General features: G+C 35.8%; 3 pseudogenes; all 3 read right to left on the bottom strand.

Annotated features, from left to right (window-relative positions):
* Positions 1–11,661: 11,661 nt before the first annotated feature.
* On the bottom strand, positions 11,662–17,962 carry LOC132595075 (casein kinase II subunit beta pseudogene; annotated as a pseudogene).
* Positions 17,963–22,469: 4,507 nt separating this feature from the next.
* On the bottom strand, positions 22,470–24,368 carry LOC115850097 (T-box transcription factor T pseudogene; annotated as a pseudogene).
* Positions 24,369–36,913: 12,545 nt separating this feature from the next.
* LOC132595076 (large ribosomal subunit protein eL22 pseudogene) lies at positions 36,914–37,296 on the bottom strand (annotated as a pseudogene).
* Between the last annotated feature and the right edge of the window lie 28,427 nt (positions 37,297–65,723).

Here is a 65,723-nt window from a genome sequence, read left to right as displayed (position 1 = left end):
CAAAGGATCATGAGAGATTACTACAAGCAACGATATACCAATAAAATGGGCAACCTGGAAGAAGTGGACAAATTCTTAAAAAAAGCACAACCTTCTGAGACTGAACCAGGAAGAAATAGAAAATATAAACAGACAAATCACAAGCACTGAAATTGAAACTGTGATTTAAAATCTTCCAACAAACAAAATCTCAGTACCAGATGGCTGCAGAGATGAATTCTACCAAACAATTAGAGAAGAGTTAACACCTATCCTTCTCAAACTCTTCCAAAATATAGCAGAGGGAATAACACTCCCAAACTGATTCTATGAGGCCACCATCACCCTGATACCAAAACCAGACAAAGATGTTACAAAAAAAGAAAACTACAGGCCAATATCACTGATGAACATAGATGCAAAAATTTTCAACAAAATACTAGCAAACAGAATCCAAGGGCACATTAAAAGTATCATACACCATGACCCCGTGGGATTTATCCCAGGAATTCAAGGATTCTTCAATATATGCAAATCAATCAATGTGATAAACCATGTTACTAAATTGAGTAATAAAAACCATATGATCATCTCAGTAGATGCAGACAAAGGTTTTGACAAAATTCAACACCTATTTATGATAAAAAATCTCCATAAAGTGGGCATAGAGGGAACCTACCTCAAAATAATAAAGGCCAAATATGAAAAACCCACAGCCAACATCATTCTCAATGGTGAAAAACTGAAACCATTTCCACTAAGATCAGGAACAAGACAAGGTTGCCCACTCTCACCACTATTATTCAACATAGTTTTAGAAGTTTTAGCCACAGCAATCAGAGAAAAAAAAAGAAATGAATCCAAATCAGAAAAGAAGAAGTAAAGCTGTCACTCTTCGCAGATGACATGATACTATGCATAGAGAATCCTAAAGATGCTACCAGAAAACTACTAGAGCTAATCAATGAATTTGGTAGAGTAGTGGGATACAAAATAAATGCACAGAAATCTCTTGCATTCCTATACACTAATGATGAAAAATCGAGAGATAAATTAAGGAAACACTCCCATTTACCACTGCAACAAAAAGAATAAAATACCTAGGAATAAAGCTACCTAAGGAGACAAAGGACCTGTATGCAGAAAACTATAAGACACTGATGAAAGAAAGATGATACAAACAGATGGAGAGATATACCATGTTCTTGGATTGGAAGAATCAACATTGTGAAAATGACTATACTATCCAAAGCAATCTACAGATTCAATGCAATCCCTATGAAACTACCAATGGCATTCTTCACAGAACTAGAACAAAAAATTCACAATTTGTATGGAAACACAAAATACCCCGAATAGCAAAAGCAATCTTGAGAAAGATAAATGGAGCTGGAGGAATCAGGCTTCCTGACTTCAGACTATACTACAAAGCTGCAGTAATCAAGACAGTATGGTACTGGCACAAAAACAGAAATATAGATCAATGGAACAAGATAGGAAGCCCTGAGACAAACCCATGCACCTATGGTCACGTTATCTTTGATAAAGGAGGCAAGAATATGCAATGGAGAAAAGAGAGCCTCTTCAATAAGTGGTGCTGGGAAAACTGGACAGCTACATGTAAAAGAATGAAATTAGAACACTCCCAAACACCATACACAAAAATAAACTCTAAATGGATTAAAGACGTAAATGTAAGGCCAGGCACTATAAAACTCTTAAAGGAAAACATAGGAAGAACACTCTATGACATAAATCACAGCAAGATCCTTTTTGACCCACCTCCTAGAGAAATGGAAATAAAAACAAAACTAAACAAATGGGACCTAATGAAACTTCAAAGCTTTTGAACAGCAAAGGAGACCATAAACAAGATGAAAAGACAACCCTCAGAATGGGAGAAAATATATGCCAATGGAGCAACTGACAAAGGATTAATCTCCAAAATATACAAGCAACTCATGTAGCTGAATATCCAAAAAACAAACAACTGAATCCAAAAATGGGCAGAAGACCTAAACAAACATTTCTCCAAAGAAGTTATACAGGTTGCCAACAAACACATGAAAGGATGCTCAACATCACTAATCATCAGAGAAATGCAAGTCAAAACTACAGTGAGGTATCACCCCACCCTGGTCAGAATGGCCATTGTCAAAATATCTACAAACAAATAAATGCTGGAGAGGGTGTGGAGAAAAGGGAACCCTCTTGCACTGTTGGTGGGGATGTGAATTGATACAGCCACTGTGGAGAACACTGTGGAGGTTCCTTAAAAAGCTAAAAATAGAACTATCATATGACCCAGCAATCCCACTACTGGGCATATACCCTGAGAAAACCATAATTCAAAAAGAGTCATGTACCACAATGTTCATTGCAGCGCTATTTACAATAGCCAGGACGTGGAAGCAACCTAAGTGTCCATAGACAGATGAATGGATAAAAAAGATGTGGCACATACTTACAATGGAATATTACTCAGCCATAAAAAGAAACAAAATGGAGTTATTTGTAGTGAGGTGGATGGACCTAGAGTCTGTCATACAGAGCGAAGTAAGTCAGAAAGAGAAAAACAAGGACCATATGCTAACACATATATATGGAATCTAAAAAAAAAAAAGGTTCTGATGAACCTAGGGGCAGACCAGAAATCAAGACACAGACGTAGAGTATGGTCTTGAGGACATGGTGTGGGGGAAGGGTAAACTGGGACGAAGTGAGAGAGTAGCACTGACATATATACACTACCAAATGTAAAATAGATAGCTAGTGTGAAGCAGCTGCATGGCACAGGCAGATCAGCTTGGTGCTTTGCGACCACCTAGAGAAGTGGAATAAGGAGGTTGAGAGGGAGACGCAAGAGGGGATATATTTATGTGTATAGCTGATTCACTTTGTTATACAGCAGAAACTAACACAACACTGTAAACAATTATACTCTAGTAAACATGTTAAAAAAGACAAACATTAAAAAAAGTAGATTCAAAAACTGCCTTTAAGGTAGGGATTAACATATACACACTACTATATATAAAATGGATAATCAACAAGGACCTACTGTATTGCACAGGGAACTCTACTCAATATTCTCTAATAAGCTATATGGGAAAAGAATATGAAAAATAGTAGATATGTGTATATGTATAACTGAATCACTTTGCTGTATACCTGAAACTAAACTGACACAATATTGTAAATCAACTATACTCCAAAAAAAAAAAGAAAAAACTACCTTTATGCCTAACTGTTGCAATGATTTGTATAATTAGTTCAGTAAGATAATTTTTTTTCTTCCTCTTTAGAAGCTTAGTCATTAGATCCAAAGTCACATTTTTTTTACTCTCTTCTCAAATGAGGAAGGTTTCATTTACAGTTTTTTCATGTTACCCTGTGTCTCACATTTGACCTAAATATTACCCTTACATTTTACCAGTTGGATTCTTTCAATCTGTCTTCTTCTGTAAATAATGCTGATTTTTCAGTCATGGTTCAGTCAGGAGATAAACCATGCAGTACGTGGAATGGGTGCAGTTTATCAAAAGAATTCATACCTAGTAACAGGTGAATGGAGTAAAGAATGCAGTAATACCTAATAGAGAAAGCAGCCACTACTCTTAGGGGTGATATCAGTGCAAAAGTTCCTCCCTCACTCCCACCCCCAAAACACCACTCCCCACCCCAAACTGAGGCTCAGAACCCCCTGGTGGCACATGGCTGTAGCCCAGCAGATAGTGGAGAAGTTCACTGAAGTTCCACAGGAGGATGCCAGCAAGCAGAGAGCTGCCTCCTATATGTAGGGGAAACTCATGGGGAGCTACATTTGGGGTAGGTGGAGTGGGTCCTGAACTCGCAGGGAAGTGGCTGGAACACCCATTGGGATGTTGCTTAACTGAGGTCCACAGTACTTGCTGGGAAACTGCCTGCAGGATGCACTAAGGCTCACTCCAACTTTATTATTTAAAAATTTATTTCTGATTACAAATGCAATATGAGGTCAATATTGGAAAATGTGGAATCAGAATAGGATAAAATAGGGAAAACCACAGCTCTCAAAAGCATTTAAAAGCAACTTTTACAGAGTATATATATCCTACATGTACATTGTATAGATTGTACAAAAATTGTATTTTAGAGGATGGTAACACGATATGTGTTTATATTCAATAATGTGAGTCATTCCATTTTTTCTATTTAATAAGGTAGTCTTGGCTATGTTCACCTACTTGATTTTTAATATAAATATTATATTCTACTTGTCAGTTTTCATACATACCAACACGCAAACACAACTGGATTTTGAAATGTCTGGCACTTTTTGGTCATTCAACATTAAAGGAAATACTTTTGATGGACTTTGTTTTTTTACACACTCCTTATATATTACTTTAATAGCATTAGAATAATATACTTTGTGAAATAAAAAATTACTAATTCCTAGTTTTGAAATTCTGTTTCCATGTTTTCATTTTGTAGAACTATGATGAACAGTTCTATGCATAAAGGTGATCTGAACTGTTTTTAAGATTCTTCAATATAGTGTCTATAAAGTTGAACTGAGAGGCAAAAGTCATGCATTATCAAAGCTCATAGAAAATTGCTGTCTTGTGTATCATTTAAAAATATTTTCCACTTTAACCATCAGTATGTGTGAGTATACCACAGACTATCTCTGAGAGTATGCCTTAGCATTAAGTTTTCTTTTTTGTTGTTTCAAAACATCATGTAAGTATAATTTTTCAGACTTTGAGTAGAAAAGATATTGCAGTTGTGTGTGTGTGTGTGTGTGTGTGTGTGTGTGTGTTTTCTGTGCTTGTGAGAGCAAGAGAGACAGAGACAAAGACAGAGAGATACTAAGGATTGTAAAGGTGGCACAACTCTATCTCATTTTCAGTTTTTAGCTATATAAAGAATCAAAGTACTAATTATATTCTGAAAAATCAAAATTATGCCCTAAATGATACAAATTATAATTCATAAACCTAATATAATTTATTATTTTTATTGTTCTCAATTCACTCAGATAATGCACATATAATTATAGGGCTACTATGCAAGGTTCTTTTCAGAACAGCAAGGACTAGATGATTTCATAGCAACTAATTGTAATGCAATAATTCGGGAAGTTTTCCGAAAGCACAAATTTGAGTATGTTAAAATAGTTTCAAATTTTATTTTCCTTGGACAAAAGCTTCTTTTACAGTGCAAATGTATTTTAATTATAAATCTACACTTAAAAATCATATTAAAGGGAAACTATTTTTACTGATACATGCCAGGGGGTAAATAATATTAATGCTAAATGCATACCTTTTAAGAAAAGAATAAAATGGACTATGATATGTCTTTGTTTAAGCACAAAGTTCCAAAGCTCTCCAATTGTCCTTTGGATGAAAGTTGAATCACATTTTCTTTACTATAGAATCAAATCTGAGCATTTCAAGAGGTAAACAGTGATTCTTTGATGCCTTACTTCAAAGCATTCAGAGGAAATTAATCAAATTAATCCATCCTTCTTTCCACTGGTAACAAAAATTATTCACTGCTTTGGACTCAGGGCATTTCACAAGACCCTAATGAGTATTGGGAAGGAAAAAAAAAAGTATTAAATGGTGGCATTAAGGAGGAGACTGTAAAGCACTGAATATTCTTTTTTTTAATGCCAGATTGGAAATGTAATTGAGTGAAGCAGGCCCCGGGTGGTTGGAAGCATTGCAAAGTGCATGGCCCGCCTAAAGGTGGCAGCTGCTACCCAGCAACCATGGATCATTGCCACATTGGAATTCAGAACCAGGTTTGGCAGATATTCCAGTGTTTGTGGAAAAGAAAGAAATTCATATTTTAATGTGAGCTCTCTAAATTTTTGAGTGTTGATGTTAACAAAAAAAAGTTTTTGTGAGCTGACTCAAATAAGTCAGGAAGTTCCTCCTTGTTAAATGAAAAAGCATTATGTACTTGACCTTGGTCTTGCCCCTCCCCAATTTTAATCAAAGTCCTTAAAAGCATTTAGAAAATATTTAAGTGACAATTATTTCTTATGTCAATTTTTCCTTGAGGAGCATCAAGAGAAAAATGTATTTCCTTCCAAAAGCCATTGGTTGAAGACCAAGCAACTCTAATCATTTGGCTAATATGATTGTTTATATATTTCCCAATAATCAAATAATTGTTCTCAGTTGATAAAGGGGAAGAGTATTTAAAAGGTTATTTTTAAATTACAGCAATACAGGTATTTTTTGAAACAAAGGGATATTGCTTTCAATACATTTTTTGCCTAAAATAGGTGGTCTCTTTCCATATCTCTTCCAAATCTCTGAACGAATTCTCACGTTTTTTCAAAATTGTTGCTGTAAGCATGGTTAAATTATATCACCTTTATAGCCAGACTCTCATATTCTGAATCCAGTTCTGATGTTGCTAGCTACTTCACCTTGTGTGTCTTACCCAAATTTCTTGAGTCTCAGGTTCCTCATCTAGAAAATAATGGTCATTTTGGGATCAACTTCAGAGGCTTACTATGAGGATTTTGTAAGGAAATCTTTAAAGCTATCAGTGATAGAAAGTGTTCCATACATCTTAGTTATCATTATGTCCTTTGAAGTCATTCTTTTTTCCTGGTTTACATGGAAATACTGCTGCAGATGTCAGAAGACACATTTTTCTCCCACCTGAAACATTGCACATTTGTAGCAACCATCTTCATAGAGGAAAACAGAATTCTTATTCACTGCTGCACATATTTAATGTATTTTTGAGATCACTCTACCCCGTTTCTGGTCTTTATAAAGTTATCATAAAATTATAAGTGTCTTTGACAATTATCTAGTTACTAGACACAAAAGTATCAATACATGGGAACTCAGAGAGACTGACTGATTTGCCTGGGATAAATAAATAAGAAAGTGGCAGAACTGGGACTAAAATTGTGTTTCTTTGTTTTGCTTTCATTATATATTTCTATCTAAATATATTTAAGTTGAAATTATAAATATTAAAAAAATTTGAATGCCTTAATTCATAGACTTTCTCCATTAAATTGGAAAGAAAAGGCTACATTAACAAGAGAAAACCATTATTTTTATAGGGAAATTTTGTCAATTAAGCTGCAGTATGCCAAACATCTGTGTACCTGTCAACCAATTCTACATGATTGACATAGTTTGCATTCATATACAGATATTCCTGCATTTTGAGATCTAGTTTTACACATTGACATTTTAATATAAATGATCGATAGAAAATCATATTCCATGGGCATCATGAATGAGTCAACAAATTTATTTGGCTTACTCTAAATAAATATTTCTTAAATGTCACATTTGCACAGCATTAAAAGTTTTAAGCAAATACTCGTGAAGCATGCCCCGTGACACTGATGATTGGATATATTATCTTGTCTCTTTCTAATGAAGAAAACAGTGTAGTTGCCAACTTTATATGAACTAAGGGAAGTTCTCTGACCACATGAGATGTTATTTCAAAGTAGATTTCCTTTGGAAGGATGATATTATGCTAAAATAATATGAGATTTATTTTTATTGCCCACTAAAGAACTAAGGAAAATACAATGCCATGGAAATTGTTATTTTAATGCTGTATTCAAAAGAATAAAAGTTAAATATAGAACTTTGAATTGCTTTTCTTCTCTCCTCACTGGTAGTATATGTTCGTATTCTGGAGATTGGGAAATTCAACTTCACACAACACATCCAGCTAATGAGATTGCAGAAACATTGTGGTCTCCATCATTTCCTTATCAGTGACAGTCCATTAAAAGCTCTAACCCCATGGAGTGAATTTCAGTTTTAAACTTTTGCATTCTGAAAACGGTCTTCCCAAGACCATTAATAGATAAGATGGATGCCACATTTGTTGACAGTTCAAGATACTTTTACCCTACTAGAACTGTTTTGAAACCAACAACAGACCTATTATCTTCTTTTACAAAGAAATTTTATAGTGCTATTTCAGTGAATTGCAAAACTGAAGGAAATTTTACTTTTATTTACCTGTGTTTTTATTTCCTTACACAATGCAGTAAAATATGTACAATGTGTGTTTGTAGTCTACATTTGAATTGCATCCTTTCAGAAAAATTGAATAGGTCTACTAAAAACAAATTTCCTTTCAAGTGCGGCATGCTTTGTCCTTCTGAGAACAGAAAGATGATGATTTATTCCTGGATTCTTAATAGTTTTGGCTGCAATAAGTTAGTCATGATCACAATTGAATGTCAGGATTGTAAAATAATCAAAACAGCCTTTCCAAACTTAGTGTGGAGAAACTGAACAAATGCAAGCACAAAGATATGACTTCACCTCCTGACAAAGAAGGAGGAGGAGATTCCTGCCCAGACTGATGTCCCAAAGAAACAACCATGATTGTGAGGCATGGCATCCAGGGGGAATTAAAGTCTTATTATTTTAGGTAATTTTTAAAATTGAAAATGTGTACAAGTTTCCTTCCATGAATGTAGTTAGAACATGTCAAAAAAGAACGGAATTCAACTCTCTGAATTCAGTCTCAGAGGTTTCAGAATAGTTTCAAATAGTAGGGATAGTCACCTGAAGCAATTAGGCTTTTGAGAAGAATGGCATGTGGGCCACTGCTCTAGCTGTCCCTGAATGGGGACTGGAGACAAGGGCACAAATCTAGGTTTCCGGAGCTGTCCAATCAATAACTAGTGCCTTTGAAATATAAAATTCAGGAAACAATCAATGCATACTTAGGATTATTTGGTGATACAAAAAGTGCAGAAATAAATATGCCTGGAGATGGAGATACAGCTACTGATCTACAGTGCACAGAAAACTGGATACACTGAGTAGAGTGACAAATTCATGGTGTGCTGAAGAGAAGAGCTGTGTTGTCCTGTCAGGTACTGAGATTAAAATCTGTTTACAAAAAAATAAATAAATAAATAAGAAAAAAAATCTGTTTACAACATTCAGCAAAAGAGGGTTGGCTCCCTTTGGAAATTTATTTGTACTTCAAAGGATGCTAAATAGAAACAGGATCGAAGATATGTTTGAAAGAAATATGCTGTATTTGAAGTGGAATCATCTCCCATCTTTAGTGAAAATAGCTCCATAATATCCCAGAAGCCAGGAGCACTATAGAGAGATTGTTTGGGTGGAATTACCAAATACACTTACTTACATTAAATTAATATCAATAATAGTCAATACACTTTGATCATTTTCTATGTATAGTAGTATACTTTATGTGGCTTATGTTATTTAATCTCTTCAATTAATCTATGAGGAGTCACTCAATGTTTGTCAACATCACAGATTAATAAATTGAGTTTAATACAGATTAGGTATCTTTCCTCAAGATTATGAAACTAGAAAGCATCAGAATAAGAGTTTTCAAACCCTTATTTAGCAAGGCAGTATATACTTCCTAATGCATATGATTAAGAAACAAGTTATCTCATACTTTATGTATATGTTATTTGATACTAAGAGACTCAGTCAATCCTTCTGAGGGTACAGGTAATGGTAAACGCTTTTTCTTTCCACCCAAAAGCTTCAGATAAAATGTTTTTAAGTGAATTGACTGTAAATAAAATTTTAATTTTATCTTAACAATATGCTAAAAAGATAGTTGTAAAAGTTTTTCATAATTCAAGATGATTTATATAATTTATATAATGTTCACATTAATTAAAACATGGTAACTGGGGTATACATATGGATAATTAGAGTAAGTTGGTAAGCTAAATGTTCTGTCTAACATAGATTATAAATTTGAGTAGACAAGAAAAATATGTTGCAATATCCATTTGAGCAACAGCAGCTTCTTATTACAAACACCATGCTTAATATAACTATCCCTAGATATAAGTGAAAAATATCGATTATCACAGTTTTGCTTTTTGCTTTTTTAGTAAACAAAAGAGATATTAAGTTTCAGAATGATGAGCTCAACTTTCTTATTCCATGTGTCATTAGGATGTGGTATATAAATATTCTCCAACTTTGCTCTATATCTTCACAACAACGTGCAATGATAAACTAATGCTTTGCAATCTGAAAATTACATTTGTCACTTTTTTCCTCTAAGGGTGTCAGATTGAAAAACCTTTCTCATTTATGATCTGTGCTTCAATTACAGTTGAATTCAAGACTACATGAAAGAACTTGGTGCTGACAGTATTCAGTTTTCACATGGATATGGCTTTCCAAGACACCATAGTTTTCTGCTCCTTGTCCTTACTCCTCTGTCTACTTGCCTCTTAGATTAAATATTTTCAACAAATATGCTTATTTGAAAGGGTCTTGTTTGAATTTTAATGTTATTATTTTGCTGCCCCATTTATACCTTATACTTAAACAAATTGCTTCTCCCCACTGCTATAGCTTGTTACAAAGTCTCCATTGTGGATTACAAAAAGGTTTCATAATATCTGACCCTGAGGTGGCTAACATGATTCCAACACAGTATCTACAGGATAAATCCAAGCACCTCAAGGATAGATAGGTGTAGAAAGATCAAGTTAACAAAAACTAACACTTATAATATGAAAAAAAAAAAAAAACTAGAACAACATGCAGTGCTTAACAAAATAATATACTGAGAAGAATATGAATATTACAATGTCTATATTTGTTGTCACTCACATAGAAGTATGGTGTTATCATTAGTCATTGAATTAGCCTAACTAGATTTTGATGGCTAAGAACACTCTCCAAATAGGCATCTTGATTTTTTCCACTGAGATGGGATTGGAATTTCAGTTCTCCAACTAAGAGATGTTTTATCAACCCAACTTGACATAATTAGCCAATTCTCAATTTAATGTGTCATCCAATCTCTCCCCACTGATGTTCATAAATTTTGTATACACTCTGATTTCATTGGATTATTCATTATTTTTGACTTGACTCTCTATTCCAAGGGAAAAATAAAAGGTTTTATAGTACATTATAGTAGTTGCTAGATCATATACCTAAATTTTAGCTTCTTTTCACATTTATAATCATAAATCTATTAAATTAATTTCCAGAACATTTTGGAATATAGGTGGATTGAGATACACATTCTTGTCATGTTTAGATACGTCTGTTGGTACTTATGCTTTCTTTGAATTTTATTAAACATTGAATTGATTTTATCAAGTATAAAAATATATTCTCTCTTAAGATTTAATTGCTATTTACTAGTGATATTTGAGATTTGCTTTTTTTAAAATAATGCGAGTCAGTCTGTGGTTTGACACAGCAAAGTCCATTTCAACTTATAGCCCAGAACTATTTAAATAATATGAGAATTAGTTGATTTTAGGTATATGAAAATTTCCTTTCTAAAGACCTGTGATTTTTGTACCTTTCAACATGGTAGTTCTTGTAGATCTTTTAAAAAATTTCTTCATTATTATGGTACTATTCAGTATTCTTCTCATACATTAATCAATGATGCTAATGTATCTTAATATAAATAATCAATTTTATTTAGTAATTAAATAAATTACCATAGAATTATTTTTAAAATACCTTATGATTTTACAACATTTATATTAGGAGTCATCAAGCTCTAAAATATTTTTCCTGAAGAGATCTGGCAAGATTTTATATAAATTTTGAGTAAATGCTTATTTTTGCCTTTTTTCTACTTTATTTCATATTCACACCACAATAATGACTCTTCTAATTTAAAATATAAACCATAGAGATTTCCTTAAAGGTGGCAGGGGAGGACTGGAACTGTCAAAGACAGAGTGACAGGTGGGGTTGGGAATAAGTGAACGGTCTTGACAGACTCAAAGTTGCTGGCAGCTTGGAACTGCACCTGGTAGGACAGTGGATGGATCTTGCAACTGTACACTTTGGACATAAACTGGTTAGTGGGCTGCTTGGGCCGGCATTCAGCATGCACCATGAAGAGCAATGTGAGGGAAACTGGTACCCAAGTAGGGGCCTTCTGTGTGGTGCTGCCTCGATGGTGTCTTAGGTGTGGAATTGTCCATGCACTTGGGGCAGTAGAGCTTCACCAGGGCCTCACCTGGGGTGTCAGAAAGGCTATTGGAAAACATTGGCTTGTTCTCACAGTGCACATGGGGCAGTAGCCGAACTCTCCCTGCTGGTACTTTTCCAACATCTGGGTGGTGCCATGGTTTGTGAGGATATAGGTGGTCTGGGTGAACCCATACAGCATCTTGGCTGACTGCTTAATCAGGGTTCTCTGGTTGGGGTTGTCTTCCAGCTCTTCATCAGGCTCCAGGTTCAAGATCATGTCTAGAGCTTGTCTACAATGAGGCACCTGCTCATTGAGTTGACTGAGATTAAATTTGTCCTGGATGGAGTCTTCATCCACTTCACAGAAGAATTCATAGTCATGGAGCCCACAGAACCAGTATAAATAACACTTCCTGATGTTTAAATCATTTTTTTTAATTTGTCATTTATTTTTCCTTACTGATTTCCTGATGCTTCTTTGTCTCTGTAATTTTGCTTTCTTGAGTGATCATAAAAGTCTTTGAAAGTTAGGGGTCTTTTTTTTCTTTTGTTTTGCAAAGCATGTCATGATTAAAATGTGTTTCTACTTATTTTAATGAATTAATAAATAAAAATATCATGGGAATGATATTTTTAATTTCTATGTCCTTTTAAGTGTCTATTGAACATAGTATCGGTAAAGACTAGTAACCACATCAAAAGAGTTCAGCTCAATGGATTGATTTCACATGTCAGAAGATACCTGCTTAGTCAGACTCAGATCAAAAACAGAATACCAATAACCTAGCACATTCTCATCTCAGTAAAAATTGTTCCAGTTAACTGCTCTCATGACTTCTAAAACCTGAGATTTGTCCTGTCTTTTTTTGTACTTAGTATTGATAAATTATGCATTGTGTACATTATAGACGATCAATTCCCATTGTGTGAGTATTCCACAATTTTTACGGCTTCTCCTATGAGTGGATATTTATGTGGGTAGCACTCAGTTTGGGCTTACAAATAATGCTATAATGAATATTCTAGTGCATGCCTTTCAGTGAACTTATGAATGCACTCCTGTTGGGTTTAGGTATATATATATAGGAGTGGAACTGATTATCTTTGGAACTGTGTATCTTCAGCTTTTGTAAATACTGCAGTTTTTCAAACTGTCCTTATGCTTGAGGTTTTTTTTTTTCTATTGATACCATTTTTTTTAGTACATCTTTATTGGAGTATAATTGCTTCACAATACCATGTTAGTTTCTGTTGCACAACAAAGCAAATCAGCCGTATGCATACAAATGTCCCCATATCCCCTCCCTCTTAAGCCTCCCTCCCATCCTCCCTATCCCACCCTTCTAGGTCACCTCAAAGCACCGAGCTGATCTCCCTGTGCTATGCTGCTTCTTCCCACCAGCCAACTATTTTACATTCGGGAGTGTATATACATCAATGCTACTCTCACTTTGCCCCAGCTTCCCCCTCCCACCCCATGTCATCAAGTCCATTTTCTATGTCTACCTCTTTATTCCTGCCCTGCAACTAGGTTCATCAGTACCATTTTTTTTTAGATTCCATATATATGCATTAACATATGGTGACATACTTCACTCTGTATGACAGACTCTAGGTCCACCCACCTCACTACAAATAACTCAATTTAGTTCCTTTTTATGGCTGAGTAATATTCCATTGTATATATGTGCCACATCTTCTTTATCCATTCCTCTGTCGATGGACACTTAGGTTGGTTCCATGTCCTGGTTATTGTAAATAGTGCTGCAATGAACATTGGGGTGCATGTCTCTTTTTGAATTATGGTTCTCTCAGAGTATATGCCCAGTAGTGGGATTGCTGGTTATATGGTAGTTCTTTTTTTAGTTCTTTAAGGACCCTCCATACTGTTTTCCATAGTGGTTGGATCAATTTACATTCCCACCAACAGTGCAGGAGGGCTCCCTTTTCACCACACCCTTTCCAGCATTTATTGTTTCTAGATTTTTTGATAATGGCCATTCTGACTGGCGTGAGGTGATACCTCATTGTAGTTTTGATTTGCATTTATCTAATAATTAGTGATGTTGAGCATCTTTTCATGTGCCTTTTGGCCAACTGTATGTCTCCCTTGGTGAAATGTCTATTTAGGTCTTCTGCCCACTTTTTAACTGACTTGTTTGTTTGTTTGATATTGAGCTGCATGAGCTATTTGTATATTTTGGAGATTAATCCTTTGTCTGTTGTTTTATTTGCAAATATTTTCTCCCATTCGGAGGGTTGTCTTTTTGTCTTGTTTATGGTTTCCTTTGTTGTGCAAAAGTTTTTAAGTTTAATTAAGTCTCATTTGTTTATTTTTGTTTTTATTTCTGTTACTCTAGGAGGTGGGTCAAAAAAGTTCTTCCTGTGGTTTATGTCAGAGCGTTTTTCCTATGTTTTCCTCCAAAAGTTTTATAGTGTCTGGTCTTACATTTAAGTCATTAATCCATTTGGAGTTTATTTTTGTATATGGTGTTAGGTAGTGTTCTCATTTCATTCTTTTACATGTAGTTCTCCAGTTTTCCCAGCACCACTTATTGAAGAGGCTGTCTTTTCTCCATTGTATGTTCTTGCCTCCTTTGTCATAAAACAGGTGTCCATATGTGCATGGATTTATCTCTGGTCATTCTGTCCTGTACCATTGATCTATATTTGTTTTTGTTCCAGTACCTTGCTGTCTTGATTACTGTAGCTTTGTGGTATAGTTTGAAGTCGGGGAGGCTAATTCCTCCAACTCCATTTTTTTTTTACTCAAGATTGCTTTGGCTATTCAGGGTCTTTTGTGTTTCCATATGAATTGTAAGATTTTTTGTTCCAATTCTGTGAAGAATGCCATTGGTAGTTTGATAGGGATTACACTGAATCTGTAGATTGCTTTAGGCTATATAGTCATTTTCACAATATTGATTCTTCCAATCCAAGAACATGGTATATTTCTCCATCTGTTTTTTGTCATCTTTGGTTTCTTTCATCAGTGTTTTATAGTTTTCTGAGTACAAGTCTTTTGCCTCCTTAGGCAGGTTTATTCCTAGGTATTTTATTCTTTTTGCTGCAATGGTAAATGGGAGTGTTTCCTTAATTTCTCTTTCTAATTTTTTGTTGGTGGTGTGTAGGAATGCCAGAGATTTCTGTGCATTAATTTTGTATCCTGCAACTTTATCAAACTCATTGATTAGTTCTAGTAGTTTCCTGGTGGTATCTTTAGGATTTTCTATGTATAGCATCATGTCATCAGCAAATAGTGATGGTTTTAATCCTTATTTTTCCAATTTGTATTCCTTTTATTTCTTTTTTTTCTCTGATTGCCATGGCTAGGACTTCTAAAACTATGTTGAATAAGAGTGGCGAGAGTGGACATCCTTCTCTTGTTCTTGATCCTAGTGGAAATGCTTTCAGTTTTTCACCATTGAGTATGATGCTTGCTGTGGGTTTGTCATATATGGACTTTATTATGTTGAGGTAGGTTCCCTCTATGCCCACTTTCTGGAGGGTTTTTATAATAAATTGGTGTTGAATTTTGTCAGAAGTTTTTTCTGCATCTACTGAGATGATCATATTGTTTTTATTCCTTAAATTGTTAATGTGGTGTATCACATTGATTGATTTGCATATATTGAAGAATCCTTGCAACCCTGGGATAAATTCCACTTGGTCATGGTGTGTGATCCTTTTAATGTGCTGTTGGATTCTGTTTGCTAGTGTTTTGTTCAGGATTTTTACATCTCTGTTCATCAGTGATATTGGCCTGTAGTTTTCATTTTTTGTGATACCTTTTTCTGGTTTTGGTGTCAGGGTGCTGGTGGCTTCGTATAATGAATTTGGGAGTGTTTCTCCCTCGGCAATTTTTTAGAAGAGTTTGAGAAGGATTGGTGTTTGCTCTTCTCTAAATGTGCTCTTCTCTAAATGTTTGATAGAATTCGCCTGAGAAGCCATCTTGTCCTGGACATTTTTTTGTTGGAAGATTTTTAATTATGGTTTCAATTTCATTACTTGTGATAGGTCTGTTCATATTTTCTAATTCTTCTGGGTTCAGTCTTGGAAAATTGTACTTTTCAAAGAATTTGTCCATTTCTTCATGGTTGTCCATTTTATTGGCATATGGTTGTTTGTAGTAGTCTCTTATAATCCTTTGTATTTCTGCAGTGTCTGTTGTGATTTCTCCTTTTTCATTTCTAATTTTATTGATTTGTGTCCTCTCCCTCTTTTTCTTGATGATTCTGTCTAAGGATTTATCAATTTTGTTTATCTTCTCAAAGAACCAGCTTTTAGTTTTATTGATCTTTGCTATTGTTTTCTTCATTTCTATTTCATTTATTTCTGCTCTGATCTTTATGATTTCTTTCCTTCCTCTGACTTTGGGTTTTCTTTGCTCTTCTTTCTTTAGTTGTCTTAAAAGTAACATTAGCTTGTTTATGTGAGATTTTTCTTGTTTCTTGAGGTGAGATTGAATTGCTGTAAACTTCCCTCTTAGAACTGCTTTTGCTGTGATGCATAGGTTTTGGGTCATTGTGTTTTCATTGTCATTTGTTTCTATGTATTTTTTATTTCTTCTTTGATTTCTTCAGTGATCTCTTGGTTATTTAGGAGCGCACTGTTTAACTCCCATGTTTTTTTGTGTTTTTTACAGGTTTTTTCCTGTAATTGATTTCCAATCTCATAGTGTTGTGGTCAGAAAAAATGCTTAATAGGTTTCAATTTTCTTAAATTTACCGAGGCTTGATTTGTGACCCAAGATGTGATCTATCCTGGAGAATGTTCCATCAGTACTTGAGAATAAAGTGTATTCCATCACTTTTGGGTGGAATGTTCTATAAATATCCATTAGATCTATGTGGTCTATTATGTCATTTAAAGTTTGTGTTTCCTTATTAATTTTCTGTCTGGATAATCTGTCCATTGGTGTAAGTGAGGTGTTAAAGTCCCCTACTATTCTTTTGTTACTGTCGATTTTTCCTTTCATGGTTGTTAGCATTTGCCTTATGTATTGAAGTGCTCCTATGTTGGGTGCATAAACATTTATAATTGTTATATCTTCTTTTTGGACTGATCCTTTGATTATTATGTAATGTCCCTCCTTATCTCTTGTAACAGTCTTTATTTTAAAGTCTATTTTATCTGATACAAGTATTGCTACTCCAGCTTTCTTTTGATTTCCATTTGCATGGAATATCTATTTCCATCCCTTCACTTTCAGTCTGTATGTGTCCCTAGGACTGAATTGGGTCTCTTGTAGACAGCATATATATGGGTCTTTTTTTGTATCCATTCAGCCAGTCTGTGTCCTTTGGTTGCGGCATTTAGTTTATTTACTTTCAAGGTTATTATCGATATGTATGTTCCTATTACCATTTTCTTAATTGTTTTCGGTTTGTTTTTGTGGGTCTTTTCCTTCTCTTTGTGTTTCCTGCTTAGGGAAGTTTCTTTAGCATTTGTTGTAAACTGTTTTCATGGTGCTGAATTCTCTTAGCTTTGGTTTGTCTGAAAAGCTTTTGACTTCTCCATCAAACCTGAATTAAATCCTTGCTGGGTACAGTAATCTTGGTTGTAGGTTTTTTTCTTTCATCACTTTAAGTATATCCTGCCACTCCCTTCTAGCTTGCAGGGTTTCCACTGAAAAATCAGCTGATAACCTTACGGGGATTTCTTTGTATATTATTTTTTTGTTTTTCTCTTGCTGTTTTTAATATTTTTCTTTCCATTTAATTTTTGTTAATTTGATGAATATGTGTACTGGTGTATTTTTCCTAGGTTTTATCCTGTATTGGGACTCTCTGTGCTTCCCGGATTTGGCTGACTCTTTCCTTTCCCATGTTAAGGAAGTTTTCCACTATAATCTCTTCAAATATTTTCTCAGACCATTTGTTTTTCTCTTCTTCTTCTGGGACGCCTATAATTTGAATGTTGGTGCATTTAGTATTGTCCCAGTGGCCTCTGAGATTGTCTTCAATTCTTTTCATTCTTTTTTTCTCTTCTTTATTTTTCTCCTCAGCAGTTATTTCCACCATTTTGCCTTCCAGCTCACTTATTCATTCTTCTGCTTCCACTATTCTTTTACTGATTCCTTCTAGTGTATTTTTCATTTCAGTTATTGTGTTGTTCATCTCTGTTTGTTTGTTCTTTAGTTCTTCTAGGTCTTTGTTAAACACTTCTTGTATTTTCTCAATCCGTGCTTCCATTCTATTTCTGAGATTCTGAATCATCTTTGCTATCATTACTCTGAATTCTTTTTCAGGTAGATTGCCTATTTCCTTTTCATTTACTTGGTCTTGTAGGTTTTTACCTTGCTCCTTCAACTGTGACATATTTTTTTGCCATCTCATTTTTTTTTTTTTTAATGAGTAGGTTGTGTTCCTGTTTTACTGGTTGTTTGGCCCGAGGCTTCCAACACTAGAGTTTGTAGGCTATTGAGTAGAGGTGGTCTTTGTGCTGAGATGAGGACCTCTGGAGGACCTCACTCTGAAGAATATTCCCTGGAGTCTGAGGTTCTCTGTTAGTCCAGTGGTTCAGACTCGGAGCTCCCATTGCAAGAGCTTCCGCCTGACCCCAAGGTCATGAATCAAGATCCCACAAGCCATGTGGGGCAGCAAAAAAAAGAAAAAAAAAAAAACAGTAACAAAGTAAAAATAAAATTAGACTAGGAAACTAACAGATTTATTAGAAATAATGTAAAAATAAAAATATATATGAATCAACAACTGGAGTGTACATCAGTACCCTATAGTAAAAAAGAGGAGGAGGGAAAAGGAAAAAAAAAAAGTGGGGGAGGGAAGGCCTTGGCTGTGGAGAGCGAGGCCTAAGCAAGGGTGAGGTTTGGGTGGTGTATGGGACCAATGCTCAGGACCCACAGGGCTGGAAAATGTCCTAAGGGCTGTGGGGGATGGGGCTTATACTCAAGGAACAGTAGGAACCCAGGCGTGCCACCCACCCCTGGTCTCAGAGGGTAGGGGACCTCACCTGGGAGCCTAGCAGGGGCAGAGCAAATGCCCTCCTCTCCTCTCCTGCTCCTCTGGTCTGGGGTCCGGGAGGGTCCCTCCTGCCTGCCTCTCTGATCTCCCAGGCCTCTCTCCTATGTCCCCAGGACCAATACAGTAGGGGGAAAAGGGGGCCTTGGAGGGCAGGGGACCAGCCTGGGAGCTCAGCAGGCTCCCTGTGCCCAAGTGAGTAGGGTAATCACCCTCTGCTCCTCTCCTGATCCTCCTGGATGGCCCCTCCTATCTGCCACTCCTGATCTCCCCAGCCTCCCTCCTATGTCCCCAGGACCCATGCGGCCTGGATGAGGCTTTGGGGGGAGGGGGAATTGGCTTGGGAACTCAGCAAGCTCCCCAGCCCAAGGGACACCAATGCTGTCTGGGCTCCACTTCTCCCCCATCGGTCTTCCTACATCCTACTCGTTCACTCTGAGGTTCCTCCTGTCTCCTTGGGGGTCAGAGTCCCCTACCAGTGGCTGGCAGACACCCTAGTTGTGGGGAGAAGCTAACTCTGTGTGTTCCCACACCACCATCTTGACTCCTCCCCTGTGCTTGAGTTTTGAGGTACATAATTTACTTTGATATTTATAAGAAATCTAAAAACTCAGCTTTTATTTTCCTATTTACACAAACTTTCAGAAATATGTGTTTTAACTTCAAAATATTTTATCACATTTTGTTTTAATTACTAGTTTTATAACATTGTGGTAAGAAAATGTGATGTAAACCCTTATAATTTATCTGTTTTCAAGTGTGTTGCAATTTATTTTAAAATGTCCAAAGTATGTTGGAAAAATAGGAGACAGAAAGTGGATAGAGTGAGAACATAGTTACATAGAAAGAACAGTCTACAGTTTAGTAGTTAAATGACCTCAATTTCCTTTTTCTATTATCTTCCTGTTATGTTGAAATTTTTTCCTTTTACATACTGTCATTGATTTCTTATTAACTTCTTTTTTACCTTCTTATCATTTTTTTCTAACACTCAATGGTTTCAGACTAATCATATCCCTAATTTGGACTGGTATATTTGTAAATATCAATTGACATTTCTTTCATTCTTCATCACTTTTTAAATAGTTTTTGTATATAATTTTTTTTAACATTTTTATCAAACATTTGGGTAATTTGTTTCTCTCTGTGTACATGTAGTTATTGCATCTTTAAAACTCAGACTTTATACTTTGCTTTTGATTCAGGAATTTAACCCAAAAAAGGATTATTGCTGTGACATTTATAATCAGATTAATGTTTCTTGTTGTCTTAGGGCCTCTAGTGTGGCTGTAATTTTTAGATTTTGTTTTTTACTTTCTTAGCAGTATTTTTTAATCTCACCTAAACCCATTTTTGCCTCATTATTCCTTTCTCATTCCAGCCTGTTCTTCCCATCTAATTAGTTATTGCTGTTTTATAGACATTATGTATTTTTATGTGATTATGACAACAAAAGTTTTCCTGAAATTCCTCCTAGGTCATTGAGTGTTTTTTTGACACATATGTACTGGGCTCTTATTTTCCAAAAATGATTCTAGGTCTTGGGGACTGATCAACTAGCAAGAAAAACTTGAGTTCTTACACTTGAGGAACTTGAATCTGACAGGGGCAAGGGGGGCAATCAATAAAATATTTGGAAAATAAAAGAATAAACATAGTAGATAAAAATTCATGTTATGAAAAAAATCTAACAGACCAAGAATTTTCATAGTACATTGGGGCAGTTGATGTGGAGTGGTCAGGTGTGGCCTCTGTGAGGAATGAAATTGAAGGAGTAAGCCAGGCGATAATGTGGGGAAAGCCATTTCCAGACAAAGAAATATCCTGTGCAAAAGACTTAAGTCAGCTCTAGTATAAAATACATCCTCTCACCTTTGGAAAAATATTACTTTCATGTACATTTGCATCTTTACACTGTCAAAGTATCATTATTTAGTTTAATAAAGTCTTTGCTCCAATTATCACAAACAAATGTAGAAATGCATTATCTCTTCTTTGGATGAACTTAATCTGGATACTTTATCAGAATATTTTAAGGTATATCATGAACTACAATTTGTTAATATAAAACTTAAAGAGCCAGTTAAAAAATATGAAGTTGATTTTTTATCATTAATTTAGAACAATTTTACATGCTTCCAATTAATTTAGAGATTACCAAAAAAGGGGCATTTAAAAAGCATTTGATCTTCAGAAAACCTTTACTAAGTAATTATAAGCTCTTAAGATCACTTTCCTTTAGGGCTTCCCTGGTGGCACAGTGGTTGAGAGTCCGCCTGCCGATGCAGGGAACACGGGTTCGTGCCACGGTCCGGGAAGATGCCACATGCCATGGAGTGGCTAGGACCGTGAGCCATGGCCACTGAGCCTGTGCTCCACAACGGGAGAAGCTGCAACAGTGAGAGGCCTGCGTACCGCCAAAAAAAAAAAAAAAAAAAAAAAATCACTCTCCTTTGAAAAGGAAAGCATGTGTTCTTTTGTGTAATCCATCTTAAACTTTAAAGTTTTTCATTCTGGGCAAAAGAAGTTTGCTCAATATTTTCCAAAATAAATATTTCTAGATGCACAGTAAGTTAGCAAAAGACGAGAATTTGAGCTATGTAAATTTTGAAAATTTTAGTGGATTATGTTTGTCACTAATTTCTAGTACTGAATCCTCTCACTAGATCTTTTTAGAACTTATTTAGTTTTTTGCTGTTGTTGTTTCTTTTTTTTTTGCATATTACCTTTATTTTGCAGAAAATGTTTTGCTCATTGTCTTTGGCTATTTTTTTCAGAAGAAAAATATTGCCATTGTATGTTTAACAATACAAGAGGCAATTACATATGCTCAAAATAAACACATTCTATTGGGCAGAACAGTGAAATTTCCATTGCAGTTAAAGTCTGTTGTCCTCAACTATGAATTTATTATTTTGTCCCTAACAGCTTAACTATAAGTATGATAGCTGTCACAAAAGGGACCTGAAAACTACTCTGAAGAAACAAGGGATGCAATTGAAAGTATGCTTTTTATTTCACTAAATAAGACGAGTTGAGTTTATTAATTCTAGTGTGTCAAATCTTCTATATTCTGTAAGAGACACAAAAAAATAAGTTTCTGGATCTTAGCAAACAAAATTTTATTATGATCAAGTAATGGTGATTTAATAGTCCAACTGAGTTTTGTTTCCATACTTAAATTCATCTGTAGCATATAAACGCAACATAGGACAACACTTGTGTTGCAGATGATGGGTGGGGTTATTTTTTTGATGAACAACAGGACATATATTCCTTTTCATATTTTAAAGTGAAGTTAATAAGATTTTTTTTTCTTTCTTGACCTATGAGACTGTCATTTTGTACCTAGATCAAATCCTGAGTAAAACTGGTAGACATAAAAAAAAAATAGTGTATATTTTAAGGAAAGGCTTTGGTTTACATGGAAGGTGGTGACAGGGATATCCATGAGGTTATGAGGCCAAGGTGTGATATTGGCTGTCAGGAATATCTGTGGCCACGACATGGTTCTTATAGAGTGAGAATCCTGAGGAGAAGGGACCTGAGATTATTTGGGTAAGATAGTGTTCACTGGGAAGTTCTGGACTCCCAGCCCATTAGGTAGCTATGCTGTCTGAGACCCTGGTGTGAAGGTGCTCTGCTAGCTGACCACAGGTTGGGGTACTGATGCAGTCCTGTTGTGCTCAGGAGTAACATGATAGTATGTACACACATGCTGAGGCTGGGCTAAGTTCATGGGATCAGATCATGGACAACTTGCAAATGAATTGTCAGAATAGGTTGGAGAATTTTTCCAATGAGTGTATGGGCTAAGTATGAGCTTGTCCAAGTGAGGAGGAGTCCTAGGCACGGCTTTGAGGACAGGGACAGGGATGTGTGAACTGTGGTTCCTCAGCATAGAGCATTTTTCACAGCCATGGGTGGAGAAAAGTGAGACAGGACCTCCAAACTGAGGATGGGGGTTGACAGCAGGTAGAAGGAACTGAGTCCAGGGATAAGCTACTTCCATTAGTAATACCCAGGTTGCTGTTTGTCTCTGGGTTCTTCCATCTTATCTTTGTGATCCCTGCTTCTTTTTGCATCACAGCAAGCCCTTGCAAATCAGTTTTATGTAGTTTTAAGAGCTGTAATCTCTTTCTGGTAAGCCTTGACAGATATGCATTGAGTCTTGAGAATGCCGTGGCTGGTAGTCATCCCCTGTAGACCCTCAACTCATACTATATGAATTTAGAGCTTTTATTTATGTAAGGAGTTCAATATGCACATAGGAATTGGACTGACCCCCCAGGTACCCACTCTCTGTTCACATACTTCCAGAAGTGGTTGCTCTCCATCACAAAATCCAAGATAAAACAACACATGGTGTTCGGGTCCAGGCCAGACATACTCAATTTCAGCACTGGGAACATCCTCCTGCTGTTATTGGTGACCATCACCTGGTTGGTGAGCTCTCTGAAGTACAGCCATATCTAACTTTTCTTGGTTGACACTGGGGTCACCCTTCTCCCTGCCAGCCTGTAGCTCTCACTTCAAGGAGCTCAGCTGGTGGTCCACTCTATTGCAGGCTATTCTACAAGTTCCGGACACCAAGGGAGATTGTCCTCTTGCTGACCCTTCTTCATGGCCCTCCAACCCAGACTTACTTACCCAAGAGCCATATTTAACTCCTTTCAACAGCCACTCTTCCAAGAAAAGGAGCAGCAAAGGTCCACAGTTCCCAGGCAGAGACCTGTGAGGAGAAGACTTGAAGGTAGGGGAGGGGCAGAGGGGTGAAGATAGAGGATAGTCCCCTTGAACTCCTGCAAGGCATGACTAAAGTAGCTCTTTGTGGCATTGGATTTGCTTTAAACAATTAAAAATCAGACTATTGACTAGCACACAAATATTTATAAAATATACAAATAAAACTATTGATATCTTTGAAGCCCATTTTTAAACAAAAGGAACATTTTTAAATGTGCCAGGATATAAATTATGGGTACCTCAGGATTATTATAACTTTTCTATAACATTTTATTAGATCTTTATGGTGTTTTTAAAAATGTTGGCCACTGATATTTGAAATTTGATAGGTATTTATAAAGTTTCCTCAAAGGATTCTTATGACAGCTAAAATTTTTGCCTATTTAGACAGACACTTTTGGCTGGCTACTCGGTGAAGTACCACATGCTGTGATTATTACGTTTTGTGCTTTCCAAGTCAACACCCAGATGCCTGTGAACCTGACCTGCACAGAGTAGTTATTTTGGTTCTTTAAACTGCCTGCCAAACTGTTACAGTAGCTTTTACATATGGACAGATGGCCACTTCAGAACAAATCAAAATATAATATTTGGTCTCTGAACTTACTTTTGAATTCAAATCTTTGAAGATGAATGCTAACTCAGATTGAATTTTGGGTTTGACTAATTGTTTTGATGTTCTTAGGCAGTTTTCATGAAACATATTTGATCAAATAACTTAACATGGACTTCACTTCTTATTAGTTGTATAATGTCCCTTCTGGTGTGTTAAATGCAATAAAAATTTGAGCATATATACTAATATGTAGCTCCTACCCAGCATATGATGAACAAAATATGTATTAACAAGAGACATCAATCCATTTCTGAGGTTATGCACGTAGTTTACTGCTGAAATGCGGTAAAACTTTAAAATTTGTAATTTCTGGTCAGAGTTTATGAGAAACATGAATATGAGCAAGATAGGTAAATTTAGTGTTTTTTTAACAAGGTAGGTATGGCACAGACTTCAAACTATAACACAGATTTCAAGCAAACAAGGGTAATTACATTGATTTAAGCAGTTCTTTCCCATTTATTCATATATTTTTTTGTCTTAATTCAGACCTAGCTTAATTCACCCCTCCCTCCCTCCTTTCCTCCCTCTCTCCCTTCCTTCCTTCCTTCCTTCCTTCCTTCCTTCCTTCCTTCCTTCCATCTTTCCTTCCCTTTCTTCTGTTCTGCCTTTCTTTCTCCTATGTCTTTAAACTGCAGTCCTGAGTAAAATGGATGGTTTCAGATTAACCTAATTAATTACAACTAAAAAGCCACTTATGTCATTAACCCAGGATACTTCCCTGGGCTACTCAGATCCAAATGTAGATTTCATATTTTCAATGGAACAATGTTCGTTAGAAAATATATTTCATATTATAATCTTTATAATGAGAAAAATGCTAGTTAAAACCAAAACCATTAGTCACCTGTAAGATTTGAAATATATGAAAAGTTTGATAACACTCTGTTGGTGAGGCTAAGGAGGAAAAAGCAGTCTAATATTTTGTTTTTCAAAATGTAAAATGGGACAACATCCATGGAGAAGATTTTATCAATATCTAACAAAATCATAGCTGTATTTGGCCTTTGATCTATCAATCCCTCTTCCAGGAATCTGTTCCAAAGATCCAAAAGTACACTGACATTAGTTTGAAATGACATGTATCAAATGTTCTTCAATGTAACATTATTGGTACTAGTAACAAAATTGAAATCACCCCCAAAATCCAAAATTCTAACACCAAAATCCAACAGTTATATAAACTGCAATATATCTACACAGTAGATTACTATGTACTTGCGCAAAGCAGTTGGGAAGATCTCTACAAAATGGATTAAATGGATTATATATTGTATATTTTGGAGTATAAATTGTTAAGTGATAAAAGGAAGTTGCAGAAAACTGTGTACAGTATGTCACCTTTTGTGTAAGAAACCCTCCCTTCCTTCCTTCCTTCTTTCCATCCTTCCTTCCACCCCTTTCTCTCTCTTTCATCTCTGTTTCTTTTCTTTATTATTTCACAGTTTGTGCTTTTTTTTTTATATTTGCAAAAATAAATAAGGGAAGGAGAGAAGAAAAACTCATAAAAATTGTTCCCTATAAGGTAACTGTCTCTCCATTCTGAAAAGTGAGACGTTGAAATCATCTACTATTATTGCACTTCTGTCTATTTTTCTAGTCAATTCTGTCAGTGTTTGTTTTATATATTTAGGTGCTCTGATGTTGCATGAATATATATTTGTAATTGTTATATCTTCCTAGTGATTTGACCTTTTATCGTTATATAATGTCCTACTTTGTTTTTGTGATAGTTTTTTGTTCAAATTGACAATAAATTTTAAGCATAATTAACTGTCATTAGCACAAATTCATGAACTGTATCTTCGTTTTTCTCATTTTTTGAAACCTTATATTTATAATCATAGTTATTTATATTTGATAAATAAAATTATTTATAAAGAATTCAAGTTATAAGTAAATGGAAATGTATCATTCAATTTTTGTTTTCTTGCTAGTGGAGGACATTAAGCAAAACTAAGATTTTTAATTCATAAATATGGTAATAAAATTGAACATGTATTTAAAGTATTGAAACAGTATAACTGAAGAATAAAAGAAACATTATAATAAATGCTTTATTATCATTAATGTTAAATTCTTTTGATTACTGATTTTAATTGGAGATTTTAAAAATACACTATAAAAAATAAAAATACATTATAAATATATTTGCATTATAAATCTATATTTAAAACTTGTAAATGTTGATAGAACTAATTGTCCTGTTGAATAATGGAACAGAGTTCCTCATCTAATTATTTAATTTTTATGATCCTTGTGAAATAACAGTTAACTATTTGAAATGTGCTATTCATTTTTGTATGTGTTTTACAGAAAGAAATTGTATTCTGTCATAGCTTACATTTCTAAATTCAAAAAGGCAAATATTTCAAGACCTTTATTATCTTGATCATTTTGACACATTTAAAAATCATCCAATTTTAACAAAGATGTCCTTACCAGGAAATGGTAAGTTCTACTGACAAGTTAAAACAAATGACCAATTATTATTTTTAATTATATTTGTTGCTGGGAAAAAGAAATTGTAGAAAACTAGTCAGAGAAGAAGGATTATATCCTTTAATTTGTAATAAATTTATTTGTAAAGATGGGTGATGTGATGCCTAGCTGTGAAAATAAGTAACATGACAAGTAAATATTAAAGCCATGGAAGTGATCTAAAAATACCTGGATAATTATTGCAGATTATATAAATGTGGGTTTCTGGGGTAGGATTGGAGGTACCAGCCACTTTCCACTGGAAACAAAGCTTCAGTGACTTATATTCTATTGCCAGAAGAACTGGGGAATTTAAACATAGAAATAGAGTAATTGGATGATTTATTTCATAAGCATACATTTTTAAATGTTGCTGATGACTTTTCTTGAAAGTAAAGCCAGAAGGATTTTAAGATTCTTAACTGTAAATATTAGAAATGATTATTATAATACTTTCCATGATAAAATTATTTGAAACTTACTCTTGTATATTCCCAATGAAAGGTGATTCTTATTTTTTATTGTGGCTAATTTAATGAAATAATATTTTATACAAAACACAATTTTCCTAACTTGGAAATTATAATTAATTAAATTAAGAACACATTTGAGTTTTGAGTGTTGTCATTTAGACTGTGGGCATTATCAGGGCACAATAATCCACTTGGTGAAAATTTAGTCTAGTTGAAGGCCAATTATTTTACTTCCTAGTAATTCACATGATATGTCCTTGCAAATAGAAGCAGCCGCTAGCCAAGTAACTAGGGAGAAACAAAGAGCCTTGGGTGGGTGATATTTCAAATTCAACAGTATAAAGCAAAGAAAAATAACACATTTTAACACATAAAAAATGCTAGAAAAAACGTTTACATGCATGATTCTAGTTTGGTAATTGCTTCTATTCTAAATTTTTTCATATCAATTCAACAATAAGCACCTTCCTATCATATAAATCACTATCACTTATAAGTAAGTAGGGTTGTAGTTTTAAAGTATTTGGTTTTATCAAGTAATATATGCTCATTAAAAAAATCACATGTTAAAGAATGTTTTATATTAAATGTCAACAGAGTCAGATCACTTCTTCACTTCTAAGTCTACTCTCCAGACAAGTTCTTCACAATTGCTTATATTTTGGTTATTTCCCTTCTCAAACAATATATATTTTCTGAATTTATTAATATCAGATAACATTTATTATTCCCCCAATATCAAATATAAATATTTAACTCACTCAGGTCCTCTTCTCCAACTGTTTTAGTCAATTATGTTATTGTTTTGGTTTTTCTGTCAATTATCTTTAGTATAAACAATGTAATTAAACTCAATCATTTTTCTATAGTCCTTTAATTCAGTTTTCATACTTTATATGACAATTTTAATGCCCTTGTTTCTCTACCCAATTTTCTTCACAATCTGCTTTGTGTAAGTTACATTTTTATCATAGCTCTTGGATTTTCATTCCATCCTTAAACATAGCATCTTCTTTCCGTGGCCTGAAGATCGACTCAAAATTGAAAGTAAATAAACAATATTTTCATCATTATGGTTGCAAACATATTGAGCAATAAAATACCAATTGTCTTCCCATCTTTAGGAGTTCAAATCCAAATGCCCCTTGAGGGAGAATGTTAGGCTGAAAGAATTTCCTCAGTTGGTAAAACATCATTTAAAATTATATTTGGAAAATAATTTCCATCCTCAGTTTCTGTCATTTTTGGAGGTTATATTGGCCATTTAAAAATTGCATGTACTGCTTTTATTCTCAACATTTTTCAGTTCTAAATCATGCTTATCATTATGTTCTACTACCTTTATTTCTCAAAAGTACCTGTAATGATCTCCACTGGAATTTTATTACCTTCTCTGTTGGGTTTTCTCTTTGTTTTTCTTTTATTATAACTTTCTTTTGCTTAATTTACATATTAGTTTCTTTTCTTCCCTTAAGCTCATAATGAAAGATCTTCATAAACTATGAAGTTAGCAGATAACATTTCTGAGTCCTAAGCACTATAGTGTTGATTTTAAGCTTAGAAATTTCTTTAATCTCCTAAAAATGAAATATATACATATATATAGACAGTATGTGTTCCCCCAGCTGATTGGTAAATAAGACTGTCTTCTATTTAGGTCTGTACTCAAGTGGGGTATTATAGGATGAGAGGCTACACACAGTAATCTCTTTTTTTCACCTGATCATAGCAGTCTGCCTTGCTGTTGATAGCACAAGCACCAAACTGACAAAGGCTTTACTATGAATCAACATTCAGACTATTGATCTTATTTAGGATTTAAATGTTTTATTTAAATGTTTTAAAAAGTTTCATTTTGAAGTAATTGTAGGTTCATTAGCAGTAATAAGAAATAATGCAGAGGGGTCTCATGTACTCATTTCCCAGTTTCTCTCAATGGCGACATCCTAGATTATAGTACAATATCACAACCAGAATATTAATTTTTATGTAAGATGTGTGAAAAGTCAAGGCCCAGTTTTTTTTAACCTATCAGATTGCTCTAGTACCATTGGTTTAAAAGGCTATCTTTTCTCCATTGAATTGTTCCTTTCACTTTTGTCAAAAATCATTTGGGCATATTTGTGAGTTTATTTCTGAATTTTCTGTTCTCTTCTATTGGCCTACGTGTCTATTCCTCCACTCACACCACACAGTCTTGATTACTAAAGATAGTATAAGGATGAATTGGGAGATTGGAATTGACATATATACACTATTGATACTACGTATAAAATGGATAACTAATGAGAACCTACTGTATAGCACAGGGAACTCTACTCAGTGCTCTGTGGTGACCTAAATGGGAAGGAAATCCAAAAAAGAGAGGATATATGTATACGTATAGCTGATTCACTTTGCTGTACAGTAGAAACTAACAAAATATTGTAAAGAGACTATACTCCAAAATAAATAAATAAATAAATAAAGCAGTAATAAAAAAAAGATAAAGAAAAAAAAATAAGGCTTAAAATTGGGTAGACTGGCTTCTTCTACTATATTCTTCATTTTCCAAATTCTTTTTGTTCTTCTAGTTCCTTTGTTCTTTTCCATATATATTTTTAAATAATCTGGTCTATACAAAAATTTTTGCTGATGTCTTGATGAGAATAGTTTTAAAATTATATATCAATTTTGGCATAATTGAAATCCTTACTGTTATGAGCTAAATTGACTCTCCCCAAAATTTATGTGTAGAAGTCTTAACACCCCAGACTTAACAATATGATAATGTGACTATATTTGGGATATGGTCTTTAAAGAGGTATTTAAATTAAAATGAGGTAATTAAGATGGGCTCTAATCCAACCTGATTTGCAATTAGGACAGACACACATAGAGGAAGACTCTGAAGGTACAGAGAAGAGATGGCCATTTAGGAGCAAAGAAGAGAAGCCTTAGGCAAAATAAAACCCTGCTGACATCTTGATCATGGACTTTAATAAGTCTCCAGGATTGTGAGAAAATATATTTATTTTATTTATGCTACCCAGCCTTTGCTATTTTATTATGATGGCCCTTGCAAAACTAACGGTTACCAAGCTGAAGCTTCCAATCTATAAACACTGAATGTCTTCCATTTATTTAGAACCTCTTTGATTTTTTTCATGAGCATTTTATAGTCTTTTGATGACAAGTCTTGTAAATATTTGATTATTTGGATATATTTCTATATTTCATTTTTGAGTGATTATAAAAATCTCACTGCCCATAGTTAATTCCTAGCAAATAGGTTTACAATTAATATTTTATGTTTGTTTTATATCCTGTATCCTTGCTTAACTTATTAATTCTAAAAGGGTATTTTTTTGAGTATACGTGTATTCCTAGACTTCAGTTTGTATACAATCATATCATCTGCGAATAGAGACAAGTTTATTTCTTTCTTACCTACATATCTGTCTTTTAATTATTTTTCTTGCCTTACTGAACTTGCTAGAACACCTCATACTATGTTAAATGAGTGCGGTGAGAGTGAATATCCTTGCCTTGTTCCTGATCTTGAGGAGGGAAATAATTCAGTCTTTCATCTTCATCATAATTCATCTTTCATTATACTTTCAAAGTATAATGTTAACTTTGGGATTTTTGGTTTTGGTTTTCTTTTTGTTTTTGATTTCCATAGATGCTGTTTATCAAGGGGAAGAAGTTATTCTCTATTCCTATTTTTCTGAGAGCTTTTTGTCCGTTTGTTGTTTTTACAACATGAATGGTTGTGAAATTTGTCAAACCCTTTTTCTGCATTGAATTATATGACCATGCAATTTTTTTTTCTTTAGGATTGGGTCAATTACATTGATAATTCTTGAATATTGAACTGGCTTTACATGCTGAGAATGAATATCAGTTGGTAATGGTGTATAATTATTTGTATATATTGCTAATTCTATTTATTAATACTTTGCTAAGGATTTCTACATTTATTTTATGATGGAAATTGGTGTGTAGTTTTCTTTTTGTGTATTGTCTTTTTCTTGTTTTGGTATTACTATAATAATACCGTCATAGCAATAGAAATAAAAATCCAGTATTTTACTTCAAAAACTGTGATCCTCATGAACAAGATCTGTGATTTCTGTCATTAAAGATGTGGGGATAGGGAACTAACAAGCCATTATTTTTAAGTTTAATACTTGTAATTTATTCTCTGGAATCATATGATCATTTATCATATGTGATTGCCAATAGGTGAATTTTACAACTACAGTAAGGGGTGGTGGGGAAGTACAAAGAGATTCTTCTAATACCAGACACAAAACTGAATTTCTGTGTAATTTAGAACAAATTGATTTAACCTAATGGAATTGAAATTTCTGTGCTGTAAAATGGGAATTATGATGCCAACTATTAACAGTATTGGGGAAATCAAATGAAATAATATAAGTAACATCTTGTAAGAACATAGATTTTTTAATAAGCTCGGTGAGAAATTAACTGTATCTCTATTCTCTATCTATCATCTATAGAAATAGAAAAAAATAGAAAGATAGATGTGGGCCGGGGATAAACAGGATTTCCACTTCCAACATCCATCATGTCCTTAAAAGAGAATGTAGACTAGGCTTTGGTGGGTTTGACAGGAAAGTCAGAATCCAAGTTGCTCATAAATATTTCACAGGAAGGACATAGATGCTGCTTAAAGTTCTTTCTGAATGGCGTTAGGTGACTTGATTCTGCAAAAGCTTTGAGCTTAGAAAAAATGAGCTTTGCGTATTGACAAGAGTCCTCACATGGGGACAGGGTCAAAATTAACAGACTCTGCAACCCAAAGGAGGCTGGCTGAATATTCCCGCTACCTTTGCTCTGATCATGTGACCATCTCACGCTTCTGTCACTTTCATTAAATAAAAATTAATCTTAACATATTTGGGCAGGAGTGGGGGTGGGTTGGCATGGATGTCTACTCTGTCAAGGATTAAAAAATATCCTTTAGTTCTCATCACCTAATCAGTTGATTTCAGCTCCATTTTCTCCCTTTTCTTTCTTTATCACTGCCTAACCTTGTCCCCTAGGAGTTTCAGACCTTGTTATTCATAAATGGCATAACTTCGTGCACCCTTTTCCTTTTTACTCAAAAGTTTTCTCTAAAATCAAAGGATTACTTGGCTGATTATAAAATTCTTGCATCACATATTCTTCCTCTCAGTATATTTTAGATACTGATCAAACTGTCTCCTTGCATGAATATTACTGTGAAGATGTCGAATCCATCTTGATATTTCACACTAGTAGGGGGCATGATTTTTTCCCCTCCTACTCCTAGGATTCTTTCTTTGTACCTGAATTTTAACATCCTTACCAGAATATGCTTTGATTTGGAATGGTAGGTATGAATGTTAGGTTTCATTATTTCTTGGAAATCTATGAGCCCCTTCAGTCTACACATTCAACTTGTTTTTATTTCAGAAAAAATGTTGAAAAAATTATACTTTAGACTCTTTCTATATTTTCATTTGCTTAGTTCTTCTTAAAAATATCAATAATGCATGTTAGATATACCTTTTTAAAGTCTAGCGTTCCTTCTGTGATCATGTTTACATTCCCCTTTCTCTCTCCCTGCTCCACCTCCCTCCCTCCCTCTCTTTCTTTCTCTCTGAGTCACCCTCATAACTACTTATAAACATCTACCTTTTTCCACCTATAACGGGCATTATGCTCTACACTGGCTTTTCATTTTTTGTCATATTGTGACATTTTGCAACTCAATTCTATATTCTTTGGACATCCTATACAGTCTCTTTGGAATACTTTTTTCTCATTGTTCAAATTTCACTTATTACTTATAAAGATGATATTATCTATAAATTCTGTGAGAATAATGAGAAGCATTTCTTTCATTCCTTTGTTTTGCTGTAACCATCTTTTTATCAGAAATGACCATTTACTGATTTAAAGAAAACTGTTTTGCGCATAGAGCACATATCATTTCCTTTCTAAGTATGATCCATCTTTGAATTATTTTTGCTGCTTGCCAGAGATGTTGACAACTATGGTAACTGGGACTATCTGGGGCGTGGATTCAGAGGTGTTGACTCCAAACTCTTCCTCAACAAATTGCTTGGGTGACAGAAAAATCTTCTTTGGTATTCAGCGTACATTTGGCAGATGTGAAAACCATTCAGTATTTAAGGATGGGGAAATTTATAGCTGATCACGGGTGACTAGAGTGATGGAATGGCTAAAGGCGTTAAGGGAAGAGGAGGGTTGTTCTTCATAGATCAAGAAACTGTCACTGCCTTAGACTACAGCTCATGTGACCATTTTCGCCCCAGAGCTGCTGACAGTATGAGGGGTAAGCTCTCTGTCTGTGTCTGCTACTGTTAGAAATGTATTTTGCTATTAAGCAAAAACCAGGAGCCCACTCTACCATTGCTGCTAAATTATTCTCAAAGTTGCTGACATTCACTGCTGCCTAAAATCACCTTTTAAAAAATGGCTTTATAAAATATAGGTTAAATATAAAATTCACCCATTTCGCGAGCATTTAATTCAATAAATTTTTGTATATTGTAGAGCTGGTCTGCCTTTCTTTGCCTCCACCCCTGCATGCTCTTCTCCTAGAATGGAGGTTCCATGCCAAGAAGACCATGAGCAAGATGCCTTCTTTTGTCGTTATGGTCCTGCTACTGTCACAGCCCCTAGGTGCTGAAAGAAACTGAAATAGCAAAGTAATATTCTGTTTCTTCTTTCTTCCTTCTAAATTCCATCTAGTGCCTCCAATTGGCAGAAACCAAGAGAAATTCAGAAAGCTAGGTTGTCTGAAATATGTGGCTTGCATGTTTATCCCTCAAAAGTACAGAAGAAAGTGCAGAAAGGAAAGTGTAATATTGAGAGCCCATCATATTGAAAGCTAGAGTATCCAGAGCACCCCTCAACTTATAAAATCATGGATTGCCTCCTCTATTCCTGTCTTAGCCCATTCAGGCAGCTATAACAAATTACCGTAGACTAGGGAGGGAGACGCAAGAGGGAAGACATATGGGAACATATGTTTATGTATGACTGATTCACTTTGTTATAAAGCAGAAACTAACACACCATTGTAAAGCAATTATACCCCAATAAAGATGTTAAAAAAAAAAAAAGTATATGCACCTATAACATAAAAAAAAAAAAAAATTACCGTAGACTGGGTGACTTATAAACAACAGAAACTTATTTCTCACACTTCTGGAGGCTGGGAAATTCAAGATCAGGTGCCAGCAGGTTTGGTGTCGTTCATTCATGAGGGATCTGCCCTTATGACCTGATCACCAACCAAAGGCCCCACCTCCAAATGACATCCCACTGTAAATTAAGTTTTAACATATGAATGGGGGCACTAACATTTAGTCTATGGCAATGCTTTTCCTTCTCTATTCAGCTCTCAGTGAAGTAACTTTCAGGCTAGGAAAGAAAGTGTACAGATGGTTTTATTTATTTTTATTATTTATTTGTTTTTTATTTGCCAGGTATCTGCTTTTCTGTCGCAAATATCTGGGTCCCAACAGGATATATTCCACAGTACCCAGAGCCTTCCTATAACTCTTGATGTCTTAACTGTCATTTTGTAGAGGTTGTGCAGAATAAGATACTTAATATTTTTTTGGAAATGTACAAATATCTTGGAGACTGAGGAAGTTTGTGAAAATAAATATCATGCACTCTTGTTTAGGTTAATATTTCACATTTTTTGGCTAGTATAATTCTATTTGTATATTGAAGTTTTTTTTTCTATTATATTAAATCTTGAATTTTCTACTATTCTTTTTTTTTTTTTTTTTAATGAAGTCCAAGGTCATTGTTGGTACAGCAATTCATCAGTGAGGACAAACAACCAATTTATTGTTGCTAAACAGATTAACATGCCAATCCTTTAAAAAAAAAAAAAAAAGCCTTGTACAATAATAGTAGCCATGCGTTAGCCACTTTAATATAAAATGTGATCAAAAGTCAAAATACAAGAGTTCAAAAGGCATAGAAAAACCAAAAATTTTCAGTTTTATTACAAGTTTTAGATTCTGGAAATAGTTTAAAAAAAAAAACTTATATGCTAATTTCAGCCCAGGGCTAATTTTTTTACAACCAAACTAAGAATTACTACGAGGGAACATCAATGCAACAAAGAAGTAAAATTCGCAAACCCAAGTCACAAACTTGCTAACAAAGTTAATAATCATGGTAATGGACAGCACCAAAGAGCAACTGATGCCTCAGTTAAATTTGAAAGAAACAATGCCTTCTCTAGGGCAGAGAAACATGCAAACAATTCTGCTTCAAGAAATTTGCATAGAAATAGAAAATGCTAGAGCCTTTACCACAAATGAAATTACAAAGCCTCAACATGTTAAATTCAACCCAAGGAGCACCAAATGTTAAATTGGAGCCAAGGTATGACTCAAAACATTTAATTTCCAGCTATGCAACTAGCAAGATCACAAGAATTTCAGGTGTGGAAAGGCACCCTAGGCACGCTCTTGAAAGACATGAATTTGATACAACGTAACCTTAAATCAATGCAGACATTCCTGTAAAATTTAAATTTTAGAGGGCACCATAAGGCATCAGGATCTCTTCTCAAAGTCACTCTTGATATTGTCAGCAACAATCACATCTTTATGATCTCATTAATGACCTTTCACAGATCTCTAGCCTGTACACGTACAGCAGAACCCCCAATATCGTGGGAAGCCCTTTCAGTTTGGCCCTGCTTAACGTGTTTGTAGAATGACTTTTAAGCCCAGCCGTGGCCTAAATGGTGTGAAAGGGACTACTCCCTGGGCATCTCAAGACTTCTCTTCAGTCTGAGCTGTCTCCCAGGCCCCTCTCTTCCACACCTGCCCCCGGGGTAAGACTCCAGAACTCTGGGATTCTGAGCCTGACCCCAGGCAACCTCACCGACACCCACCTTTGGAAGCTCCACTATTCCTCATCTCCAGCTCCCCCTGGTGGGGTCCAAAGTGACAGTTTGGTGCAAGGACTTGTAGAAACAATGCTTATTTACAAATTCGTATTTTGTAGACCTTTCCTTAATTGAACACCTGTGACCTTTACAGTCGCTCTCCAGACCCTTTCCAGAGGTGTAGTAGAATATGCGAAGCAAAAGGACATTTTATTTCTACAGGAAGAAAAAGGATTAACATACATAGTAATAACTGTGTCCATCAAGAGTAATTTGTAATCAGAAAATGAAGACAAATGCCCCAGAAGCCTGCATTTTATCGACACTGCCACTTTCCCAAAACAAGAACCTCAGAAACAAGTCACTGGATCTGCTTTCAGTGAATCAGGAGCTCCCACATTTGTATTCCTCAATCTTTGAGAAAAGTACCAGATGAAACTGACCCACCCCTTTTTGTGTAAAATAGTAACTAACTGAACTCACATCTCCACGCCCTCATCCACCTGTTCAATGACAAACAGTAGTCAGTTCCCTTGAAGGAGACTTACACATTTTGGTATTTCTACCAAAAGAATTGAAATTTTCAAGCAGAAAAAAAGTTTAATTACAAGTAGGTGAGTGGCAGCCCAAGTGAAGCCATTTTACTATGATTTCCAATTTTCTGTTCAATCCACACTGCAGAGATACAAGGAAAGCCACCATTTTGTTTCCTAAATTTTATTTAAGAATTCATACAAAATACTCCAGATAACTGAGTTTCAATCCTCATCTTCCTCCTCTTCTTCATCTTGTTAATCTGGAAGTAACGTAATTCGTAACTTTCTTTGCTGTTGGCAACTACGCGTAACCAATCACGGAGATGATTCTTCTTCAAATATTTTTTGGTGAGGTATTTCAAATACCTTTTGGAAAAAGGCACCTCGGAAGTTACAGTGATCTTGCTTTTGCTTCTTTCGATTGTTACAACACCTCCTCCGAGATTCCCAGCTTTTCCATTCACTTTGATTCTTTCCTGAAGAAATTGCTCAAAATTGGCCGCATCCATGATTCCATCTTCTACAGGATGGGTACAGTCAAGAGTAAACTTCAGGACCTGCTTTTTTTTGCCCCCCTTCACCACAAGCTTTTTCACTGGCGCCATCGCCGCAGCGGAGGCAGAAAAGCTCTACTATTCTTTTGTTCTTTTAGTCATTTGCCAGGGGTCGAAAAGATGAGATTGAAATAAAATGCTTTTATTCCACTGATTTTTAACAGAAAATTTGCATTCTCTACTTCCAGCCTGTCTGAAACCAGTTTCTAATTGTCTCTCAGGAGAAACAATACTGTTCTTTCACCCAGTACTTTTTGTTTGTTGTTGTTGTTCCAAAGTTCATATCATGGGTCTGTCACAGAAGCAAAATTATAAATTGCAAGTCATTAAGGTATGGTGAATGCCCATCTGTGTAAGAACATGTCAAAGAAATGTTTACCCAGTTGGAATATCACTGGCCAATCTACTATCTACTACTGTATATAGTATGTGTATTAATATCCTAGTGCTGCTATAGCAAAATACTACAAGTATATGACTTAAAGCAACAGAAATTTATTTTCTCACAGTTCTGGTGGCTAGAAGTCTGGAATCGATGTGTCAGCAGTGCCAGGCTCCCTCTGGAGACTCTTGGGAAGAATCCTTCATTGCCTCTCCCTAACTTCTGATGATCATTGGCAAATACTTGGCGTGCCTTGACTCGAAGTTTCATCCCTCCAACCTCTGTCTCCACCATCATATGGCCCTTTACCCTGCGTGTCTACCTCTCTGTGTCTCTTTCTCCTTATAAGGACACTAGTCATTGGACTTAGGGCCCACCTCAATCCAATATGACCTTACCTTAAGTTGGTTAAATCACAGAGACCCCGTTTCCAAATAAGGTCACATTCACAGGTGCCTGGGTTCAGGACTTCAATATATCTTTTGGGGGGACACAATTCAGCTCACAACAGTACTAGATATTATTAGTAGCATGGAGCTGGAAGATCTGGTAGATTTTTAGACCAATGGCAGCCAACATATAGTATATTGATATTTATATCAAACTGACTAAAATTACCTAAAAATTTCCAAAAATGAATAAATCTTCAACTTTGAAACTACTCACCTGCTTATTCCATTTTCTATTCAAAATAAATATACAAAGTATGATGTGTGTGTGTGTGTGCACGTGCTATATGTATCTACATGGATTTATGTGTAGGACTTTTCAAAATCCTCATTTCTAATTTACAACTGTAAAACTGAATTCTGAAGCTTAGACTAGACAGAAATCAGGGCTTCACGTTGAGGTGGTAAAGTTACACATACATCAATTCTGATAACTAAATTATTCAACCAATTACTTTTTTTGCTTTTTTAAATTGAGATACTATTGACATATAACACTGTGTAATTTTAAGGTGTACAATGTGTTGATTTGATGCATTTATATATTGCAATATGATTACCACCATAGTGTTACCTAATACCTTTAATGTGTCAGTTAATTATCACTTCTTTCTTTGTGATGAGAACAATTAAGATCTAGTCTCTTGGTAAATTTGAAGTTCATAATACAGTATTGGTGACTATAATTACTATGCTCTACATTAGAACTTCAGGATTTATTTATCTACTAGTTTTAAGTTTGTATCCTTAAATAACATCTCCCCAATCCCCCAAACTTCAGCCCCTGGTAATCACTATTCTACTCTGTTTTTACAAGTTTATCTTTGTTAGAATCCACAAATAAGTAATATCATACAGCATTTAATCTTCCTCTGTCTGACTTAGCTCATTTAGCATAATAAATCAGGGTCCATCCATGTTGTTGTAAATGGCAGAATTTCATTTTTTTCATGGCTGAATTATATATATATATATAATAATATTAATTATAATATAAATATATATATATACATACATATATATTTTACATCTTATTTATTCATCCATTGATGGACACTTCAGTTTTTTCATATCTTGGTTATTCTGAGTAAAGTTGCAATAATGACAGAAGTGCTGATACCTCTTTGATACCTTATTTTGCTGGGAAAAGAATACTCTCTTCGACAAATGGTGTCTGGAAAACTGGATAACCACATGGAGAAAAATGAAATTGTACCTCTATCTTATACTCCTCATAAAAATTAACTCAAAATGGATTAAACACTTCAACGTATGACCTGATACTATAAAACGTCTGGAAGAAAACATGTAGGGAAAGCTCCTTAACATTGATCTTGGCAATGATTTTTTGGATTTGACACCAAAAACACAAGCAACAAAAGCAGAAATCAACAAGTGGGACTATATCAAACTAAAAAGCTTCTTCACAGCTAAAGAAACAATCAACAAAATGAAAAGGCTACCTACAGAATGGGAGAAAAATTTTGCAAACCATATACAGAGTAAAGGGTTAATGTCCAAAATATATAAGGAACTCATACAACTCAATACAAAATAAGCCAACTAAAAAAATGGGTAGAAGAACTAAGTAGACATTTTCCTAAGAAGACACTCAAGTGGCCAACAGGTACATGAAAAGATGCTCAACATTCAATCTGGAACAATTCTTGAGTGTACAAATCCTTCACCTCCTTGATCAAACTTATTACCAAGTATTTTATTCTTTTTAATGCAATTGTAAATGAGATCATTTTCTTAATTTCTCTTTCTGATAGGTATTATTAGTGTATAGAAACACAACTGACCTTTGTATATTGATTTTGTATCTTGCAACTTTACTGAAACTGTTTATTAGTTATAACAGTCTTTTGGTGAAGTCTATTATAAATATTATATCATATCATCTGCAAGCAGAGACAATTTAAATTATTATTTTCTGATTTGAATGCTTTTTATTTCTTTTTCTTGACTAATTGCTCTGACTAGGACTGCCAGTACTGTGTTAAATAATAGTGAGAACAGGCATTCTTGTCATGTTCCTGATCTTAGAGCAATAGCTTTCAGCTTTTCATCACTGATTATGATGTTAGCTGTGGGCTTGTTATATAGGGCCTTTATTATGTTGAGATAAATTTCTTCTATATCCACTTTGTTAAGAGTTTTTTATTAGGAAAAGATGTTGAATTTGTCAAATGCTTTTCCTGCATCTATTAAGATAATCACAGGATTTTATCCTTTATTTTGTAATGTGGTGAATCACATTGATTAATTTGCAAGTGTTGACCCATCCTTGCATCCCAGAAGCAAAGCCCACTTGATCATGGTGTATGATCCTTTTAATGTACTGTTGAATTTGATTTACTAATATTTTATTGGGTAATTTTGCATTTATGTTCATCACATATATTGACCTGTAATTTAATTTTTTTGTATATCCTTGTCTGGCTTTTGTTTCAGGTAATGATGGCCTTGTAAGATGAATTTCAAAGTGTTCTTTCCTCATCTATGTTTTGGAGAAGTTTGAGAGGGAATGGTATGACTTCTGATAATATTTGGTAGAATTCACCAGTGAAACCATCTGGTCCTATAACCAAAGATAGGAAATCTGAGAGGAATGAAATATTATGATAAAACATCATAGCCTAATTGAAGTTGGGGGACAAAGTCTTGGTTGCTGTGACAGTAAATTACTCTTAGTTTGAGTAAGAGCTTCTCACATACCACTATGTTCTATTTAAACATGACTAGGATTTCGGGTGATCCTATGACCAGAGCTACTCATCATCAACTGGGCATAATCATATCGTTAAGCCGTAAAGTCAAGTGGGCACAGCAGAAGTTGACTGTATAATGAAAATGATACATTCAGGATTAGGCCAAACAGTTTGAATTTGACTTCCTATCTTCTAACTGTATTTTTTTTTTCTTTTCTGTCATTATCCAAGATAATTTTCTTTCTCATGAGTAGTCCTAAATGGTTTCTTTACAAATCTATCATGGTAGTTTTGATATTAATTTGGGGGATGGAAATAGCAATAATAATAAATGTATGTAGGGCATTCCAGTGACTTCTGGAGAGACATGTTCTCCTGATCTGAAAGGCAACAGGAAAAGGAGAGAGAGGGCACAGCCTCTGAACGTTTTTATGTTTTTGCAGAAATGCTGTTACCATAGAAATTCAATGTAGAGTCATGTTAAGGGGTTAAAATATACAAGCAACCCATCTTAAACATACTACATAAGGAAAAATCTGAATTTTGTTATATCTAGTGTAACACATTTAAATTAACATTACTATCACTCAGTAATTTGGCATTGTAAATCTCTTAAACACAAAATTATCATAAACTTCAAACAAATAAGTCTCTCACAGCTTAAAAACAAACAAACAAAAAATGGAGCCTCAGGTTAGGATTCAATGTGACTTTTTTCAATTTTGAAAAACTTATGAGTTTAATAGGAGTTAAGAAGAGGAAGGACAGGGGAGAGATTGCTAAAGGATTTCCTCCTGGGGTGATGCAAATATTCCAAAATGAGATAGTGGTGATGCTTGCAGAACTCTGTGAATACACCAAACAATGAACACTTAACCACTAATGCTAAACATTGCACACTTTAAAGTGGTAAAATGTATGGTAAGTAAACTATATTTCCATAAAGCTGTTATTTTGAGAAAAAACAGCTTATGATAGGCAGTCTCTTCCTGGGTGCTGGCATTGTATATAAAGATCATATATTACCTAGTTCCTGAAATGTGACCACTTTTCTCTCTAATCAAACTCAGGAGTATATTTTTTCTCTTTGAGTAAAATTAAAACAAAATTTTTAAAAGTAAATGATTCAAAACACAATTTAATTTATACCAGAACATGAATTTTATTAATTTGTAATTAATTTTAAAAACTGATTAAGACTGTAACTCTTAAATTTTTACCTATATTTACTTATTCTGTTTCCTTATCCATAAAATGGGGGCATTTATCATATAATAAAAAAAATGTAAAGCAATTAGAACTTTTCCTAGTGCCTAGAAGGTGCTTTGTAAATATTTATTATTATTAATAAGCAATGCACAGGCCATATTCACTTCTCCAATAGAATATTTTTATACTTTACCAAATAAATTTCTTATTTTCCAGTAAGTATTATTTTTTCCTCAATTTTTTTTCACAAGCTGTCCACTCGAGAACACAAGAATTTTAAACACCAATCTTCAGCTCAATTAGTTTATAAAGTAGGTGTGAAGTCACAAAACTTCAAGATATTGTTTATTTTTTCAGAAGTCACAGGTCTTTTCGGGAATTAGGAGGTTCCCATCACATATGAAAATAAAGTAACATTGTTAAAAGAATACCATTCAACTGGCATAAACATTGAAACATTCTTCAGTTTTATAATTTAGTGAATTCTAAGCTCCTATTTACCATTTCCACACCTAAAATCATGATATTAATCCAATTCCTCATGCTCAGTTCAGTAATGATTATGCATTCTCATTATGAAATTTGGAACTTACCCAGTTGTACCTGTGAGTGGATGGATGCAGCAACCCCAGCCAGACAGAGGGGTGATTACCACGGTCTCAGTCCCTTTAGAAATTTAAGTGTGGGCCACAACAGGGCCAGATTCATGGGCATTTGACCTGGGCAGTCCCACAGGTCAAATGAAGGGCCCCATACTTAAAAGAACCTCATGCTTGGTCTATTGCTCTGCTGTCACTGTTTTGAAATTCTTACTAATTTTTGAACAAGGAGTCCTACATTTCATTTTGCACTGAACACAGAAAATTATATAGCTAATCCTGGGTCATAAAGCCAGGTAAGCTACCAAATCCTGTGGTAATAATTAAGGGTAGGAGGAAATTAGTATAGGTGTTTGAGGAGGGAGAGGATGAGTATTAATGGTATCCTGAACCTACCTGCAGCAATGGTGTCTGTACCTCTTCCCACTAACCTCTCATAAGTTTCCCCTCAGAAACACGGACAAGAACTACGGAGGAGGGACTTCCCTGGTGGCACAGTGGTTAAGAATCCGCCAACCAATGCAGGGTACACGAGTTTGAGCCCTGGTCCGGAAAGATCCCACATGCCGCGGAGCAACTAAGCCCGTGTGCCACAACTACTGAGCCTGCACTCTAGAGCCCGTGAGCGACAGCTACTGAGCCCTCATGCCTCAACTACTGAAGCCCGCGTGCCTAGAATCTGTGCTCCACAACAAGAGAAGCCACTGCAATGAGAAGCCCGCTCATCACAATGAAGAGCAGCCCCCACTCGCCGCATCTAGAGAAAGCCTTCACACAGCAACAAAGACTGGACACGGCCAAAAATTTTTTAAAAAATTAAATTAAAAAAATGATTCTGGTTCAAAAGAAAAATGCATATACAAAGCTTAAAAAAAAAAATGATGAAGGAGCTGTTTTCCAAACCTCATGCACAGAGAAGAGAATCTGTATGAAGCAAGGGATGGATGGGAGGTGTCTTGCTTACATCTCTATTCAAGGAAGACTTCTGCAGGAAGGATAGCTGGTTGACAGCCTCCAGCTGCCCCAAGATTGGCCAATGTGTTCTTGCCAGACTGCTTCCCCAGTGACTAAGCACTATGACGTACTAGAATCACTATATTCCTGCCCACCCCTAGATTCCTAGAATCCCTGTAATGGTAGACTTTGCTTAGGGAGTCTGATTACCTAGTCAGTTAGCTAGCATCCTCTCTCTCTCTCTCTTTCAAATATATATATATAATCGCTATTGGGATCATGGGTAAATTTTTGTTTCTTTCACCCTGCTTTGCTTATGTGTATTTTTTTTTTTTCTGCAAATACATGTGCTACTTCAAGGACTTATAATATTGTTGGAAATCATCAAGAATAACACATTTTGTGATCTGTTTGAAAGGAATAAATGATTTCACCCACCTACGTTTACTGACTACTCATGAAATGCAAAGCTTCACCTTACTTTACCCTATCATCAGAAAAATGATTCCAGTTTTGGTACAAAAGGATACTTCCAAGTATCCTTTCTGCAAGATTGTAGAAAAGCAATCTCATGTATATTACATGATAGCTTTTACATGAATTACTGCTGCTGCAAATCAGTGGGCAATGTATGTGGACAAATACTCAATGTTTTAATGTTTTTTTAAGTATAGGTTGCACTTTTGCATTTCATGGTGCCTTTTAGAATTAACTATATCTTTTTTATTTTTTCTTTAATGCCACAAACTATGTTTTGAAATATTCAAACACATGAGAAAAAAGGCTTATTGAAGTAAATATTCTGCAATTAGTATTTCTCATGCCACTTATACCATGATTACATGAAATGTAAAATCACTGCTTTTGAGTATTAGGGAAAAAATAGAAGGAATCATAATTATAGGCAAGTTTTATTAGGAAATGTTTAGGTTAACTCTGAAATTCAAGTATAAATAAGATTTTTTTAAATCTCAGTTTATAGTTATCACAAGTATGTGTGATAAGTTAAGTTTTGCTAACCAGTAAATTGGGGTGGTCCTTGAATCTTCCTTTGGCAGTTCCTCCCCTTCATTTCAAATCAATCAGAAAGTCTTACAGACTCTACGTCCTAAACCTTTCTTGAAGCCCTCTCCTCCACCCTATTTCTGCTGGCATTGGGCTCATGCTCATTTTTTCTTCATTTGAGTGCTCACATTCTGGCCTCCCTTCTGACTCTCCACATTGTTGCTAGTGTGATTGTTCTGAAATGGAAATATGGTCATTCCTCTGCAATTCACATCTGTCATTGAGTTCCCAGAGCCTAGCTTGAAGTCAAATACTTGTTGGCAATATATTTGAGAACTTTTTTGATCTTACTCCTGCTTGCTTCTCAGACTCATCCCTGTCTGCCTACAAAACCTCTCTGCTCTGGCTCTGAACTCCCTGTCATCATTCAAAAGTTCCATGAGTTTTCACAGCCCTGCAAGTTGCATCTTCCGTTGCCACTGCCTGGAGTATATTCCCCTCAGCCCAATCCTGAAAAATATAACTCATTTCTCTTTTTTCACCTATATTTTTTCTTAAGTTCATGATTAACATTGCCATTTTAAAAAACCTCAATGCAAAAAATTTAATTTGCACACCATAAAATAATTTAATATTTCTGTATAAAATATTCTTTTATTTCCCATTTCAGAATAACTAAACCATAATATCACATGACAGTTTTTCTCAGCTGATTTCACTGATTTTCCCCCAGCAGATAAACAACTTACCTTGAGTTAAACACTTCCTCCTCTGCCCTTTGCTGCATGCCGAATAAAGCTCTAATAAACATCTTCAGGTATTGCATGTGGCAGACATTCTAACATGTCCAGGAAATTCTTAAAGCCGGAGACTCTCTTTGTTCGTTTCCATTCCCTAAATGTCTTGGATACTTGCTACATGGCAAGTACTCATGTAATATTTGTTTAGAGAATGAAAGATAGCAAATAATTGAGAACAAAACTTGACTTTTTAGTGTTATTTTGAAATTTTTTATCAAAATGACAGAACATAACTATTCAGTTATACATTTATCCTTGGTCATGTCCTTGCTTAAATCGTGTAACTATTAACATACAGTTCACTCCAACAGCATTTTTATGTTCCTACGTATTAGGTATTTTGTTGTTTGCTTGGGAAACTCAGATAAATACAACACTGACTCTTTATTCAATGTTTTCTTATTATAAGTGAGTGATGAAATAATAGTTGGTACTATTCACTGTACTCTGTGCCACCTACTATTTAATCACCTAATAAGATACTTCGAGGTGAAATTTAATCATCAGCAGTCTTATTTTGTATATGTGTGTAAAATAATTTAAATGCATTCAAAATATGCATGGTGTTGTGGGAATATAGGTAAATTTATGTATAAAAATCATTGGATATAATGGTTATTCAATTAATATTTTGGATTGATTGAATATATCACTAATATGAATGAGTAATTCATACTACTATAATCCTTTCATTTCAGTTGAGCTCTCTATATTTTCTTCTTTTTTGAAGAGAATGGCACTTCAGTATAATCACAAAGAGTGAATAGATGGGATTGCATAGTCTCAATCAACCTACGTTTTACATGCAAAAAATTTAAAAACACATAATTATAAATTTCCTATATTTCACAGTAAACATTATTGTTCAAACCTTAGAGTTACAACAATATAAAATGTTAGTAAAATCAAAGTTTTGTTGAAATTATAGTAATTCATGTAAGATTTTTTAGAAACTGACACTAGTGAAAACTCTGAAGTAGTGTAGTTTTTTGGCATTTATTTTTCAAACTTCCAATTGGAAACTCAATCACAAAGGCCCACCCACAGAGCCACACACTATCTACCCTGATTGCATCTCATGATCCTTACTTCCCTGCCTCCACTCAAACACTGAGTTCTTAGTAGTAATTTTTCAGGGTTTTGATCTCTGATCTGTGCCTTATAATTTGATGAAAGTAATTTTTGAAAGGTTAATATGTCAGGACATTTTTTGCAAATGTCCTAAACAGGTTCTCTTGTATTACTATGATTATTAGTTTCATTATGTTGCCATAACAAATTGCCACAAATTCAGAGACTTAACACAGGCATTATCTCACAGTGCCTTCACAGTCTGAAGTCTAGCTTCCTTGGGTCTCAGAAGGCTAAAATCAAGGTGTCTACATGGCTGTGTTCCTTTCTTGATGCTTTAAGGCAGAATCCACATCCTGGCTTGTGTGAGTGATTGGAAGGATTCACTTCCTTGTGGTTGTAGGGCTAAGGTCCCTGTTTTCTTGCTGGTATTACCAGTTGGCTAGACATCAGGGATCTTTCTCAGCTTCTAGAGGCTGCTAGCCTTCCTTGGCTCCTGGCCCCATTCCTCCATCTTCAAACCAACAAGAGTGGGTCAAGTCCCTTAAGCTTCATCTCTTTGACTGATGATTCTATCTTCCTCTTTAGCTTTTAAGGGCTCATATGATTACATTAGGTTCACTCAGGTAATCCAGGATAACCTTCCTAATATAAAGCAATTGATTAGTAACCTTAATTTAATTCCATGTGAAAGACTCTTCTCAGCAGTACCCGTATCAGTGCTTTACTGAACAGCTAGGAAACAAAAAATCTTGGGGAGATATTTTTACAATTCTGTCAACCACTTCATGTAATGATTTTTTTTTCTTCTGGAAAGCATATTGAATAAGTTAACTAAGTAAATATTGAGCATTTTTTTAGCACTTTATCCTATGATGGTTTTCTTTTTCAAAGAAAGAGTACAAACAAGGGAGAAAAACATAAAAGAACATTCTTCATTCTAAGTCTCTCTCTCTCTCTCATTCTCTCTCAACCTCCTCTTCTCTCTTAGTTGTTTTGTTGCTGTTATAAGTTTTTCTTAAACATGCAGCTTCTGACCAATGCCATTGAAGGCCCAGGTACATTCTATCTTCCTGCTTCGCCATTTTTAGCATGTGGATTCCATTCTCCCATTCATAGTATGGTTGATAATCTTCTAACAACCTGCCATTATTCCAAGCATAAATAAGAAGAAAGGGTTGAAAAAACATAAAGTGCCTAAGGGCAAAAGCATAACTGCCAGCCTATGGAGCCTCACCATTCTTCAAAACATTCCCAAAAGCTCAACTCAGTGACTTGTTTCCATCTAATTGTTGGAACCATGCTACATTGCTTTCCTTAGATGAAAGAAGACTAGGAAAACAGTGGGGCTGAATAGATTGGGTTGATGAACACCACTGTATCTGACACACTATCATCAGACAGAAGATAGCATGGTTTATATTTGAATATTTCTTGTCTAACATTGAACAGAGAAAATAAGGAAATTTGTGCTCATCTGACTGAACTGTGCCTTGGTGTCCTGAAATTAATTTTATGTGGATTGAAGAAATCAATAATCACTAAATTTCAGAATGGAATTTCAATTTTCATTTAGTAAATCCTAAACCATATGTAATATTTGTTTAAATTGTTAATCTTTCTCAAAAAATATTGACGTTTTTAATGTTAACTTTATGGGATTAAGCCAAAGATATCAAGAGTGTTAGAAATTCCATGCCCTATATATTGTGAAGTGCGGAATGGTATGAATATATGATCTTTTGTCTTATCACAAATTATAATAAATAAGCTTTTAACTTGACTATCTGTTAAGTTCTGTAGCTTTTCTAAAATTAGGATTAAGTTAAATTTGAGCTAATATATTCTAATCCATGTAAAATTTACATATCTGGTTTTGTGACTTTTTGTGACTATCCTTCAAATCAGCATTTCTATAGCAGAGCCTATCTACCAGAAACAACAAAATTTAAGGCATGTTATTTTGTACTTTCAGTGATCTTAGTCCTTGCACTTAAAAAAACTCCATATCAATATACGTTAATGGGAAGACTTTGTAATGTAACAAAAAAATCAACAATGTTTTTTTACTTCACTGTTCTCTTGTCTGGGTGGCATAGTGTAGATGATGGGTAATAAAAAAAAAATGAGATTCAAAGCAATTATTTTCCAAACTGCTGGCATTGAAAAAATTGTAGTCATTTGGAAACATTTAGGGCTCTGAACCAAATGAACTTACTATTATATAAAATGCAAGAATCAAAATACATAACAGTAATCCCTGAATTTCAAGGGCAAATCACTTAGCTATAATAATTTTAAGTCCTTGAGCATTTATTATAAAGCATACTGACAATGTGAATATACACCTGGCTATATATCTCCCAATAACACATTGATTTTCAGCTATTTCAATAATGGTATAGATCTCAGCATAGGACTGTTCTATGATAGAAGCAATCATTCTAAGGAAGGTATGTATTTAAGGTTATGTCAAGTTGTGAGAAACTTACTAAGTACTTCTGTTTAAAAAGTTCCCTGTTTAATATGTTAAAACTGTGTTTACAATATTCCAAGGGTATTTTATTCCAAAGGTCTTTCATCATAAAATATTTTCAGTGTAACATTTACTATTATGTGACAATTCAAGCAGGTAATACATACTTAAGAATTTACAGTTTGTCAGAGTCAGATGTGAAGTTGTCTTTCTTAGAAAGTGACATCTAAGAGAAGACTAATGTTCCAAATAATACAATAGTACTGCTATATACAGAAAAAAACACGTTCTTAAAACAACACATAACAAAACAAAATTGGTAGGATGCTAGAAGAGCAGATACTTGAAGAAGGATGATTGCCGACTGGCAATGCCATGTGAAACAACACTGCACTGAAGAAACTGGAGGAGTCTGCATGCCCTGAAGGACTCTTTCTTCATGAACGCCATTGGCCTCTCACAGCAAAGGGTCTGAAAAATCAACTACGAAGTGCCTATGGTGATACAGACTGGAGAGGGGAACACAGTCATGTGGGTGGGACAAGTATATGCATCCTGATGCTTCCTCTTTATTTCCACCACAAGACAAAAGCTTTAATCAGAAAGAACAGTGACACTACTGGCCTTAGGGTATATTAAGGCCAGTTTTAACAAGCTTATATGATAGGTGAAACAATCATTTGAGGGTAGAACCTGATTAAAGGTATATTCATTAAAAATATAACAATGTATATTTTAAATTAGCAGGAAATTACTACAAACTTTATAAGAGATGTATAAGTAATAAGTCAATAGTGGAGGTAAAATGATATACTATATAATGTTTATTTAATGCAAAAGAAGGCAGAGCAAGAGTATATAATAAATTAAATAAATACAAAACAGCTAGCAATTTAGTAAAGTTTTTATCCAACAACATCCATAATCACGTTACTTATGAATGGCTTAAATATAACTTTCTTAAGAATGCAATTGTCAGATTGGATCAGACAGCAAGATCCAATTCTACTGTGTCTATTAGAAATGCAGTTAATATATACTGATAAAGATAAGTTAAAAGTAAAAAGATGGAGAAAGATATGCCATGAAAATATCTCCCAAAACCTTGAATAGCTATGTTAATATCAGACAAAGCCAGCTTCGGAACAAGGAATACTATCCAGAATAAAATGGGACAGTATATCATCATTAAGGGTCAATTCTCCAATAAGACATAATGACCATAAATACATATATATATATATATATTACTGATAACAGAGCATCAAAATAAATGAGACAAAAATGGAAGTTAGTAAAACAAGTTGGCAGTTCTAAAATTATAATTGAGACATCAAAAATCCTTTCCCAGTAATTGATAGAACAAATAGGCAGAAAGACAGTAAGAGTATAGAAGATTTGAACACTATCAACCAAATAGTCCTAATTGACATATAGAACAATTCACCCAACAGTAGAATACACATTATTTTCAAAGACATATGAATATTCAACAAGATAGACCATATAATAAGCCAATAAAAATATCTCAAACAATTTAAAAGAGTAGAAATCATAGCTACATTTTAATAGCATAATAGAATTTAGCTATAAGTCAAACAGGAATAAATCTAAAAAATTCTCAAATCTTTAGATATTAAACATCCCATTTCTAAATAACCTAGGGTTAAAGGGGAAATCTAAAACCAATGAAAAAATAGTCTGTATGAAATACAGATAAAAATACAACACATCAAAATATGAGGGATACAGCTATAGCAGTGCTTTCAGGGTCATTTATAGTATTGAATACTTATATTAGGAAAGAAGAAATGACTCAGATCAATAATTTAATTTTTCATCTTAAGAAATTTTTTTTTTTTTTTTTTGTGGTACGCGGCCCTCTCACTGTTGTGGCCTCTCCCGTTGCGGAGCACAGGCTCTGGACACGCAGGCTCAGTGGCCATGGGTCACGGGACCAGCCGCTCCGCAGCATGTGGGATCTTCCCGGACCAGGGCACGAACCCGTGTCCCCTGCATCGGCAGGCAGACTCTCAACCACTGCGCCACGAGGGAAGCCCCATCTTAAGAAATTTTTAAAGAAAAATAGAGCAAACTAAACCCAAAGCAAGTAGAAAGAAGTAATAAAGAATGGAGAAGAAATTAATGAAATTGAAAATAGAAAAATAAAAAAAAATCAATGCAAATAAAAGCATATTCTTTGAAAAGTTCAATAAAATTGACAAACTTCTAGTTACAGTGACCAAGAAAAAAGGGAGAAGAGCTTCCTATAAGAATGAAAAATTTCAATATCAAGAATGGAAAATAAAGGGACATTGTTACTGGCAACATCTGTTCTAAGAGGAGTCCCGTAGATAGCCTGTGACCTCAGTGTTATCACAGAGTTGGATTTCAGAGTGGTGGATTTGGAGCCCTTAGTCAAGTTCATTCTTGGTATTTGGAAGTAAGTGAAGAAAATTCTCAGTCACAACTGTGAAAACGTCGTTATAAAAATAAAAGGAATATGGGTTGTTCTAGATGACCAGAAAATTCAATATGTGATCTTTTATTAGATCTTGGATCAGAACTAAGAAATAAAAACAACTAGAAAAATATTCAGTGGCATATTTGGGGAAAATTGTTATATTGAACACATGACATAAATATTAAAGAACATTTTGTATATCAGGCTTAAATTTTCTGGATGTGATAATTACAATTAGATAAAATATCTTTTAAAAAAAATGAAATACAAGCTAAAATATTTGTGTGAAGTATCAGAAACTTAGTTTTAAATAATTGATAAATATGTAATCAAAATGTGTATTGTTGTGAGTGTATGTTTAGGTAGACCGAGGGTGAGAGATAAAAGATATATAGCAAATAATGAAACCTGGAAACTCTAGGTAAGGGATATAGGAATGCAAACTTCTAATTTTTGAAAGTCACATATTTTTATACTAAAATTTGGGTTAAAAATAACAACGGTTTACAGTACATTCTTATGGTTAGCAGTTTATAAAAAGCCAACCCACTTCACAGTTCTTATAATTATTTTTTGCTGTCATACTGCTCAAGTGCCTTAGCCATTATAAATCTGAACTCTTCACCTTCCACCTATACCTCATCCAAATGACACATAAAATCTTTAGTGATTGTGCTGTTACATGGTGTTCTTATTGCTTTCAGTTGAGGGTAAAATTCAGTTCCGAAATTCCACCTTGAAGATTAGCATTCTAAGTACAAACTGGTAGCTTAGTCTTTCCAGAAAGCTGAGCCTGAGGCAGAGGAGTTATGTTCATTTCTAGGGAGAAGTGAAAGACAAAGTGGCAAGGAGGAAGGGAGAGATGACACAAGTATAGATTATTGAACTGCCTACCACTAAGTAAGACAAATTACAGAATACCATGATTACTCTCAAAAATCCATACTAGCTTCATTTGGGGTCCTTCTATTGCAAGGGATAAATAGGACTGAATTTACCAACAAATTACTGAATCCTACTGTTCAAAGTTTATCCCTTGGGAGATTAACTCCCACATACTTTCAGGTTGTGCAAAGGAACGTGCCAAAAGAGGTCCTGTAACGGCTCAAACAAAGAAGTCGTCAGACAGGGAGTAAGAGGGGCACAGTATGGGCGTTTTGCAAAGCACTGTCAGCTTGTGCGTACGTGAAGATTTTTATGGTTCAGCCACAGCTTATGGTCACCCTGGGAACAGAAACAATAGACAGTGAGATGGAGAAGATTGGAAGGATGGAGTGTGCATGTGTGTGTGTGGTGGTATGGGTCACGGAGGGAGGGGCTGTGGGTGGTGGAGGCTGGATTTATGGAGTCCTTTGTAACATAGAATAGCAGAAGGGGTGACTTGTCATTTCCAAGATTAGGCTGTAAAAAGACTGGCTTCCATCTTGGCTGCTTTCTCTCATGCTTTCTTGGATTTGATCACCATGTTAGGCCACCTTGTCGAGCAGCCCTGTAGGAGGCTCATGTGTCGAGGGACAGAGACTTGCCAACAACCACATGAATGGACTTGTAACTGGATTTATCCCTCCTCACTTTGAGTCTATAGGTGTGACCAGAGCCCCAGGTGGCCTACAGACTATAATTTCAGTATTGATGTTAGACAAAGGCACTTAACTAAGTCACACTCTGATCCCTGACTCCCAAAAACTGTTAGAAAATACATTTTTATTGTTAGAAACCATTAAAATTAGGTAATTTCTTACACAGCAGTAGATAATACACTCTCCTATCTCATTCCCCTTTGTGGTCTCTGCCTCAGTCACCAGGCCCTAGGCTCTCCATTGTGCCCTGTTTTCCCTCATGTCTGGACCTTTCAAATAGTGCCACCCATGTAAAATAATATTCCGTATAACACTTCTAGTTAACTGCAGCATTTCTCTAAAATCTGAACTGCTAATCACATGCCCCGTGGCATACATTAAAAGCTTTCTGTATTTTCTTGGGCTTCCCTGGTGGCGCAGTGGTTAAGAGTCTGCCTGCCAATACAGGGGACACAGGTTTGAGCCCTGGTTCGGGAAGATCCCACATGCGGAGCAAATAAACCTGTGGACCACAACTACTGAGCCTGAGTTCTAGAGCCCGCAAGCCACAACTACTGAAGCCCGCGTTCCTAGAGCCAGTGCTCCACAACAAGAGAAGCCGCTGCAATGAGAAGCCCTTGCACCGCAACAAAGAGTAGTCCCCGCTCGCCACAACTACAGAAAGCCTGCGTGCAACTAGAGAAAGCCTGTGTGCAGCAACGAATACCCAATGCAGCCAAAACTAAATAAATAAAATAATAAATTTATTGAAAAAAAAACTTTCTGTATTTTCTTAATGGAACCTATCCAATTTGGAATTATATTTCTGTATGATTATTTGGCAAATGCCTGAGATTACCAGTAAATTGTAAGTTTAACGAGGCAAGGTTTTGCTTTTTGTTTTTTTCACTCCAACACTCAATGCAGTGCTTGACACAGTTCTTGATTAATAAGCATTTTTTCAATTATCATATGATTATATGAGAGGCATAAGTGGTATAAAATTTTAACAATTTACAGATACATTACCTAGAAAATTTTAGTAATGTAACAAAAAATTAAAATAAGCAATGTGTTAAATTGGTGATCTAATCATATACCAAAATTACTTCTCCTAATAAAACTTGATAAGAAACATCATAGAAAGAAAAAAAAAACTCTGTTGCAATAGAACAAAAATTTACATATTTAGAAATAACTCATTCAATACATTTTAGAAATTCAACAGATAAAATAGTGAAGCATTATGGAGAGTCTTCAAAAAAGATATGACTAATGGAAGTAAATACCTTGTTCTTGTATGGGAAGAATCAACATCAGAAAGGTGTCTTTCTATTAGTCATGTGATACATTAACATGGTACATAGTAATTATATAAATACATGTTGTTTTCAACTTGCACTATTAAAATTATGATTTTAAATAGAAGTGCCTAGCAGGGAGGAGTATGGGAGAAGTCTCTGCTGTGAGAGAGTGCTGATGCTTGCTACTTACAGGACATAGACAAATAGCTTCTCTTTTCTTAGACTAAATTCTTTATCAGAAGTATAAACTTAATTTGTAGGAACTCAGATTTTTATAAGGATTGGTAGAAACCATTAAAAGAAAGTTCATAGCAGACTGACAACTATAAAGCTATTAATTTGTTTGCTCTTGTAATTGTAATTATTACTATTACTCTCATAGTTAGCATTGCTGCAGCATTATCAAATCTGATTAACTATTTCTGTTGAGCTCTTTTATTGAGTGGTAAAATGAGTACGTACTCTCTTGGAACAGTGTCTCTCATTAGAATTACCTGGGGATTCTTGTTAGGAATTTAGTTTCTTGTGAATCTCATTAGGATATTTGGAAATGAGGACCAGGAATGCACACTTTAAAAAGAAACCGAGAGCTTCCCTGGTGGCGCAGTGGTTGAGAGCCCGCCTGCCGATGCAGGGGACACAGGTTCGTGCCCCGGTCCAGGAAGATCCCACATGCCGCGGAGCGGCTGGGCCCGTGAGCCATGGCCGCCGAGCCTGCGCGTCCAGAGCCTGTGCTCCGCAACGGGAGAGGCCACAACAGTGAGAGGCCCGTGTACCGCAAAAAAAGAACAAAAACAAAAAAAGAAACTGAAGTGATTTTCCACCCACACTCAAGTTATGATTTGTAAAATTCACTGTATTACCTTTTGAATTAAAGTTACATTCTCTGTGGGATACATTCTATTCTACACCCAATTTAAATCTAGGATATGTCTATTTCTAATTATTTCAAACCAATTAACTTTCCTTAGTTAGTAATAAAATTCACATTTACTTTATTAGTGTATTTTTTTCTTGCTTAATTTTTAAAAACACTTTTAATGTGGATGTATTAATCGTACCTTTCATTTTAATTAATGATAAACTGGATTCCAGAAAACTGTATGTAATTTTATTAAAATTAATCATAATGAAGTTAAAATAATCACATTTAAGAACGTGCATTTCCTTCTAATAGGGATTAGATTTCAACTGCTGTTTATATGTCCATGTATAACTCATAGAACCGTACTCTGTATTAAACTCTGATTGGTATTAACTGTTTTTTCTGCTCCCTCGCTGTGATAATACTACCTAAAAAAAAGAAACTTGGGGTTTCAAAATGGCTGACTAAGGGCATGTTTTAATCTCTTCTTCCTTCAAAAATCCCATTGAGATTATAGAAATCACAAAATATAGTAAATAAACAGTTAAAGACTTGGAGGTCCTAAAAAACCAAGAGAAGTCCCTAGTAAATCAATTATTCAGTTATTTCTGAAGGATACAGAGCCAATAAGATCAGATTGCCTTGAGAGGATAAACCTAATCTGAAACTTCCACAACCCAATATAAGCAAAATTAAGACACTTCAAAATAATGTGATTTCAAACGTCCTTAAATGCATCAGGTCAAGAAATATATGGGAAACTAGAGAAGACTGTCTTGTAGCCAAGTATGAAAGCTGTTAATTCTGTGCCAGTTACCTCTTAACATTTTCTGTATCTAGAGGATTTGTCCCAGAATACCTCTCCAAAGAGATCAAGTATGGCAGGTTCCCAGAGTGTTGAAGCTGGAAGGAGAAGCTGAGAGGTGTGCTGAGGAAAACTTCTGGTCATCACCATAGAAAAGGCTATTTCTTCCTGTTCAACAGAAAAACCAGACCAGACTCAAGTTCATAATTACAATCACAGCTAGAAATCACATAAAGTAAAAGTGCATCTGCTGTTTGGAAAAGAAAAATATTTAGTGTTGTGCTGAGTGAATAAAAAGAAGCCACTTAAACAACTACTATTGATCAATGCTAACTACTGTTATAAATTTACACAGAAAAATCCATAATGACCAAATATCTGAGTGGAACATAGAAGAGGAACACTGGCTGGAGCTAATGAAAGAACTATCTATTAAGGAAAGAAATTAATGGAAAAATAAAGACAAATAACTTCATAAATATGCTTAGTAATGTTTGAGAAGATAGCATTCCTGTAAAATATGAATATGAAACTTTTCTTTAAGGGAGCTTAGGAATTTAAAATAAATGCATGTGCAACCTCAGTAACATATATCCTACTAAGGGATAGAGAGAATATAAGAGAAAAAGGTATTTAGATAAATAAATAGTACAACATATCACTGAATTAAAAACAACCCCCCAAAACCCTGTTAAGATTGATGATGCTTTCATCTGAAACATTCAGACAAAATTAATGAACAAACAAAATAATAATAAATTGCTACAAACTCCTAGAGAAAAGGAATATTTACACTTTAAAACAGTCACATTTTCTTTATTATCTGATGAGGTAATAAAACATGTATTGAGAGATGACCCCATTCTCCAAAACAATATAGCGACATGTGCAAGTGTGGTCAAAAAAAAAGATATTGCAAAAACAACTCTGTAACTAATTATCCAAGTATAAAAAAACAAATATATTGAAGAAATATAAAAATTAAAAAATAAAGTACATACATATTTTTTTCAGAAAAAGAAAATTAATCACATAGAAAAGGTCAGTAAAACTGATAATAAATTTATATATAAAAAACTATATATGTATGTACATATATATGTAAATAGCAAAACACAGCTTATGCTAAATTGTGATAGATAATTTTATGCATCAACTTGCTTGACTGGGCTGAGGGATGCCCAGATACCTTGTGAAACATTATTTCTGGGTATGTCTGTGAGGGTGTTTCTGGAAGAGATTAGCATCTGAATCAGTAGACTGAGTCAAGAAGATGGCCCTCACCAATGGAGGGGGGCATCACGCAATCCACTGAGGGCCTGAATAGAACAAGAAGGCAGAGAAAGGGTGAATTTACTCTCTGTTGGAGCCAGGAGGTCCCTCTTCTGCCCTTAGATATCAATGATTTCGGTTCTCAGGCCTTCAGACTCAGACTGGGACCTACGCCATTGGCTCCCCTCCACTTAGCCTTTGGGTTTGAAGAGGAACTGTGTCACCAGTGTTCCGGGCCTCCAGCAAGCCAACTGCAGATCGCAGAACTTCTCAGCCTCCATAATCACGTCACCTTCATAAAAAAATTCTCTCTGCATATCTTTATATCTGCTGCAGGCTCTGTTTTTCTGGAGAAAACTGACTAAAACATAAATACTTTTTGACAACACTACTTTGGAATGTAATGCAATTTAAGTACTAAATATTTGTATTGCAAAATAATACAAGTTCAATGCAATCACAGAAATAAAACATTTTCTAGCTCCTTCAAGCAATGAGTTTTTTTTTTTTAATGTATAACTTATTACATCTTTCCTCATGAATTTAAAAAGATACTGAAACCCAGCAGGACCCTATGGGGCTCCTGGGCACAAAAACCTTTCTGTATCCCCTTCTCTGAGTTCCAAAGGCCAGGTTCAAACAGTTGCTAATCAGGAGACGGGGGGGATGCAGAGACAAGGGAGGAGCAGTCTAGAAACAATAGTACAGCCTTGAGAGCAGGGTCCTGGTCCCCCCCCACCCCCACCCCCACCCCCCGCAAAGGATATTCATAACAATATCTTTGAGCTCTTCTGCAGAACTAAACCCCTCACCAAATGGAAGATGTTAACTACTTGATGAAGCACTCTTCATTCCAGATAAGGTAACAGTTTGCCCATCACCACCTGATGCCAGATGATATTTGGATTGAAGGAATGCACAGCCCGATCCTTATCAGCAACCCTGCCCCCTTGACTATAAGGCTCTTCACAACCCCCCCTCCCTTTTTGGACACAGAGTTTTGAGGACATTATACCGCTGTGTCCCCCTTTGCCTGGCAAAGTAATAAAGCTATTCTTTTCTACTTCACCCAAAACTCTGTCTCTGAGATTCAATTCGGTGTCAGGGTACAGAGGCTGGATTCGGCTTCAATACCACGCACCCATACAAAAACATACATACACACAAACACGTATGTAGATGTGTTTGCTGTTTACTTCTATAAAGAATGGAAGCAAACTATGGACAGTACTCTGAAACCCGCATTTCCCACTTAAACATCAATCAAGATATCATGTGAGGACGGACATAAAGTCACATATAAAAACGGTAATATTTCTGTATTTATATGTACTATCATTTATTCAGCATTTTTACCATTTAAGAACGTTCATGTTGTTTACTGTTTTTGTTTGTATATATAAAAACTTATAAACAAGAAGAGATATTTTAGATGGCAGGACCAACCCTTGGGTTTAGAGGTAGGGAGGGGAGAAGGATCAAGAAATTCCATGCAAAATGTATTGCTATGTTATAGGAGAAGTTATGCATAGTGATATTTTTGTTATTTGTTTGTTTTACCAGGGATATATACATAGATGTTTATGCTGCAGTTAAAGTTGTTTTACATTTAGATACGGTCATTTCAGTTACCTGTGATGTCGAAAGCTCAGCTTCTCCATACACCAGTGCTGAATCGAACCTCGGAGACAGAGCTTTGGATGAGATAGAAGAGGATAGCTTTATAACTTTGCCAGGCAAAGGGGGACACAGGGGGCTTCTGCCTCAAAAAACTGTGTGTCCCCACCCAGGAGGATTTGATAAGGAGTTTTATAACAATGCTTCCCAAGGGTGGGGTTGCTGACAAGATTAGGGTGTGTGCAGGGTCTCAGTGGCGGGTCTCCTAATCTAGATGAGCTTCTCTGCTCCCTTTAATCTTGCCTCAAGTGGTTTTTTGGCTCCTCCTCCCTTGATTAGCAACTGTTTGAATCTGCCCTTTGGAACTCAGGGAAGGTCAAGGAGGCTGGAGTCTCGCCGACAAGAAATAGGGGACAAAAAAGAGACCTCCGTGAGAGCTGTGAAGGAGGAAAAGTGTCCACACACTAGGAAGCCCCTTCGCGGGTGGAGACTTCGGGAGGCGGAGTGGGGGAGCTTGGGAGCCGCGGAGGAGAGCACAGCAACAGGGGTGCGGAGGGCAAAGCGGACAGATTCCAGCGCAGAGGATCGGGCCGACCGGAACTCACCAGCCGAGAGGCTTGTCTGCTCGCCCGCCGGGGCGGGCGGGACTGGGAGCTGAGGCTCCGGCTTTTGTCGGAGCGCCGGGAGAGGACTGAGGTTGGCGGCGTGAACACAGCCTGCAGGGCGTTAGTGCACCGCGGCTAGCCGGGAGAGAGTCCGGGGAAAAGTCTGGACCTGCCGAAGAGGCAAGAGACTTTTACGTCCCTCTTTGTTTCCTGGTGCACGAGGAGAGGGGATTAAGAACGCTGCTTGAGAGAGCTCCAGGGACGGGCGCGAGCCGCAGCTGGAGGTGCGGAGCCCAGAGACAGACATGAGACGCTAAGGCCGCTGCTGCCGCCACCAGGAGGCCTGTGTGCGAACACAGGTCACTAGCCACACGCCCTTCCGGGGAGCCTGTGCAGCCCGCCACTGCCAGGGTCCCGGGATCCAGGAACAACTCCCCCGGGAGAACGCACGGCGCGCCTCAGGCTGCAACGTCACCCCGGCCTCTGCCGCTGCAGGCCCGCCCCACACTCCGTGACCCTCCCTACCCCCCGGCCTGAGTGAGCCAGAGCCTCCGAATCAGCGGCTCCTTTAACCCCGTCCTGTCTGAGCAAAGAACAGACGCCCTCCGGCGACCTACACGCACAGGCGGGGCCAAATCCAAAGCTGAGCCCCTGGGAGCTGTGAGAACAAAGAAGAGAAAGGGAAATCTCTCCCAGCAGCCTCAGAAGCAGCGGATTAAAGCTCCACAATCAACTTGATATACCCTGCATCTGTGGAATACCTGAATAGTCAACGAATCATCCCAAATTAAGGAGCCCTGTGGATGAAAGGCTCTTGGTGCTGCAGCCAGGAGTCAGTGCTGTGCCTCTGAGGTGGGAGAGCCAACTTCAGGACACTGGTCCACAAGAGGCCTCCCAGCTGCACATAATATCAAACAGCAAAAATCTCCGCGAGATCTCCATCTCAATGCCAGCACCCAGCTTCACTCAATGACCAGCAAGGTACAGTGCTGGACATCCTATGCCAAACAACTAGCAAGACAGGAACACAACCCCACCCATTAGCAGAGAGGCTGCCCAAAATCATAATAAGTCTACAGACACCCCAAAACACACCACCAGACGTGGACCTGCCCACCAGAAAGACAAGATCCAGCCTCATCCACCAGAACACAGGCACTAGTACCCTCCACCAGGAAGCCGACACAACCCACTGAACCAACCTTAGCCACTGGGGACAGACACAAAAAACAACAGGAACTACGAACCTTCAGCCTGCAAAAAAGGAGACCACAAACACAGTAAGATAAGGAAAATGAAAAGACAGAAAAACACACAGCAGATGAAGGAGCAAGATAAAAACCCACCAGACCTAACAAATGAAGAGGAAATAGGCAGTCTACCTGAAAAAGAATTCAGAATAATGATAGTAAGGTTGATCCGAAATCTTGGAGATAGAATGGACAACAGAATGGACAAAATGCAAGAATCAGTTAACAAGGACCTAGAAGAACTAAAGATGAAACAAGCAACGATGAACAACACAATAAATGAAATTAAAAGTACTCTAGATGGGATCAATAGCAGAATAACTGAGGCAGAAGAACGGATAAGTGACCTGGAAGATAAAATAGTGGAAATAACTACTGCAGAGCAGAATAAAGAAAAAAGAATGAAAAGAACTGAGGACAGTCTCAGAGACCTCTGGGACAACATTAAACGCACCAACATTCGAATTATAGGGGTTCCAGAAGAAGAAGAGAAAAAGAAAGGGACTGAGAAAATATTTGAAGAGATTATAGTTGAAAACTTCCCTAATATGGGAAAGGAAATAGTTAATCAAGTCCAGGAAGCACAGAGAGTCCCATACAGGATAAATCCAAGGAGAAATACGCCAAGACACATATTAATCAAACTGTCAAAAATTAAATACAAAGAAAACATATTAAAAGCAGCAAGGGAAAAACAACAAATAACACACAAGGGAATCCCCATAAGGTTAACAGCTGATCTTTCAGCAGAAACTCTGCAAGCCAGAAGGGAGTGGCAGGACATATTGAAAGTGTTGAAGGAGAAAAACCTGCAACCAAGATTACTCTACCCAGCAAGGATCTCATTCAGATTTGATGGAGAAATTAAAACCTTTACAGACAAGCAAAAGCTGAGAGAGTTCAGCACCACCAAACCAGCTCTACAACAACTGCTAAAGGAACTTCTCTAGGCAAGAAACACAAAAGAAGGAAAAGACCTACAATAACAAACCCAAAACAATTAAGAAAATGGGAATGGGAACACACATATCGATAATTACCTTAAATGTAAATGGACTAAATGCTCCCACCAAAAGACACAGATTGGCTGAATGGATACAAAAACAAGACCCATATATTTGCTGTCTACAAGAGACCCACTTCAGACCTAGAGACACATACAGACTGAAAGTAAGGGGATGGAAAAAGGTATTTCATGCAAATGGAAACCAAAAGAAAGCTGGAGTAGCAATTCTCATATAAGTTATATATATATATATATATATATATGTAAAAAAAAAAAAAAAAAAAAAATAGTAGAGCATTTAAGTAACTTCCAGTGTTCTACAGTTGTGAATAGTAACACTATAACTTTGTGTAAATTGATTTCTTTCTTTTGGACTATTGCCCTTGAGTATTCTACCTAAGTGAAATTCCTGGGGGAAAAAAGTGAACTGCTTTTCAGCTATTGTTAAACATTGCCAGATTAGCTTCACAGAAAGTTTGAACAATTCTCAGTGACACAGGGCCACACATACAACGATTTTTTCAAAGGCCTACCTATAGTTTTTTTTTTAATCTTTACTGAGGTATAATTAACAATCAACTGCATGTATTTAAAGTATGCAATTTGATAAATTTTAAAACCATCATGATATCAAAATAACATATCCATCTCTACCAAAATTTTGCTCATACTCTTCGTGATCTCATCCTTCTGTCTCTCCCTTTGTCCCCAGGAAACCCCTGATGTACTTCATGTACCATAGGTTAGTTTGAATTCCATAGAATTTTATACAAATGGAGTCATAAAGCATGTACTGGGCTTCCCTGGTGGCGCAGTGGTTGGGAGTCCGCCTGTCAATGCGGGGGACACTGGTTCAAGCCCTGGTCCGGGAAGATCCCAGATGCCGCGGAGAAACTGGGCCCGTGTGCTGCAACTACTGAGCCTGTGCTCTAGAGCCCATAAGCCACAACAACTGAGGCTGCGTGCCACAACTACTGAAGCCCACACACCTAGAGCCCATGCTCTGCAACGAGAGGCCACCACAATGAGAAGCCCACACACTGCAACAAAGAGTAGCCCCTGCTTGCCGCAACTAGAGAAAGCCTGTGCGGAGCAATGAAGACACAATGCAGCCAAAAATAAATAAATTTATTAAAAAAAAAACGCATGCACTATTTTTTTTGCTTGGCTTCTTTACACAGAATAATTATTTTGACTTTCATCTTAGTGTAGTTCACATCAATAGTTCACTCATTTTTATTGCTGAGTAGTATTCTATTATATGGTTATACCACAATTTGTTTACTGATTCACTTTTTGATGGACATTTGGGTTGTTTCTGGTTTTTGGCTGCTACAAATAAACCTGCTAAAAACATCTGTATAGAAGTCTTTGTGTCGACATGTGCTTTTTTTTTTTGCGGTGCGCGGGCCTCTCACTGTTGTGGCCTCTCCCGTTGCGGAGCACAGGCTCCGGACACACGGGCTCAGCGGCCATGGCTCACGGGCCTGGCCGCTCCGCGGCGTGTGGGGTCTTTCCGGACCGGGGCACGAGCCCATGTCCCCTGCATCGGCAGCCGGACTCTCGACCACTGCGCCACCAGGGAAGCCCCAGACATGTGCTTTTATTTTGCTTGGAAAAGAGCTAGCAATGGAATGGGTAGGTCACATGGTATGTTTATGTTTAACTTTTTAAGAGACTTCAAAATGTTTTCCAAAGTGGTAGTCATTTTACATTCCTATCAACAATGTATCAGAATTCTAGTCTTCCACATCCTCAGTAGCACTTGGTATGTTCAGTCTTTTTATTCTAGCCATTCTAATGGAGGCATAGTAGTATCCCACTGTGGTTTAATTAGCATTTCCCTAATGACTAATGATGTTGAGCATCTTTCCCTGTTTTTATTTGCCATTCATATGTTTTCTTTAGCAAAGTATCTGTTCATATCATGAGGTGCAGGAGCAATTTCATTAGAGAAAGAAAAGTATTTTCAACAAATGGTACTGGAACAATTGGCTATCTATAGGCAAAAGAAAGAACTTTGATTCATATTTCTAACCCCATATAAGAATTAACTCAAAATAGATAATAGACATAAATGTAAAACCTAAAATAATAAAACTTTTATAAGAAAACATAAGGAAAAAACCCATGTGACTTTAGACTAGGCAAAGATTTCTTAGATTTAATTGCATGAAAACAAATAGAAAAATTGGACTTCATCAAAATTAAAAACCTCTGCTTTTCAAAAGATATGGTTAAAAGAATGAAAAAGACAAGCCACACAGAGTAGGAGAAATTATTTGCAAAGTATGTATCTGGTAAAGAATTTGTATCTAGAATATATAAAGAACTTTCAAAACTTAATAATAAGAAAACAAAGGACCCAAAACACTAGTATTTAGATTTGTTTATCATATAGTAACTTTGGGTAAGTAAAGAACATTCACTGGGAGACTGAAGTGAGACCAAGTACTGCTGTTGAAAGAGGACAGATAGAGCAGAAGAGAAAAACAGAGACTGTACACAGAAAGGGAGTTGCGGGTTTTTCATGGTCAAATAGAAAAAATATCAAAAGCAAATTGCCTTACTTTCTTCACAGTAACTTTTAGGATCAGCCTTGACAACATGAAGCAAGTAAATGGAAGAATTTTGAAAATGGCCCAGACCTGATTTAAGGCTTGGATAGTAGGATCAGATATTATGGCATAGATACAAAAGATATTTGGTATTGTGGGAAGCAGCCGCATAGCACAGGGAGATCAGCTCCGTGCTTTGTGACCATCTAGAAGCGTGGGATAGGGAAGGTGGGAGGGAGACACAAGAGGGAGGAGATATGGGGATATACGTATATGTATAGCTGATTCACTTTGTTATAAAGCAGAAACTAACACACCATTGTAAAGCAATTATACTCCAATAAAGATGTTAAAAGAAAAAAAAAAAAAAAAAAAAAAAGAGACCTCCGTGCCCGGGAGCCTCAAAAGGGCCCTGCTCGGTTTCACATGTACCATTTATAAAGAGAGGATAGACATTTTTAAGTATTAGAGAAAAATAAGAACCATAAATATAAAATACAAACTATTTCTAGAAAAGTTTTTAAATTGGAATACAAGAAAATGCAGAAACAAGGGAAAAAGCAAAAGAATTTCAATGAAAACCAGATATAAGATGAAGTATATTATGGATCATAATAATTGTGAATTGATATAAAGCTTGCATTAAAAGACAAATTTTCCTAGACTGACTCCTTAAAATTCTATCACTATATTATTTATAGTAGACAAATCAAAAGCAAAATTTAAGACATTTAAAAGTATCTCCATTTATAGACCTGGAAATTTTAAGCAAGATTAAAACAAGATTTTCAATGTAAATCTCAGTCAAAATAGAATTTACGGTAAAAATGCTTTAAAAATCAAGGGGTTTGCTTTATATCAGTAAAAATTATGATAAACAAGAACAGAGAAACATCATAAGTGTGTAAAACTTGCACAATATAACACGCATGTGAATGAGGGAAATACTCTAAAAAGTGGAATAAGAAATAGAAAATTCTAGCAGTTAAGCCATACTTAAGAATTTACAATTTGTTAGTGTCAGATGTGACGCTGTCTTTCTTAGAAAATGACATCTAAGAGGTAACTAATGTTCCAAATAATGCAATAGTGTTGCCGGGTCCAAGCTCGCTCTGCTCGCCGCACGGCAGGCCAATAAATCGGGACAGGAAGTGGTGAGGCAAGGAAGAGCGATTTCATTCAGAAAGCCGGCAGACCGAGAAAATGTCGGATTGGGGTTCCCAAAAAAACAGCTTATCGGGGTCTGGATGCCAGTTTCTTTTACAGAACAGACAGGGAGAGAAGGTGAAGAAGTAAAGTAAAAAAGGCCATTTATCTTGCAAAATAGGAGGAGATGTGTTAATTTCTTCTTAACTGCAGCCATTCACAAGCGGGCAGGGTCAGATCGGCTCCCTGGGAGCTGAACAAAGGCAGTTTAGTTTAACATTCAGGCAGAGGGGCCGTGTTCCTTGAGGCAGGCCATTATGTATGATATAATAAGAAAAGCAACGAAAAGCAAAGGTTAAATTCAAAGA

Source organism: Globicephala melas, unplaced genomic scaffold, assembly GCF_963455315.2.
Source record: "Globicephala melas unplaced genomic scaffold, mGloMel1.2 SCAFFOLD_496, whole genome shotgun sequence".
Taxonomy (NCBI): domain Eukaryota; kingdom Metazoa; phylum Chordata; class Mammalia; order Artiodactyla; family Delphinidae; genus Globicephala; species Globicephala melas.
The sequence above is the reverse complement of the archived record's forward strand: the minus strand, read 5'-3'. Positions and strand labels throughout refer to the sequence as shown.